At 38.9% G+C, this 72,089-nt stretch overlaps 1 protein-coding gene across 1 annotated transcript; it reads left to right on the forward strand.

Annotated features, from left to right (window-relative positions):
• Positions 1 to 20,730: 20,730 nt before the first annotated feature.
• On the forward strand, positions 20,731 to 45,631 carry LOC124777710 (phospholipase A2 group XV-like). The gene is made up of 7 exons (XM_047253207.1): positions 20,731 to 21,053; positions 22,665 to 22,807; positions 22,986 to 23,217; positions 23,296 to 23,523; positions 40,740 to 40,911; positions 40,998 to 41,120; positions 45,207 to 45,631. The coding sequence occupies exons 1-7, from the start codon at positions 20,954 to 20,956 to the stop codon at positions 45,427 to 45,429; spliced, it is 1,221 nt and encodes a 406-aa protein (XP_047109163.1). The 5' UTR covers positions 20,731 to 20,953; the 3' UTR covers positions 45,430 to 45,631.
• Positions 45,632 to 72,089: the final 26,458 nt, after the last annotated feature.

Consider the following 72,089-nt stretch of genomic DNA (forward strand, 5'->3'; position numbering starts at 1 on the left):
ACCCTAAGCCTAAGTTTTGTAGCCTGGAACTTAATCCACTGAGCCACAAAGGTACATTCCTGCACTAACCATTAATAATTTAGTTATCAAACAGGAACTGCCCTGAGCCAATGAAACAAATACTAATTCTAAACAAGAAGTAAACAAGGAAAATACAGTGACATGATATATTATTCATTATTTAATTTTTTTCCGTCATAGTGCAGCAACTCTATGTGGCATGGACTCAACAAGTTGTTGGAAGTCCCCTCCAGAAATATTGAGCCATGCTGCCTCTATACTCGTCTATAACTGGCCTAAGTGTTGCCGGTGTGATATTTTGTGCACGAAGTGACTTCTCGATTATGTTCCATAAATATTTGGTGGGATACATGTCGGGCACACTGGGTGGCTAAACCATTCGCTAGAATTATCCAGAATGTTCTTCAAATCAAACCATTCGCTCAAATCGAAACATCCCCTTAGAAAAATTTATGAATTACTGTGCTGGTAAACCTCTTACGTTATTTGATTTTCAAACAGCTGAACAAAACTGAACGTACTCAGACATTCACTAAACTGACACATAATATTTTTAGCGCAACGCATTCTGACTTTCAATAATCCCTACAAAAGAATGGCCCTGACTAACAATAACCTATACCTTTTATGAAGCACTTACCTTACAAAAATCTTCGTTACTCGAACTACTGCAATATAGCGAGCGCCAATACTGCTAGCTAAATAAAAGATCCTAACTACTGGAGGCACTAACTACTGATTGGCATAGTTAGCAAATGAAAGATTTTGATAGAGAAGAAACAATGTATTTACCTTAACAATATTCAAAAGTCGTCTCATATATATATATATATATATATATATATATATATATATATATATATATATATATCAGTTCATGATATCCAGTATTACAAATTTACTCTTTCTGATGGACACACGTCCAGATCGGCCGTTCTCAAAATTCTGCCATCTCTCTCGCCAAATTCACCACTGCTGGCAGCTCACCTCCAACTGCGCGACGGTACGTACTGTTCACATCCAACTGTCCAAGACTACAATAGCAAATATTCCAAGAATGCAAACCAGCCACAGATTGCACACAGCACAGTCAGTGATTTTTCATACAGAGCGCTACGTGGCGTTACCAACATAAAAACCTAAACAGCCTACTTACAAAATTGTCCAAAATGTTCTTCAAATCAAGAGCAAACAACTGTGGCCTGGTTACACGGTGCATTGTCATCCATAAAAATTCCATCATTGTTTGGGAACATGATGTCCATGAATGGCTGCAAATGATCTCCAAATAGCCTAACAATCCAGAGGACCCAATCCATTCCATATAAACGCAGCCCACACCATTATGGAGCCACCACCAGCTTGCACAGTGTCTTGTTTAGAATTTGGGTCCATGGGTTTGTAGGGTCTGTGTCAAACTCGATCCCTGCCATCAGCTCTTACCAACTGAAATCGGGACTCATCTGACCAAGCCACAGTTTTCCACTCTTCTGGGATCCAACCGATATGATCACAAGGCCAGGAGAGGCGCTGCAGGCGACGTTGTGGTGTTAGTAATGGCACTTGTGTCGGTTGTCCACTGCCATCGTCCATTAACGCCAAATTTCGCTACACTGTCCTAACAGACATCGTCGTCGTTCGTCCCACATTGATTTCTGTGGTTCTTTCATGCAGTGTTGTTTGTCTGCTAGCACTGACAACTCTATGCAAACGCCGCTGCTATCGGTCGTTAAGTGAAGGCTGTAAGCCACTGCGTTGTCAGGATGATAGGTAATGCGATATTTGGTATTCTCAGCACACTCTTGACATTGAGTATCCCTGAATATTGAATACCCTAACGATTTCAGAAATGGAATGTCCAGTGCGTCTAACTTCAACTACTATTCCGTGTTCAAAGTCTGTTAATTCCCGTCGTGCGGCCATAATCATGTCGGAAACCTACTCAAATGAATCACTTGAGTAGAGAGCGCGTGGAATAACATGGCCAGTAGATGCGCAATTGACAAGGCACTCGTGGGGAGAGCGGTACCGATAGTGTTGGGAGTTATGGGCAGGCGCTGAAGAGGACGTGCCGTTCTGAACTGAAGCCTGCACTCATATTTATTGTAAATATTAAGAACCAAAATCACTTACCCTGGTCTAAGAAGGGGTCCAATATTCAGGAACACACATTTTCAATAAATTGCCAGCAACCATTCAAAACTTGGTTTCAGATAAAGCACAGTTTAAACAGAGTTTGAAAGACTTTTTGATAGCAGCTCCTTCTATTCTATAATGATTGTCTTAACAGGGACTGCTAGACCAGCTTAAATAAAAATGTCTTTTAGATTTCAGTTTTAACAGCACTAGGTCATGACAGCCAAGATTAGGTATTTTGTGTATGATACATTTATTATAGGTGCATAACTATATTTCATTCTGACAGTGTATTAATTCTGTAAATATTGGCAAACCCACTTCACTGTTATATATTCACATTTTTTGACAATCTCCTGACAAATGATCAGGGCACTGTATATTATACTCAGATGTTTTATGTTTTTTTATTTTTTAAATTTTCTGACTTGTTCCATATCCACGAGAATCATTACTGGGGGGAAGGGAGGGGGGGGCAGTTAGCTTTAGCGTATTTCAAGGGGTCGTGGACAAGGCGACAGTTCGAATCCCGCTACCACTTACTTTTTAATCTAATTTTTTTTCATCGCCCGTCACATTATTTCTTTTATATGAGAGAGTTAATACAATGAAAAAAACAACGTGCATTTTCATGAAGTTGTAGTGAATTTTATATATTATTTGACTATTTACTATTTGTAATTAAATTTTCAAGGACGAGGGACAGGCTTGGAAAGGCCAAGTCAAGCCTCGATAAATAATGAAGCTGATGGCGTTAATCACAATCAGTAATATAATGAGTCACAATGTGGCAGACCACAAGAACAATATACAGTTACTCGTCGGATGTACTCTCGACATGACACGTTGCAGGATAGTATTTGTCATACAGACACGGAAAATATAAATTGAATACTCATACAAATACACGTGGTTTTTCCATTACATTATGTTTCGAATGTCATATAAATTAAATAACATGACCAGTGATGAAAAGATAAGATTAATAATTGAGTTTGAGGGGGAGTCGAACCGTCGCCTCATATACGTTCGCCCTACGAAGCTCGAAAGCTAATCACTTAATCACTCAAAAAAAAAAAAAAAAAAAAAAAAATTGGGTTGGGGGGGGGGGGGGGGGGGGTCAGGTCACGACCTGGCAGAGGCAACGTGGGCAGGTGTCGCAACCCGAGACCTGGCCACAATGTCTCCACCCTCCCTTTTCTGGGGATGTAGTCCAAGGTATGAAAGGGATTTTTTTTATTTTATTTTTTGTAAATTTTTATTTGAGGTGTTTTTTGTGTCTATTGATTTTTATTGTCTTTCTTAGGTGCTAAACACAACATACATAAATTAAACGTGCCATTCAACACACCCAAACGTACAAACGGCTCCTAACGCCGTCTAGATTTAAAGATTTCACTAGAAAAAGAAAGAAAAGAAAACGGGACCCTGTAACGGCCCTATTGTCGTACATGTAGTACCCCGAATGCATCAGGCATAAACGTTAGTTCCTGAACGTTGAGCTACCTCCTCATTTCACTTCTCATACCCAGATCCCACGTGTCTCCGCGAGATATCATGTTGCTCTTGCAATATGTACCAGAAATCTATGACATTCCTGTCATCGGTGCGACAGATATAATAACGTCTCTATCCTCTTTATCCAGTTTGCGGCGTTTGTCCTGGCGGTGGGAAAGTATACTTAGTCTGGGAACAGTAGGTCGTCAGCTTTGATTGCCGTGTGCGCCGTACGCAGTAAAAGGGCCAGCGTTTTCCTCGTTAGAAGCCAACAATCGACTGCCGTGCAACAAACCAAATGGTGCTCGTCGGAGTCGACGACCGCGCAGTGGGGGCACATCGGCGTGTCGACCAGATGAATGGAGTACAGTCGCTGATGGTTCGGGAAATTGCCGTTCACCACTACATACCACAATGCACGTACCACTGAAGGGAGAGAGGAAGGATGGACCGCTCTCCTAATTCTCTGCCACTGTATCGCCGGGTACTTCTGTTCGGCCACACTGTTGCTGAAGGAAGCTTCGATATATGTCTTTCGTTGTGGGCAGCCTGGTCTCCGGCAAACTGTCCTGAACGTAACTGTAATCGATGCAGAAGTCCCGAACGTGTGCGAGCAGTGCCGTGATGTGGCCTACATTGACTGGTAGACAAAGTGAATGGGGAGCCACTTCGTTGACCACAGCGCCCATTAAGGTGACGTGCTCGATTCTCCAATAGCATTGCATCGTACTGAGAAATAGCGCACGCGCCCTGTTCTTCACGTTTACGAGTCCGATGCCTCCTCCTCTCGGTGGCACCGTCAAGGTATCGTAGCCGATTTTGAGAGGAGGTCAGCACCTACGAAATGTTCGAAGTTCGAAATTAGTCTTGACGCAATCGTGTTGGCAACGGCAGTATGTGTGCCAAGTGACTTAGTTTCGATGCCAAATAGACATTGACATAATGTGCGCGCTAGAATACAGGGTTATTACAAATGATTGAAGCGATTTCACAGCTCTACAATAACTTTATTATTTGAGATATTTTCACAATGCTTTGCACACACATACAAAAACTCAAAAAGTTTTTTTAGGGATTCACAAATGTGCCCCTTTAGTGATTCGGCAGACATCAAGCCGATAATCAAGTTCCTCCCACACTCGGCGCAGTATGTCCCCAACAATGAGTTCGAAAGCATCGTTGATGCGAGCTCGCAGTTCTGGCACGTTTCTTGGTAGAGGAGGTTTAAACACTGAATCTTTCACATAACCCTACAGAAAGAAATCGCATGGGGTTAAGTCGGGAGAGCGTGGAGGCCATGACATGAATTGCTGATCATGATCTCCACCACAACCGATCCATCGGTTTACCAATCTCCTGTTTAAGAAATGCCGAACATCATGATGGAAGTGCGGTGGAACACCATCCTGTTGAAAGATGAAGTCGGCGCTGTCGGTCTCCAGTTGTGGCATGAGCCAATTTTCCAGAATGTCCAGACACATGTGTCCCGTAACGTTTTTTTCGCAGAAGAAAAAGGGGCCGTAAACTTTAAACCGTGAGATTGCATAAAACACGTTAACTGTTGGTGAATTGCGAATTTGCTGCACGAATGCGTGAGGATTCTCTACCGCCCAGATTCGTACATTGTGTCTGTTCACTTCACCATTAAGAAAAAATGTTGCTTCATCACTGAAAACAAGTTTCGCACTGAACGCATCCTCTTCCATCAGCAGTTGCAACCGCGCCGAAAATTCAAAGCGTTTGACTGTGTCATCGGGTGTCAGGGCTTGTAGCAATTGTAAACGGTAAGGCTTCTGCTTTAGCCTTTTCCGTAAGATTTTCCAAACCGTCGGCTGTGGTACGTTTAGCTCCCTGCTTGCTTTATTCGTCGACTTCCTCGGGCTACGCGTGAAACTTGCCCGCACGCGTTCAACCGTTTCTTCGCTCATTGCAGGCCGACCCGTTGATTTCCCCTTACAGAGGCATCCAGAAGTTTTAAACTGCGCATACCATCGCCGAATGGAGTTAGCAGTTGGTGGGTCTTTGTTGAACTTCGTCCTGAAGTGTCGTTGCACTGTTATGACTGACTGATGCAAGTGCATTTCAAGCACGACATACGCTTTCTCGGCTCCTGTCGCCATTTTGTCTCACTGCGCTCTCGAGCGCTCTGGCGGCAGAAACCTGACGTGCGGCTTCAGCCGAACAAAACTTTATGAGTTTTTCTACGTATCTGTAGTGTGTCGTGACCATATGTCAATGAATGAAGCTACAGTGAATTTATGAAATGGCTTCAATCATTTGTAATAGCCCTGTATATCTATGGCGCGCAGTGAATGTTGTCGTACTAATGCGCAATTTGTCGCAGCAGCCGTCGATAATTATCCGCCGCTGTACGTCGTATGTTTCCATGGAATACCACTCCCAAACACTTTAGAGTGGGGACCTTGGTGATCGGCACTGCTGTCCGTGATACCAGCCCACTGTCCACTTCCATGTATCGTGTCTTTTGTAGGTTGATGACACTACCTGCCACTGCTCCCTAATGCTGAAGCCATTCCAGCGCCGCCTGGATTTCTTCTTCTGACTTGACCAAAAGAACGACGTCGTCGGCGCATGCGCGGCATTGGAAAGATGCGGTCCGTAGTTGGATGCCTTCAAGTCGACGTCGGAGGCTGTGTAGTGCAGGTTCAAGAGTGAATGCAAATAAGATGGCCGAAAGGGGACAACCTTGCCACACTGAACGCTGTATTGTGAAAGGTTCTGAGGTAACACTGTTCACCAAGACTCCCAAGTTCACGACATTAATCAACCTCAAGGTCGTGTCCACAAACATGAGGGGGATTCCCATTAGTTCCATGACCCCTCGCAGGAACACATGGTTCACTCAGTCGAAAGCGTGGTCGAAATCCACTGCCATGAGGCCTCCTCGTAATCGACGCGCCGACATCAATGCTATGACATCCCTGTAGCCCCCAGCACTGTGTGTTTATTGCTCTCCATACCTAGACACGTTTGATCTAAGTGTATTTTGTCCTTTATCGCCACTTGAAGGCAAGCGCAGAAGATACGTGCAAAGATTTTGTAGTCTCCATTCATTAACATCAAAGGCCAGTAGTCTTGTGGTCTACGACCATGACTTGGTTTAGGAACAGGTATCATGATTTTTATTTATTTATTTATTGTTCCGTGGGACCAAATTAAGGAGAAGTCTCCACGGTCATGGAACGAGTCAATACATGAAATTTTAACACGATAGTAGAAACAGATAAAATGAAATGTAAAAAAACATATTCAGGTGACAAGTCGTAAGTTTAAATAAAGAAAATCAATAATGTAAAACTGGAATTTGCTTAATTTTTCAGCTCTTCCTGGAGTTCCTCGACAGAATAGAAGGAGTGAGCCATGAGGAAACTCTTCAGTTTAGACTTAAAAGAAGTGTTTGGGCTACTGCTAAGATTTTTGAGTTCTTGTGGTAGCTTATTGAAAATGGATGCAGCAGAATACTGCACTCCTTTCTGCACAAGAGTCAAGGAAGTGCATTCCACATGCAGATTTGATTTCTGCCTAGTATTAACTGAGTGAAAGCTGCTAACTCTTGGGAATAAGCTAATATTGCTAACAACAAACGACATTAAAGAAAATATATACTGTGAGGGCAATGTCAGAATTCCCAGACTATTGAATAGGGGTCTACAAGAGGTTCTTGAACTTACACCACACATAGCTCGAACAGCCCGTTTTTGAGCCAAAAATACCCTTTTTGAATCAGAAGAATTACCCCAAAAAAATAATACCATATGACATAAGCGTATGAAAGTATGCGAAGTAGACTACTTTTCATGTTGAACTATCACTTGTTTCAGATACTGTTCTAATGGTAAATAAAGCAGCATTTAGTTTCTGAACAAGATCCTGAACATGGGCTTTCCACAACAGCTTACTATCTATCCGAACGCCTAGGAACTTGAACTGTTCCGTCTCGCTTATAATATGCCCATTCTGTCTGATCAAAATCTCGGTTCTTGTTGAATTGTGAGTTAGAAACTGTAAAAACTGAGTCTTACTGTGATTTAGCATCAAATTATTTTCCATAAGCAACGAACTTATTTCATGAACTACATTATTTGATACTGTTTCAACATTACACACAAGATCCTTCACTACCAAACTGGTGTCATCAGCAAACAGAAATATTTTTGAATCCCCTGTAATACTAGAAGGCGTATCATTTATATAAATAAGAAACAGCAGTGGCCCCAGCACCGACCCTTGGGGAACGCCCCACTTAACAGTGCCCCATTGGGACTGAACATCACTACCACTCTCAATATATGCCATCTGTGAACTCGGTAAGGATACATGAGGTAGGTGTTAAGAGTTCATTGTACATCTGTACCCATGTCGGTTGGGATTTGTTTAACGCACTACTCTTTGGCAGCTTCCAGATCATCTATGGTGATTTCAGCCATAAGGCTGTCCACTTCAGTGGGATGCTCGTTCGCTGACATTTTGCGAAGTACTTCTGCCAGTCCTGCTCTGCCCAGCTTGTCATCCACATAGAAACTGTGATAGTGGTGAACAAAAGCAAGCGCAGTACCCTTCTGTAGCGTGGCCCGTGATCCATCAGCCATTTCAACATCCCATATAAGTGTTTGTCACAGCTGCCTCTTTCTCCCAGCATACAGTGTAACAATGGCCATTCGTTGTGTAATCTGTCGAGCATTCTCGCACGTACTTTACCTCCTTCCATCTTCACTGCCGTAAGATGCAGCAGTTGTGCTTTGATACGTTGGGCAGTCTGCTGACGGTCGGGAGACGGTGGTTGTTTCGCCAACTCAAGTAGGGCTGTGAAATAAAATTCGTATGTCGCCCATTGCCAATGTGACTTATCTTGGTCATATCGCGTGAACTTTTTATGTAAAGCTGGTTTGACGCACCAGGGCCACCATTTAAGCATTGAATCGTACGAACGTTGATGTCGTTGACATTTTCGCCATGTGACTTCAACCTCACGTAAACAGTTCTCATCCCACAGGTGGGTAACGTTGAGCTTCCATGGGCTCCTACTGCGCCGTGTCTTGCCGTGGCACAGCGATGGTGCAGATGTAAGCCTGTTGATCTGTAAAGGCCGTAGGCCACACCTCGGCACCAACCATCGCCCTGTATTGCCCACGTGACACATGCACTCTGTCTAGTCGACTAGCTGAGTAGCTTGCAAAGTATGTATATCCGTGGCTATCGTCGTGTGTCATTCCCCAGGTGTCATGCAGTGCAAGATCCTGGACTGGGCGTCTGTAACGCCGGGCAAGTAACGAAGTGTGGTCATTGCTCCTGGGACTGCAGAACACAGTTGGCAATATAATTCTCCTGACGTTCTCGAAATAGCGGCGACTCTTCCTCTGTGTAAAAGGCTGTGTGGTCGTGTCTCTTGGTCGACCCAGATGATGCGTAAACATTCACCAAGCGGACATCCTCGACAGTCAGGGCAACACCACGGGTCAACGGTAAGTATTCCACATCTTCTGCCACTATTCCTTCTCATAACAGTATGGCTGTGCTACCACTACCGTCGTAACCTATTAAACGATAGACGTCATAACCACGAAACTCAACTGGGGCGTCGTTTCGTACCTGCTGCAGAAAAACTATGTCGACGTTCATTGCCTGCAGCATATCTTGGAACATTTGTATCTTTACTGAGGTGCGAATACTACTGACGTTAATTGTACCAATACGGTAGACGTGTGACAGCTTATCGGTTGTGCACTGCTGGGAAGTAACGCATCTAGTGATCGGCTGTGGAAGGAGCATTCTTCCTGGACCAGGACCACATGACACGGCCTCATTGGCTGCCATGGACAAGGCTCCCTCCCGACTCGTTGTCGGTGGGAGCCAATGATTGAACGTTGACTTCCTGCATCTCATTAGTTTCTTCCATTTCTTGTGCCCAATCTCCTAATGCAGCGCTTCCCAACCTTTTCAGCTGGCGGACCCCTTCTTCAGTCGAAAATCCATGGCGGACCCCTAGTCAGTCAAGAGCACAGTAACTTTAAATTTCAGAACGAAACCCATGGGAACTGAAAGCTTCTGTATTCAGACACTTACTAGTGGATTTACTCCCTTTGTTCAGCACACTATAGCCTGATTAAAATTACTTGGTAATTGACATTTTACACGTTGGAGCTGCCTTCCTCCAAGAGCAATCAACATCACGTCCAAACTGTTTGCTGTTGACAAGCTGCCGCTTGTGGTCTGTTCACTTCCACTGTTTGGCTATTGTTGTGTAAGGAGGCAGACCAATGACTCGGGGAACAAACACATCGCGAAAAAAAAGAGGCCAAGGAATTGCCTTTAAAGGACTATTGTGACATCTTTTGTGCAATGTGTGGGAATACATTCACCCAGTTTACATGCGTTTCCAAAACAGGATTTCGTAAGCCGATGTCCCAGTTCCGCTTTTGGTTGGTCAGGTAAACACTTCAAAATCGGTTCTGGAAATGTGCTTTTATAAAGCCGTTTTCCAGTTCCACAATCGATTTTCGTGCCCATGTAAAGAGCTCGGAAAGTCTAGTTATTTTTACGTCTTTGCGTATCTGCTGAACGGCAGCTGTCAGTCCATAGCCTGCAGCTAGCAGGCGGCGTTGCAACAGTGTACTGTTAGTTGGTAGCTGGCAACTGGCAGGCGGCGTGGCAACAGTTAAGCCACAGCTGACAACTTCAACTACTATTTGGACACTATATCGTGGCAGTCAGCCTCGGCTGTAAGCAAATTAGGAAAACAAACAAACACTCTCTTATTTCTATATAAGAAGACAAAGCTTTCACAGAATGTAAGACTTTTTTTCTCAAAGGAAACAATTCTGGCAGAGGAGTTTACCTTTTACATGGTTGCACGTGAAAAGTCCTCATTTGTTTACGCTCGCAGCCAGTTGCCACAATATAGTGTCAGAGAGATAGCAAGTAATTGAAATTGAAGTATAGGCAGGTCATATTTTTAACTGAGAGAACGAAATTTATTATAAAGAAAAGAAATTAGCTTTAGAGATCATTTTAATTTTCGTAACAAAAATATCAATGACAACAGAATTCAATTAATAATTATTTTGTAAATGATAGAAGACAGAAACAAAATTCCTACAGAGTTATACTTCAGGTACGTTCACTGAGCATTTACGAAGCATTTTTATGCTTTCTTCTTTACTGTAGATGAGTCCGTAGGAATAATAATGGAATCCTAATGTGATGCTTGAGTGTGCTTCTGCTGACACAATTTTGAAAAGTTGGGTTCAGTCCTTGAAAACTGGAGACAGATGTCTGGTTTCGCATCTAGACAGCTTCGTTACTTAGTTTTGTGGGCAGCATAGATCGAAAATCCAGATTCACTCATGTATGTTGTGGCAAACAGAAGAAGTACACGCCGACCGGAGTGGCCGAGCGCTTCTAGGCGCTACAGTCTGGAACCTGCCTCGGGCATGGATGTGTGTGATGTCCTTAGGTTAGTTAGGTTTAAGTAGTTCTAAGTTCTAGGGGACTGATGACCTTAGAAGTTAAGTCCAATAGTGCTCAGAGCCATTTGAGCCATTTGAAGAAGTACACGTTTTGCGTTTTCAACAAGGGGGTAGTATTTCTTGTTATCCAAGCGGATCCAAAAGCGTGAGTAACCGTCAATGTCAAAACTTGATTTCAAGGGAGGGTCTCTGGCAATTTCTATTAACAACTCATATTCATTTGATGATAGAATGTTAGGCTTTTTGGATACAGTGAATGGGTTGACCACCCATTCGTATTTCTGCAGCTTCTCATCTTCAGCTGTTGGGAAATAATGCTCCAACAATGACATCAAGCTTCGGAGATGTTCCAGGATTTCATGAAATAAATTCTCCCCAAGCGCCAATGTTTTGTTTTTCAAAAACTCCTTGAGAAGAGGAGATCACTCGACCTCCCCCTCCTCGACACTCTGCCCAAAAATTGATTTTCCTCTTGAATTCTCGAACTTTGTCGATAACAGTGACCTTCGTTTCACATTACCCTTGGAGTGAAATATTCATTTCGTTCATTTTGGAGAAAATATCTGACAAATAGGCAAGATACACTACCAATTTTCGTCATTAATGAGGTCTACTAATTTGGTGTTATGCTCCAAAAGGAAAGCTAAGACTTCCAGTCTTTATTCTTACAACCGAGAGAGTGCATTCCCACTTGAGAGCCATCTCACTTCTGTGTGGAGAAGCAGGGAACAATGAAGGCTTCCCATATCTTCACACAGTACTGTGAAAAGTCTTGACCCGTCATAGCTTCTGCAACATCTGTGCACACATCTATGCAATTAGACCATGAAACTTCGTTAGTCCTTAAAAAATCATCCAGTAGACGGAATATTTCAGCACCTGTTGTGTTGGCAGGTAGTGGTCTGCACGATAAGAGGTCCTCCTCAAAACATCCAGAATATTAATAATGGACAAAAGCCAATAAAATCGCTAATCCTGCAACATCAGTGGATTCATCTATCTGCAGAGAAAATGAATTGTGTTGGATGCGAGAAACAAGAGTGTCTTCCAAATCATATGACATGTCAACAATGCATCTCTTGACAGTATTGTTTGATAATGGCACCGAAGATACAAGCTTTACTGCCTTTTCGTCTATCATGCAAGAAACAATAACGTTAACACACGGCTTTATTCGATTTTCTGCGATGGGATGAGCTTTGCCTGTTTTTGCCACTCGATAACTAACCAAGAAAGAAGCTTTTTGCATGAGTTTTCATGCAATGCTAAGAAGTAGCTAGTTCAGCACTCTTCCTTTTGAAAATATCGATGTCTTTAGCCTGGAAATCCGGGTGAGTACCTTCAGAGTGACGGCGCAATTTAACTGGAACCATTGAACTGTTCGGAAGGACTCGCGCACAAATTACACGCTGAGCTTTACCCTCCTTTGTCTCCATAAAGCCCATTTCTAAATAGCTTTTGTTGTACTTAAGCTTCTTGGTTATTCCGCTTCCACAGGACATAGCAACCAATGGAGTACTAGCACCGTTTTCACATAATAAATCCGGCTGTGGAGCTTCTTGTGGTTGTTCTTCCTTCCTCCTCATTCATTTCAACCAGAAACTTCCCTTGTTGTGAAGGTGATTGAGAAACTGCAACCTTCTTCAATCATACTGACTTCAGCCACCGATGTTACAAGTAATGTACTAGTCAGAAATCGACTTATGAGGTAGGTAGTGCACTGACAAAGCAAGTTTAACATTTAATTATGCCTGGGGCGCCGGCCATGGTGGCCGAGCTGTTCTAGGCGCTACAGTCTGGAACCGCGCGACTGCTACGGTCGCAGGTTCTAATCCTGCCTCGGGCATGGAGGTGTGTGATGTCCTTAGGTTGGTTAGGTTTAAGTAGTTCTAAGTTCTAGGGCACTGATGACCTTAGAAGTTAAGTCCCATAGTGCTCAGAGCCATTTGAACCATTTTGATGCGTGGGGCCGCATACGTGCCAGCGAGCACTGTGACTGGTCGACAAAGCTCGCTCCGCGCATGCGTAAAAGTTTTCAGCGCATCTAGCGCCGTGAGCCGGCGCACAAACGACCCCCGTATTGTTGCGAAACGGTCGATCAGAGAAGCCGCCTTCTCCGGCACTAAACTGTGTAAGCGTTCTACCTTAGGAACCGCAAAGGCTGCTTGGGATTACGACCTGAAGTAACAGTACACAAGATTTTCACACGAAAAAAGTGATGAATTTGATTTTCCCATTTTTATTCAATAATTTTACTCATTATTTTACACGATTTGGTGAAAGGTGGCTGTGGACCCCCTAGAAAGAGCCGGCGGACCGCTATGGGGTCCGCGGACCACACGTTGGGAAGCCCTGTCCTAATGCATTGGTGAGGAATCTCACAATTGACGGGCATTCATCTGCAGGTGCGACGTCATCTTGTTGCATATCTGTATCCATCGCGTCTCTCTGATGTGGCGGCTTCTGACGCATCTACATCTACATATATACTCCGCTAGCCACCAAGCGGTGTGTGGCAGAAGGCACAATTAGCGCCAAAGTCGTATTTCATTAGGTACGACGTCGTCCTGGCCTGGCGGTGGAAACGAATCATGATCGTTCCCACTGTATTGTTCGTCGCCTCAGTTGTGGTGTTCATCTTCTGTGGACAGCCACCTCTTCTTTCACTTCTTTGACCGTTGGGTTCATGGTGGGGCTTCCACATCTGCTGAGAGATGCTGTTCAGTGCGGCTCTGCTTCCATATCTGAAGATGGGTTCGACAAGACCGTGGCTCTGCAGCTGTTGTGGTGCGTCTGGCTGGTGGTATGGCAAGGTTATTTGCACCATCAGTGACTTAGGATTGGAGGCGATAGTCGCCGACTCTACTATCAACAGCTTGTCATGGGCATCGCCCACGTCGTTCTGTACCGCTTCCGTGTATGTAATAGGCAGCGATGTCATGTGCTGTGGCGACTGCTGGGTGTCCTGAGGTAGCTGAAGTAGACGTCACTGAAGACAGGCAGTTTGGACATGGCCTTCCTGCCCACAGCCAGAGCAAGTTTCCGGTTGACCATCGTATATAACGACAGCCACCCATTGTCAGATGAGGTGGTATTTGCTTCTAGAGTTCAATTCTTATTTGGCACACTCCGCTTAGTACGGGATACATCTCGAAGCTGATTCATTTCTCCGCAGCATGATTAAGGACCATGCCGTAGAGGCGAAGTGCTGCAATAACCATGTCCAAAGGAACTTCGAATGGAAATTCGAATATGCTACCGTTCTCACTCCGAGACCAGCATGATCAACAGAAACCACACCCATGTTCCCGTTAGCGTGGCAAAAGCGGTAACTGTCGGTAGATCGACGAGTAAGTCTGCCGCACGCTGCCTCATCCATGAGTTTGACGTGTATGACACCGGCCACTATTGATGAGTGAATTCCTATCAGCTCCCGGGGATCTGGTTTCACCACTTCATGCATGAAATGTTCGATTTCATGTGCTTTTGGTCTTGCGTATTGTGTGTCGAATGTGAACTCGATAGTCGCCTTCCGGTAAGGAAGAGCCATCGTGGTCTGTAGTAATCAATGCACCGCTATGTGAAGCCTTACGGATGTAAACAAAGCTCGCTGTAAACGGGGCGTGGCCGGTGTGCCAGGCACGTCCGAACCGCTACAACGCCGAAGGCGGACTTCGGAATTGCCAGACTAGTGCACGTTATTACTTGCACATTATGTTGTCTTAATGGCCCAACACCGTGGCCTCCCCTTGTAAGAAATTTTAAGTCTTTGCATGTGTCTGTGCATCTAAAAGAGATGTCGATGACCCACCATCTGATATAACGTACTGATTTATCCCTATCTTACTCCAATTGGAGGGTTTGGTGCGAGGAGGAGGCAGCTCCACATTTTCCAGTTCGTGGCAAATTAAAAACAACCATTTAAAAATTCAGTTTTCACCAAAACGAAAAAGTTGTCAGCCCTGTTTTGGGCTATCTAATATTACTGACACAAATACACACAAATGCACGCACTCAGGTACGTGCAATAGAGTTTTGAATTTTGGAGCTGCCTCCGTTTTTCTCCAAAGTGAATGAAAAACTCTTTGTAGGACCATTTTCTTCATGTTGTTGTTGTTGCGGTCTTCAGTCCAGAGACTGGTTTGATGCAGCTCTCCATGCTACTCTATACTGTGCAAGCTTCTTCATCTCCCAGTACCTACTGCAGCCTACATCCTTCTGAATCTGCTTAGTGTTCATCTCTTGGTCTCCCTCTACGATTTTTACCCTCCACGCTGCCCTCCAATACTAAATTGGTGATCCCTCGATGTCTCAGAACATGTCCTACCAACCGATCCCTTCTTCTAGTCAAGTTGTGCCACAAGCTCCTCTTCTCCCCAATTCTATTCAATACCTGTCCGCCGCTCGTGGTCTCGCGGTAGCGTTCTCGCTTCCCGAGCCCGGGGTCCCGGGTTCGATTCCCGGCAGGGTCAGGGAATTTCACCTGCCTCGAGATGACTGGGTGTTTGTGTTGTCCTCATCATTTCATCATCATCCAGGAAAGTGGCGAAATTGGACTGAGCAAAGATTGGATAATTGTACGGGCGCTGATAACCACGCAGTTGAGCGCCCCACAAACCAAACATCATCATCATCATCATCTATTCAATACCTCCTCATTTGTTACGTGATCTACCCACCTAATCTTCAACATTCTTCTGTAGCGCCACATTTCGAAAGCTTCTATTCTCTTCTTGTCCAAACTATTTATTGTCCATGTTTCACTTCCATACACGGCTACACTCCATACAAATACTTTCAGAAACAACTTCCTGACATTTAAATCTATACTCGATGTTAACAAATTTTTCTTCTTCTTCACCAGTCTACATTTTATATCCTCTCTACTTCCGAACATCGTCAGTTATTTTGCTCCCCAAATAGCAAAACCCCTTTTCTACTTTAAGTGTCTCATTTCCTAATCTAATTCCCTCAGCATCACCCGACTTCATTCGACTACATTCCATTAACCTCGTTTTGCTTTTGTTGATGTTCATCTTATACCCTCCTTTCAAGACACTGTCCATTCCGTACAGCTGCTCTTCCAAGTCCTTTTCTGTCTCCGACAGAATTACAATGTCATCGGCGAACCTCAAAGTTTTTATTTCTTCTCCGTGGATTTCAATACCTACTCCGAACTTTTCTTTTGTTTCCTTTATTGCTTGCTCAATATACAGATTGAACAACATCGGGGAGAGGCTACAACCCTGTCTCACTCCCTTCCCAACCACTGCTTCCCTTTCATACCCCTCGACTCTTATAACTGCCATCTGGTTTCTGTACAAATTGTAAATAGCCTTTCGCTCCCTGTATTTTACCCCTGCCACCATCAGAATTTGAAAGAGAGTATTCCAATCAACATTGTCAAAAGCTTTATCTAAGTCTACAAATGCTAGAAACGTAGGTTTGCCTTTCCTTAATCTTTCTTTTAAGATAAGTCGTAGGATCAGTATTGCCTCGCGTGTGCCAACATTTCTACGGAATCCAAACTGATCTTCCCCGAGGTCGGCTTCTATCAGTTTTTCCATTCGTCTGTAAAGAATTCGCGTTAGTATTTTGCAGCTGTGACTTACTAAACTGATAGTTCGGTAATTTTCACATCTGTCAACACCTGCTTTCTTTGGGATTGGAATTATTATATTCTTCTTGAAGTCTGAGGGCATTTCGCCTGTCTCATACATCTTGCTCACCAGAAGGTAGAGTTTCGTCAGGACTGGCTCTCCCAAGGCTGTCAGTAGTTCTAACGGAATGTTGTCTACTCCGGGGGCCTTGTTTCGACTCAGGTCTTTCAGTGCTCTGTCAAACTCTCTACACAGTATCATATCTCCCATTTCATCTTCATCTATATCCTCTTCCATTTCCATAATATTGTCCTCAAGTACGTCGCCCTTGTATAGACCCTCTATATACTCCTTCCACCTTTCTGCTTTCCCTTCTTTGCTTAGAACTGGGTTTCCATCTGAGCTCTTTATATTCATACAAGTGGTTCTCCTTTCTCCAAAGGTCTCTTTAATTTTCCTGTAAGCAGTATCTATTTTACCCCTAGTGAGGTAAGCCTCTACATCCTTTCATTTGTCCTTTAGCCATCCCTGCTTAGCCATTTTGCACTTCCTGTCGATCTAATTTTTGAGACGTTTGTATTCCTTGTTGCCTGCTTCATTTACTGCATTTGTATATTTTCTCCTTTCATCAATTACATTGAATATTTCTTCTGTTACCCAAGGAGATCTACTAGCCCTCGTCTTTTTACCTATTTGACCCTCTGCTGCCTTCACTATTTCATCCCTCAAACCTACCCATTCTTCTTCTACTGTATTTCTTTCCCCCATTCCTGTCAATTGTTCCCTTATGCTCTCCCTGAAACTCTGTACAACTTCTGGTTCTTTCAGTTTATCCAGGTCCCATCTCCTTAAATTCCCACCTTTTTGCAGTTTCTTCAGTTTTAATCTACAGTTCATAACCAATAGATTGTGGTCAGAGTCCACATCTGCCCCTGGAAAAGTCTTACAATTTAAAACCTGGTTCCTAAATCTCTGCCTTACCATTATATAGTGTATCTGATACCTTTTAGTATCTCCAGGGTTCTTCCCTATATACAACCTTCTTTCATGATTCTTGAACCAAGTGTTAGCTACGATTAAGTTATGCTCTGCGCAAAATTCTACCAGACGGCTTCCTCTTTCATTTCTTAGCCCCAGTCCATATTCACCTACTATGTTTCCTTCTGTCCCTTTTCCTACTGACGAATTCCAGTCACCCATGACTATTAAATTTTCGTCTCCCTTCACTACCTGATAATTTACCATTTTCAGTTTAAAAAACATTTATTAATAAAGAAAGTACAACATTATTGGCATAATACATTAATTCTACAGTTCTTCTTCAGTGTTCTAGCTCCCCGCCAGCACCTCAGGATCGTTTGAAGCATCTGACGTCAACTGGTCGTAAAACCATATTTCGCTTTGCCCAACATACCTTTTGGCCAGCTCTTTGACATCTTTAAACTTTTGGCCTTTAAGCGGGAGGAGATAATCATAAGTTTGATGAAGGTGGTCCATTGTTATGAGACTCGCAGGTCCTTGGTTGCAAATTTGTGCATTATCGAAGACAGTCATCCCTACGGTCGCACTGCATTGAATAATCCAGTGTATGGCTGTTCATAGAGGAATATTTTGTACTTAGTGATTAAATATTTTCCTCTTGTTCGATAATGATACGTAAGGGTTCTTCACAAAAAATTTCTTCAACGTGTCAACAAAGTGGAGAATAAATCTCGGGTCCACTTAAGTGACACGACCCGCGCGATGTTTACACCGGTCTGCTGAACGATACTTAACACAACCTCCTTCCTGCTATTGTTTGGGGGAAGAACGAGGCAGCTCTCAGAGCTGTTATCATGCAAACTCGGAGTACAGGCAGCTCCAACTGTTGGAATGCTCTGAAACTAGTGGGTGGAGCTGCCTCTTTCTTGCACCAAAGGAAGGGACTTTTCTTTTTGTATGTGATAGAATCTTCAACGCAATAGAGCCAAAAAGTGGAGCTGCCTCCTTCTTGCGCCAAATCCCTCAATTACAGTTCCTACCTAGTAAGTCGCGCGGGGTAGCTGCGTGGTCTATGCGTCTTGCCACGGTTCGCGCGGCTTCCCCCCACGGAGTTTCGAGTGCTCCCTCGGGCATGGGTGTATGTGTGTTGTCCTTAGCATAAGTAGTTTAAGTTAGATTACGTAGTGTGTAAGCCTAGGGACCGACGACCTCAGCAGTTTGGTCCTATGGGAACTTACCACATATTTCCAAAAACTACCTAGTCAATGTTTCAAGTATCAGTTTCAAATGATGAATCTACGAATATACTACAACCCCCTACATATCGCTTCCGCGGGGGTCAGCAGTAAACTAACCTTTTTGTACGTATCTCTTACGGAAAAATAATAGTGTTGCAACTTCACATCTAACACTTAAAACAAAGAAATGCTACATATCATATATTCAGTTACAGTGACAACTGGCGAAAGTGTATCTAGCGCTAATAACCGCAGAAAAGTTTTGTTTCTTGGAATAACTCCAGAATATGGGCAGCACCACCTTTGCGTAATATTTCAAATTGTAGTTCCTCTTCTGTGAGTTACCAACGTAATGTTTATTCCAGCGGAGTACCAGGGTTTGACTCTAGCTGCTATCTCCTGTCGCCAATTTTCGTGGTATTTAACAGTGCGTGGTTTATAACAGTGCTTGGTTTTCCTCTGTAAGGAAAAGAAACAGTACCGCAGGTTTTGGGATGCGGTTCGACCGAACATTATTTTTTTATCAATACAAATATTATATTTGCACTTTTACAACGTTTAGAAAAGCGTAACAGATGAAAGAGCTTGTGTTAAGTATAGGGCCTGCATAGGAGGTGCTCATAGAATCTGCAATAAGATACATCTACATCCATACTCTCCAAACTTCTGTGTAAAGGATGACAGAGGACACTTTACAATGCACAGTTTAGCAGGACTTCTTCCCGTTCCATTCACGTATAGAGCGCGGAAAGATTAGGCTGTTGAAAATGCCACTGCGTACGTGCGCTGCAATTAATCTACTATTGTCCTCACGATCCCTATGAGAACGATAGGTAGTTGTAGTATACTGGTGGATTCATAATTTAAAGTTGATTCATGAAACTTTGTAAGATGTCTTTCTATGCCTCTTCAAGTGTGCCTATTCGGTGTGTAACGAGGCGATTCTTACAGTGACCGAAATATAGTATTGTGAAATAGAATCATACCTCACATCGACATCCGTTATAAGTGTATCGTACTGTTTGTAACAGTGCTTGGTTTTCCTCTGAAGAAAAAGAATCAGTACCGCAGGTTTTGGGATGCGGTTCGACTGAACATTATTGTTTTATCAGTACAAATATTATATTCGCACTTTTAAAACGTTTATAAAAGTGTAACAAATGAAGAGCTTGTGTTAAGTTTAGGGCCTACACAAGAGGTGCTCATAGAATCTGCAATACGATACATCTACATCTCTACATTAAACTGTCTACTGCAGTTCGTTGTCGTACAAGGTAGTGTTCTTAGTTTTGTAACTTAACTGCAGCCTTGTACTGAAACGGCTCGGATCCGTAACTAAAATATATGCCCGAACATTTTTGTAACGATTGTTACACATGGTCCGTAAAATTTATGACAAAGGCAGTGAGAAATCCCTCGAGTTGCTTCGTTTCGAAAAAGTTCTTGCACCCCTGACTTCTCTACACCACATCTACTTCACTGCCAATCACGTGTTCTTATATGTTAATGACATTCCTTTAAACATCGTCACAGTCCTTGGCACAGTTATCACAATGTAAAGTGCACGAGATAGCTAAAAGATAACGGAACTGTGAGACATGTTTTCGTAACAGCCCTTCTCATTATCGGTGTTTGTAAAGAACAGAGGAAGGGCAAAGATCTTTCAAACGTAAATACAACAGAACAAAGACAGTTCTACAATCAGCTGATTTTGCTTACGCCAAGTTGTTTACCTTTTTCTTATTGGCTATTGCCCTTCAGTCAGTCGATTCGATTGGTCGCTGAGTATCAGTCTAGCAGACAGCATTTACAAACATAGTGTTTTTCGCACTTGTACTCCTTGTGGTGTATTGTAAATCGTGTTTAGTCGCATTTAATTTTCCGCTTTGTGCACGAGTGAAATATTAGTAGTTTACGTTTATGCACGCTATTCATAAATTCGTCGTTATTACATTACGAACTTGTTAACTGTCTATTGAAGTAACATTAGGGAATGACACACACAGTGATCATCACATTATTGTTTTACGTCGCTGTCACGTTGGCCACAGCGCACAGCATCAGTAATGAGTCTGTACTGCCTATAATTCTTGGTATGTAGTGTTACGAATTAATTTCCTGTGCCGTACAACGTTTTTGTGTTACCGTATACGTACCAAGGACAAAATTCATTAGCAGTAAGAATTTATTTTTGAACTTGTGTTTTCAAAAACAACTAAGAATTTTGTTTCTGTTACTGTTAAGTGTATGGTGTTATTGTTGAATGTTCTGCGTACAGTGAAGTTGTTGTAGCGTAGCTGCTCTACCTTAAAGTAGGCTGGAATTTTATTCATTTTCTTCATGGATGTAATGTACAATAACACAGACTTAATGCCACTTTATTTGAATAGAAATGTGTGTTATTTTTATCAAATTTAAAAACCAAAATTTTTGGGCGCTTGTAAAGACAATGCTGCTGCTGCTTACATTATTGGTACTTCTGCACAAATCATGTGTACTGCTGAAAGAATATGATTTATTCTTGATTTGTTTGATGAATTTCTCCTATTGGTCCCTGCTGATACATCTTACAGTCTAATATGCAGTTATATTTGCAGTAAAGTCTTTCAGCCATCCAACACTGAACTTTGCTACATGTATTACAACACCCTAACATATGGACTGACATATACTGCTATACTGACTCAAAACTGAGAGACATTTGGATTGGAGTTTGTAATAGAACTATGGCCCATGTTTTTCATATGAATAACCTAACATTGACTGGTTGTAAATGGCGATGATAATTGTCTAGAAATGCACTGAACTATTTTTCCCTAGTTAACATGTCCGAGACTCTGATGTTACTGTATGCTTGTGGTATCTCATGATGAATACAGAAGCTGGAAACAATCTCAGCAATGTTTAAAATGACCTTCATAATTAGTATTTAATACATCTTATTAAAGTGGGAGTAATTTCTTCTTAGACCCCAAAGGAAGCTTTGTTTGCTTCTTATACAGCAAGAGTACACTATACATTAGTCACCATTGATATTTGTGCAAGCAGTAAGGAACAAAAATGTTCCACCATTCAACATCTGATAAAGACTAATGGCCTGTTCATTAATGTTTCATACATTCGCATTGTGTTTTGTATAAAACACTAAAGTAGAGCTTTCAGGAATGTGGAATGATTTTTATATATAACTATGAAACCACAGCAGGCTACTTCTGCATAGAATATTAGCACCAGATCATAACTATTATTAATCTACTCCCTAGTAATTATGAAAATTACTTATAGATTAATTATGTACGTGTTTGTATAGTAGGAGAAAAACAGTTGTTTTGAAAAAAATCACCATTGTCCTGTATATCGTACTACACGGCACTCTTATTTAAGTATCCAAATGAAATATAACATTTATGTTGAGTTGTCAGTGTGCCAGAAAATACAGTGGGGTAGTTGCTGCACGTAATTGTGCAAAGCAGAATGCAAAGAAAGTATTGTGAAATGACAAAAATATAACACGCAGGATTCAGGTGTTAAAAAGTAATTGCATTGTCTTCTTTCCACTTATTACCGAATCATTAATGGTGTCATAAATGACTGTGTTGTTGTCCATTTCTGACCCATATCTGCATATATTTATGTGTGTGTAGTTTACCGTAAATTATTTAAAAATGTTGACTTTGTTAACTGTTTCATGAAAAACTTTGCAGTTCCTGGGGATGGAGGAAGTCAACTGGAAGCTAAGTTGCACAAACCTGCAGTTGTTCACTATTTGTGTGAAAAGACGACAAATGATTTCTTCAGCTTGTGGTTGAACTTGGAGCTGCTTGTCCCTGTAATTATAGACTGTTGGGTAAGCAGATAATTGTGTTGAGGAAGGAGGGAAATAGTAATTTTATTTATTTAACTATGTTGTAACAATTATTGCATAATGTAATGGTAAACATTGACCCAGTAAAAAGATGGAAATATAGTTTTAGGGTATTTTGTATGATTTGCTGTAAATGTATTTATTTGATAATACCTTCCAGATAGATAACATGAAACTTGTGTACAACAATCAGACAAGAACAACTTCAAACTCTGATGGTGTAGAAATCCGAATTCCAGGATTTGGAAATTCAACTACTGTGGAATGGATAGATCCAAGCATGGCATCTGAAGGAGCTTATTTTAAGGACATTGCAAACACATTAGTACCCCTTGGATATGAAAGAAATATATCAATAAGAGGTGCCCCTTATGATTTCAGAAAGGCTCCTAGTAAGTGATTTTATCAGCATTATTTATTTTTCTGCAATGTAATGCAAAGTAATGTTCTTTTTTCTCTCTTTATTGCAGACGAAAATCAACAGTACTTTGTAGATCTCAAAAAGCTGGTTGAAGAGACATATGGATTAAATGGAAACAAACAAGTTATATTTTTGGCTCATAGCATGGGAGCATTGATGACATTGCACTTTCTGCAAATGCAAACACAGAGTTGGAAAGACAAACATATTCGTGCTTTGGTTACTCTTTCTGGGGCTTGGGGAGGCTCACTCAAAGCCTTGAAAGTTTATATGGTCGGTACGTGAATTGTAGATGGTATTTATAACTTTAGTTTACTCTGATATGTCCTTTTGATTGTCATGAAGAAAAATGCTGAAAGACTGAAAATATATTTGAGAAAAATGATAATAATGTAATGCATACGTAAATGAATGCTGAAGTGTGTAATTAACATGTTCATTGTTGAGAAATATGCAATATCAAAATATTCCATGTTGTCAGTTGGAACAGTTTCTCTGTCCATTCATTCAGAATGAAAACATCACAGCTGTCATGCCAATCACTGTTTGCAATGAGCTACTCGCTCTCCCAAAGGGGTGTTGCCTTCATTTTGTGTGGGTTGCCCGTGGAAAGGGTGGGGTCTAGCAGTGAATTAGTGATATGTATAGAAATCACGGGGGAAGGGAAACAAGTTCAGCAAAGATGTGGAGTATGACTAAAGGAGCAGTTTGTAGAACAAAAGGATATTAGAGGATACAGTTACATTTTATGCATAGCAGATTGCACAAATATAAGAAAAATCGTAAATCTGACACAAAATTTACGCTATATATGCTGAAAATTGGATTTTTTAAGGTGCCTTTTCTATCATTTTGACAGCATGTCATCTGCAAAGTAGTCATGGAAAAATTTGTGTTTTTGAAATACTTTTTCTGTGGGTAGTGGTCGTGTGTGTTACTGTACATTTTTCCATCGTGTTGTGCATATCTGATGGATCTCTCTCTCTCTCTCTCTCTCTCTCTCTCTCTCTCTCTCTCTCTCTCTGTTGTTACTGAGTGCGCTGATTTTGCATATAAATTTCACTCTCAACTATTTTTTTCTGTTTGTGGATATTTTACACAGAATGAGAGTTAAGCAAGCGCTTGAGTCTTCTTAATGACTGAGAGGCACTATGTTATTGTTGCAGCTCACTTGTTCACAGTTTTGCTTCTTTTCAGTGGGGCACTAATTTTTAATGTTTCATGAGAAGTTTGTGGTGTCTCCACAGTGTTTGTTTGATAACTGTGTTTTGTGTGGGGAAAGTGTCGTCGTATTATTTAGTGTTACACAGTGTTGCATTTCCATTCAACACTTTCTTTCCTTGTATCACTGTTTTTTGTAAATGGTAGATCTCCTCTATTGAAAATTTTTGATATAGACTTTATCTTTCTTTGAGGATCTTAAGAGCAGTCTGAATGTTGTTTGGTTGGTGGGTTTCTTGCACGAGATGGTCTGTAAAAGTGGTTGAAGATTAAGGTGAAGGATAAGAAAAAGTGAGATCATTGACATAATACTATGGATTATGAGGAAATTGAATCTATTGCCAAAGAAAAGCTAGTTATGTATCTGCTTACAATAAACCTGTTTCAAAGCTAATGACACACTTGTGCTACAGAACAAGAGCGATCATCTTACTGAAGAAAATGCTGATGATGTGGTGACTGTGATCAGCAACAGACACTTTGCTTTTCCTGATTGCCTTCACATAGAGAAGTAGACAGCCATTGTTGCCGTTTTGGAACCTGTTAAGATCTCATTGCCTCACCAACTGGTCCCATCTGTAAGGAAGCTGCGAAAAGTCATCATAAGGAGCTCCTCAGCCTTTTCTCTTACAAGGGAACACCCCCATCGAACCCCCCTCAGATTTAGTTATAAGTTAACACAGTGGATAGGCCTTGAAAAACTGAACACAGGTCAATCGAGAAAACAGGAAGAAGTTGTGTGGAACTACGAAAAAAATAAGCAAATTATAAAAACTGAGTAGTCCATGCGCAAGATAAGCAACATCAAGGATAATGTGAGCCAAGGAGCACCGTGGTCCCGTGGTTAGCGTGATCAGCTGCGGAGCGAGAGGTCCTTGGTTCAAGTCTTCCCTCGAGTGAAAAGTTTAATTTTTTATTTTCAGACCATTATTATCCGTCCATCCGATCCGAAGTAACTGCGCCGTAGTATGGGGACGTTACACCTAAACGGAAAAATTTGAAAACATTAAAAACATATGTTTTGACAGAGCACAGGGAAAACTGTGCACCTGTGAAACTGTTTCATTCATTTGTTGCAGTTTATGTGACAAAATTGGGCAAGGTAGAAGAATCTTTTTACCCATTCGCGAAGTGTACAAGTTAGGTGGGTCGACAACATATTCCTGTCATATGACGCACATGCCGTTGCCAGTGTCGTATAGAATACATCAGACGTGTTTTTCTGTCGAGGAATCAGTTGACCTATGACCTTGCGATGAAATGTTTTCGGTTCCCATTAGAGAGGCACGTCCTTTCGTCTACTAATCGCACGGTTTTGCGGTGCGGTCGCAAAACACAGACACTAAACTTATTACAGTGAACAGAGACGTCAATGAACGAACGGACAGATCATAACTTTGCGAAAATAAAGAGAGTAAACTTTTCACTCGAGGGAAGACTTGAACCAAGGACCTCTCATTCCACAGCTGCTCACGCTAACTACGGGACCACGGTGCTCTTGAGCTCGTACTATCCTTGATGTTGCATATCTTACGCATGGACTACTCAGTTTGTATATTTTGCTTATTATTTCATAGTTCCACACAACTTCTTCCTGTTTTCTCGATCGATCTGTGTTCAGTTTTTCAAGGCCTATCCACTGTGCCAGCTTATAACTAAATCCCGGGGGGATGCAATGGGTAGGTTCCCTTGTTAGTAGCAAAGGCTTACCATATTTACTGGAATCTAAGCCGCACTTTTTTTCCGGTTTTTGTAATCCAAAAAACCGCCTGCGGCTTAGAATCAAGTGCAAAGTAACCGGAATTTCTGAAAAACGTTGGTAGGTGCCGCCACAACTAACTTCTGCCGTCGAATATATGTATCACTACACAGGCATGCTTTGCAGGCGCAAAGATAAATACTGGCGCCAAAATCTATGCGTCAGTAAATAAATTAAAAGAAAAGGTAGAAGAATGTAAACATTATGCCATGTATTCTTTCGTGTTTGCTGCTCTCTCATTTAAATCCTGTCTGCCTAATAAACTATGAAGCTAGAATGAGACAGCAGCAAACGCGGAAGAATGTACATATCATGTCATGTTTATATTCGTATTATTCTTATGCTAAATAGTGATACAGTCAGAAATGAAGCATGGCAACTGACTAGATTTTTAAATCTAAGATGACTCTGATTTCTGTGCAGAATGTAATGTACTAAAGAGGTGTCTGCAAAGATTTTCAAATGGAGAAAAACTTTTGCTAAACTCTCGTTCAGAACATCTTCTGTCATACACAGTCTATTATTTGGTTCTTTTTGATCATTATCAAAGAAAGCAGCAGTGTAAGTAACAACTAATAGCAGTCTCTTGCCATTGTGTCGCTAATGAGACAATTCCTCTCTCTCTCTCTCTCTCTCTCTCTCTCTCTCTCTCTCTCTCTCTCTCTCTCTCTCTTTTTTTTTTTTTTTATTCTAAGCCTCGGTAGCATGCACAAAAAGCAAGTCACACTGCGAGCGGCAACAGCTCGTAAACGCTCATTATCAGAATGCAACAAACAGTGCTTGAAACAGTACAATAATGTATTTTCAGCTTAGAGTGACATAAACACCTATAACAAAGAGAATGGCACTTATCAGATCAAAGCAAAATAAGCAATCGATTCAAACCAGACAAAGCACGTGAAAAAGGAAGGGTACCCATATAAATACCGACAGAGTGGCTGACACATAGCAATGGCTACTTGGCAAAGCTTAACTGTTAAGCTTATGACTCGAACCGAACTACTGTAGCTGTATCTTCATCCATTCGACCTCAATTGTGTTTCATGTTACAATGGACCAACTTTGTTTCGATTTGGAGGGGCGGTCTAATACTTTTCTCTCCCCTTGAATTTCGAGTCTCAAATTTCAGGTGCGGCTTAGATTCGGGAAAATTTGTTTTCCTTGATTTCGAGTCTCATTTTTAAGGTGCGGCTTAGATTAGAGTACGGCTTAGGTTCGAGTAAATACGGTAGTGCTATAGGACTGTGCTACAATCTGTCCCAGGAATGATGTGTTTGAAAAGCTCATTAATTTAGGGGACTTTTTGTACAGGAACAGCTTCTTGTCTGCTGTTAGGTTCCCTTTCTGTTCTCTGACTTGCGCAGGTGCTGGTCAGTAGGCAGGACCAACAGATTTGCATTCTAGTAATCACTCTGTAGAGTAGATGACTTCAGTGATCAAACAGAAGCTTCAATTATGGATGCTTAGAAGGCCTGATGTGTCAATTATATAGTTGTATCATATTGACAGTGTTGTTCACAGTGCCACTGATGCCTTCCGACCAAGTTTTGTAATGTCAAGAGACAGCCTATTTTTGGTGGATTGAAGAAAGCCATTCAGCAATTAGTGTGGGTGGAGAGGCTGATTCTACAGTATTTTAAATTTAGCCTATTAACCCATTAACATACTGACTTTTTACTAGTTATGTATGTTTCAAAAAATAGTGTTTGTTATTAATGAAAAATTTTCTTTAGTGGCAGACACTACAGACGGGTATAGAAAGAAAGCTTCTGAAGCTCAAAGGAATGAGTTAAAATTTTTTGAAGATCACCTGTACTAAAGTCCTAAGTATACTTGAGCACTGCCCTTTGACTAAAGTATTCTGAAACTTGATCATTTTTTAGTTTCTGTGAACCATGTATTTCACAATGGTTTTCTGTGAACAGAAATCTTGGAGGAGCTGGCTGGACCACATTAAATGAATTTATCACATACTGTGAGCAAGCACTTGTCTGGCATCTGACAAACTGTCGTTACTATCGGTCTCTGGTGAAGTAATACCACATTTTTCTTAACTTTCTGAGCCACTAATTCTGTGTCAGACTCAGGATCTCTATAGCCATCCATTTTTGGAAGCACTAGGCAACAATAGATGACAGAGGCTGAAAGTCTCTGTTTTGTTGTAGAGTATCCCAAGCTGCACACAGTAAAGACAGTCTGGTGGCAACCACCTCAACCAAAAAATGACTACCAGGCTAGAAATGTAGGACTGTATGCACTCCAATGGCTGAATATGTAACTGTCAGCACTGAAACAAATGTAGGAAGGGTCCCCCCCCCCCCCTCCCCCCCGGCTATGCTTGTGATATGAAGTTTGGCAAAATAATAAAAATGAGATAACTTGGGATTTTATGTTACTGGTTTAACTAAATGGCAGAATGGCCTTGCTCATTAATCCAGTGATAACTAAAATGTGACATCTCATTAGAAAAAGCAAGAAAATATCTTGAAAGAATTCATGAATTTCATTAAACATTTCACATAGCTACATTGTACAAGGAATCAGTAAGAGGGATTTTGGGCAAGGACAATATACTTATTTGGTGAATAATTTGAGTAAAACAGACCACTCACTGAATAGAAGAAGCGTTGGCTCTTTGACAGGCACACACAAAAGAGAATGACAATTTTGTTAACTTTCAGTATAAATCCTTTGATGAGCTGGATTACAAGGCATACAGAATCCAGCATTTTAAAGAGAATGGAAACATACCATCAGACTTTATAAGTGAACAGCACCAGATAAATCTGATTAAAAACAGTCTTGGGTGCAAAATAACAATTAATTAATGATGTGTTTCATCCTTTTGGGGTATCATTAGGTTATGTGGTATTCTGCAAATAAGCATTCATCAAAAATCATGTGAGACAGGGCATGGACATTACATATGCCAGCATCCACAGATGCAGAAACACGACCATGCTTACAAATCAGAACAATGTGGCATCCGCATAAACTGTAGTAATTTCCTCTGTTTTTAGAAACGTGTATGCCACATTTGTACAGATTTGTAAGCATCATCCTATTTTTGCACTTCTACACCTGTAGTTACTTGCATTTTTTTTGATGAAATCTTATTTTCAGAATACTGTGTAATCTGATGGTGCCCAAAAGGGTTAAATGGTTTATTAAATAATAATTTTACAACCAAGACTGTTTTTTTTTAAAATAATTTGTAACAATTGCTGTATCAGCCAGACGGTGGAGTGGAAATGATTCTTGGATAAATGCGAGAACTATTTTTCAATTATCTCACAGCTCATGCATCCAAATACAGTAGTAGACCAGACTAACATACAAAAGGAGGGAATTGAGAAACTGTTAAATGACAATCAGCTTGACTTCTGAAAAGGTAAAGGCACCAGAGAAGCAATTCTGATGTTCACTTGCAAATGGGAGCAAGACCCAAGAAAGACAAATCAAGAGAATTTCATTGGATTTGTTGATCTCCAAAAAGTGTTTGACAATCTAATGTGGTGTAGGATGTTTGAAATCTTTGGGAAATGCAATAGGGAAAGACAAGTAATACATGAAATTTGTAAGAAGATAGAGGAATGAAAGGCCAAGAGAGAAATGCATGGATTAAAAAGGGAGAAAGATAGGCATACAGTTTTCCTCTTCTGTATTTCATTCTGTCTACTGATAAAGTAATTAAACAAAGGTTCAGAGCTGGAATTGAAATTCAGCATTAAAGGATATCAAAGGTAATATTTGCTGGTGACTGACAGTCATCCTCAGTGGAAATGAGGAAGAATTATAGGTCCTATTAATTATATATATGAGCTGCTGAGCGCAGAAGATGTATCAAGGGTAAACCAAAGAGTGATGAAATTTTGAGCAATAGCAGAAATAAGATTAGTGACAAACTTGATATCAAAATTTGGGACCACATATCAGATGAATTGAAAGCATGGTAGAGCAAGGATGACATAAGAAATGATTTTTGGAAGTCAAGAAATTCTACATCCACATGATTGATTTGATTCATGACTTTCAGCATGTCCTGGGAGAATAGTGTGGGTCACATTTTCCGTGAACAATGTTTACAGAAAACATGTTGGTTGGAACAAAGGAGTTCATCATGTTTGAGATATCTCATTATGTTTGAGCTCAGAATATGTTGTATGATCTGGCAATAGATAGATGCAGTGATATTAGATAATAGTTTTGTGAATAACTTTTGATACTCTTCTTGTATGTTAATATGGCCTTTGCTTCCTTTTAAGTAATGACCACAGATTTTTGTTGGAGGGATGTATTATGATTAATAGGGGCCAACTTGGCTACAGATTACATATAGAATCTGACAAGGATTCCATCGAGCCCTTGGGCCTTATTTCAGTCTTAGCAATATCAACTATTTTCAGTGTCAGTGTTACTAATTACAAGCATATCACTCATCTTCACAGTGGTGTATTTAACTGTTGTAGTACCCCTGGCTCTTCCTGTAAATGAAAATTTAGCTCAACATCTTTGATTTTGCTTTGTTAGCATCAGTGTTTGCTTCTGTCATCCACAAGTGTCTGGACACTTAACTTTAGGGCCATTAACAGCCTTAACAGGTGACCAGAATTTCTTTGGGGTTTGTGAGAGGTCTTTCAGTAAGGTTCTGCCATTGTAGGCATTGGAGACTTCACATATTGCCCCATTGACACCCAAATATATTTCATTTAATATCTCTGTCTACAGCCATCTGCTTTCTTTTACATGTATTGTGCAATAGTCATTGCTACTGTAGTAGTTTCTGCACAAAAATTATACGTTGCTTTTTAAATTATTCTTCTAATCTTGAGGCACAGCCCCCCCCCCCCTCCTCTCTCTCTCTCTCTCTCTCTCTCTCACTCTCTCTCTCTCTCTCTAATCTAAATGTAATGAATACACTGTCCCCCCATTTACACTCTAACGAGAATGTAAGCATTATGTCAAAATAGTGGAATACTTTTTCATTACAAAAATTTTAAACAGCTATACACAGTGAAATTCAGGTAAGATTTTCACCTAAAATATTTCCAGAACATTTTCTTTTCACCCAGGTGAATGCTGAGAAAGTGTTCACTAAATGCTGAATAATCTCTTTTCATGGCTTTATTGATTACAGAGGTATCAGTATCAGCTTCACATGTTCAAATGGAACTATTGTAATTTTTGCTGCCAGTTCTGGAAGATAAGAATTCAATGGCATTTTAATCATCAAAATCTAGTAAGTAATTTCAAAGTAATTACAATATTTAGAGCTTAGGATTTATCTGCTTTGAACATGAAACATTTGCCTTATGTGAAAGACCATGATTCCTTAGTCATGTAAGGATAAATTGGATAAAGAGAAAACAGTGTGTTCCATCATTGCAATTCTGGTATAGAGCAGCACAGAAGAATTATAGCTTCCATTCTACCTGTGTTCACTTGCTGCTTAATTTGAAAAAGTAAATGTCTTTTACAAATCAGGAGAAACTAGATATGCTGCTTCATCATGGAGAATACAGAAGGAATACAAAGAGAACAACTGAGTTGTATGCAACAAGGTATTCAGACATTGTGTCCAACAAAAATGACAATTCAGTGAATGCCCCAACAATTGTCATTGGAAGGGCACTAGAATACAATGCAGGTCATAAGGAGCAAGCCTTAAACGAGCGAAGGGAATGAAAGATGTTCTGGCAGCTGTTGTTCGTAACCTGCGTGTTAGTCCCAGAGAAATTGTGAGTGCCTTTGGAATATGTCACCCGAGTGTTGTCTGCCAACTGGTTCCACCCATAGCATGTGTAATTTTGACAGCAGATTAACGAGTAGGACTGCCGAACACACATGAGATTCCATTGCTTGGTTATGATGTGATGTCAGGACAATAGGTTCTTTCTTCAAAGAATTCTCTTTAGTGATGAAGCTACCTTTGTAGATCATGGAAAGCTGAGTGTGAGAAGTATACATTATTGGGACACTGAGAATCTGTATGGCTGAGGCTGGTTGAACATTGGATGCAAGATTATTGGAGACTAAGTGATTGGTCATAACTTCATTGAAGAAATCATAACGGGTTAAATATTTCCACAATTTCTTACTGAGACACTTCTGCTCTCCTAGAGGAAGTACCGCTTGAAATATGTAGATGTTTGTGGTACTAATATGTTGGGTATCTTGCTCACTGTTATCTTATGGCTAGGAAAGCTTTCGCTCTGCTTTTCCTGGTTGGTGAATAGGATGTGAAGGCATTATCAGTTGGCATGCACATTCAAGTGACTTATATGCCACAAGCTTTTTTCACTGGGGTAAACTAAAAAATGAAAGCTGTGCAAAAGCTCCAATGACCCAAGAGGATTTAAATTATCTTGTTGTCGTAAAATATGCAATGATATTGACAGAACCTCTTCAGTGTGTCCAGAAGTCCTTGCACCAGGGACTGTGAATACATTTGAAAACACAAACTGAGTTGTGTTTATGACCTCATTCTTCTGTGACATCCATTTTATTGCTGTTGAAGGTACACTGCAGAATTGCGTGAGTGCGTCGTGGCATTACACACACAATGTGAAATTATTATTGTTGTTGTTGTTGTTGTTGTTATTTAACAGTCTTTATACTTTGTCTCTGTTCTACAAATCCGTTCAATTTTTGACATGAACCTTTCTTTCAAGGCATTGGTAGGAAAAAGTGTAGCACTGTTACTGTAGTCAACTGGCGAATACTCCTTAGATACCACATTACCCAAATGTGATTTACGTAAGTTTTGATTTAAATGTTTCTCCAGCATTCCATTTTTTTGAGTAGACACTGTTGGTTGTATCAAGTTGGGGTGCCCATCAGTCTGACACAATAGTTCTGCGTAACAGCATAAAGTTAAGCTTGAGAATGCTGTCAGTTTCATGTTCAAAACAGGTAAAACACAAGTTCTAAATACTGTAATTTCTCTGAAACTGCTAACTGGATTTTGAAGAGTGAGATATTGTTGAATTCGTATCATTCAGAACTGCAGTACTAGTAGAAGAAACTACTATAATTCCATTTGAAAAACAAAGTTAACATTGATATCTCTGCAATTAATGCAGTTATGAAAGGAGCTACATGTCATTTAGTGACGATTTTTTCACCAGAATTAAGATAACTTAAATGGGTAAGGAAATGTCTGAGGCGAGCAGCTTAGCTGAATTATCATGTATTAGCTGCTGACAACAAGAGAAGCCTCATCACGCCTCGGAACTGTTTTAGCTAACGATCAAAGAAGTATAACAGATATTTTGTAAAATATTGTGGTGGGGGAGATTTTAATGTGTTTTGGAATGTTTGATTCTTCATATGTTTTTTTGCTGGCTGTCAAGTGCACACAGGTACCTAGTAAGCTACTTCAGCTTTTATTTGGGATTTATTTAGCTTGTAATATATTTTAGGCCAGTAAATCTGTTTTTTGTCAGCGACGTCACTAATGCACACTTATGCAATGGCATAAAAGTCCTGTATTGTATTCCAACCCTTCCCCTAGTGTCTCATGAAGTGGAAGAAAGTTACACTGTTGACTGTGATCCATCTGTATGATGTGTAAGTTAAGCCCAATGGATGTATTTTTGGATAATTTTTCAGACGTAGTTCTGTTTTCTTACGTAATTTTTCACATTTTTTGCACCACCGTGGATCCTTGCTCCTTCCATCTGCGTCAATACAGAAAAGTTTCCTTATCCCTAGCCAGATCCCAGTCCCACATGCTGTTCTTGCGTTGTTGCTTGACTCATGAAATCCCAAATTACTCATCTCTGGTTGCCACCCCTCCTTTCACAATGATTTCCACTTGTTCAGTTTCCGCCAGTTCTTAGCCCTCACCAACATAGTCCTGCAAAACCATATCAACCAAGCCCAGTCCTCCTTACACTACCTTCTCTCCATCCACAAAATTCTCCTGCTATGTAATCCCAAATTCCTGGAACCCCCATAACACACATTGAAACTCTTGCTCTGCAGGAACTTGAGCACCATGCACAACACCACCTCAGAAAGCTCTCCATCCTGCTCACTTCCTACTCCCACCTCAGAGTACCACTGTCCACCACTTCTACAACAACCTCCAAACCTCCCCCACGCCCCGTCATAGCTGACAAACCCTGTCTTGCAGACCTACTACACTTACCCCACCCTCCAAAACTCCCTCTCACCCCCACACAGAACCCAGAACCTAAACAGACCTGCAACACAGTTTGAACCTTTCCTCCAGAAGCCTTAGTCCCACAGAAACATCAGTCCTTTCCAAAAGCCTGATATTTGCCCCATTCCCAAATTCAACCATGTAGGCCTTTTCTTCTTCTCTCGGTCCCTACAGTAGAAACACTTTTTCGCCACCAATCAGACTCAACCAAAGACCAATATTGAACCTTGCCTAATTCAGTTCACTCCTCCATCCAACTGTGATCCAACCCCACTGCCTCAAAACCTCCCCCTGTTAACTTTCCAGAATTTCTTAACCTCGAACCTTGCCTCACCATCATTGCCCAAATCCCTCACCATGCAAACTAACCTTTCATCCGCAGAAAGAACCGCAATCCACCATCTAAAAACTGATCCCGTCCTTGTAATCCTACCTGCATACAAAGGCTCCACTACCGTTGTTTTGCACCGCAAGGATTACGTGGCAGAAGGACTCCGTCAGTTTTCAGATACTTCCATGTACAAACCATGCCACAGTGATCCCATTCCAGTCATCCAGCATGATATCCAGACACTACTCAAATCCTCAGGCCCATCCCAGAGCCTCTGCCCAAGTCCATCTCTCTACTTACCCCTACCACTCCCGCACTCCCACCTTCTAAAGTCCATAGACCCAACCAGCCAGAACGCCCCATTGTGGCTGTTTACTGTGCCCCCACTGAGAGAATCTCTGCTCTTGTAGACCAACACCTTCAACCTATTACCCGGAACCTATCCTCCTATATAAAATATACCTACCATTACCTCGACTGACTCTTCACAGTTCCTGTCCTTTTACCACACGGTGCCCTGCTCATCACTATTGATGCCACCTCCCTATACACTAACATTCCTAATGTCCATGGCCTTACTGCTCTCAAACATTACCTTTCCAGCCTATGGATTCCAAACCAACAACCTCATTCCTGGTCTCCATGACCAACTGTATCCTCACCCACATTTACTTCTCTTTTGAAGGCATTACCTACAAACAAATCTGCAGTACGGCTATGGGCACCCGAATGGCACCATCCTATGCTAACCTATTCATGGGCCATCTAGAGGAATCCTTCCTAAAAACCTAGATTCCTAAACCCCTCACCTGGCTCAGATTCAGTGATGACATCTTTGCTATCTGGATTGAAGGTAAGGACACCTTATTCACATTCCTCCAGAACCTCAACTACTTCTCCCCCATTTGCTTCACCTGGTCCTGCTCAACCCAACAAGCCACCTTCCTAGATGTTGACCTCCACCTCAGAGATGACTATTTCAGTACCTCCGTCCATATCAAACCTACTAACCACCGGCAATACCTCCACTTCGACAGCTGCCACCCATTCCGTACCAAGAAGTCCCTTCCGTACAGCCTAGCCACCCGTGGTCGTCACATCTGCAGTGACGAGCGGTCCCTCTCAAAATATACTGAGGGTCTCACTGAAGCCTTCACTGACCGTAATTATCCTCCCATCCTTGTACAAAAACAAATCTCCTGTGCCTTACCTTTCCAGTCTCCCTCCACCTCCCAAAGTCCCACAGTCCGGCCACAGAGGAGGATTCCCCTCGTAACTCTGTACCACCCGGGACTGGAGCAACTGAATTACATTCTCCCCCAGTGTTTCAATTACCTCTCGTCATGCCCTGAAATGAGAAATGTCCTGTCCACTATCCTTCTCACCCCTCCTACTGTGGTATTCCGCCGTCCACCGAACCTACACAATACACTTGTCCACCCTTACACAACCCCTGCTCCCAATCCCTTACCTCATGGCTCATACCCCTGTAATAGACCTAGATGCAAGACCTGCCCCATACATCCTCCTACCAACACCTACTCCAGTCCGGTCACTAACATCACCTATCGCATCAAAGGCAGTGCTACCTGTGAAGCCAGTCATGTGATTTACAAGCTAAGATGCAACCACTGTGCTGCATTCTATGTAGGCATGACAACCAACAAGCTGTCTGGCCACATGAATGGCCACCGACAAACTGTGGCCAAAAAAAAAGTTGACCACCCTGTTGCTGAACACGCTGCCAAACATGATATCCCTCATATCAATGACTGCTTCACAGCCTGTGCCATATGGATCCTTCCCACCAACACCAGGTTTTCTGAATTGCGCTGGTGGGAACTTTCCCTGCAATACATCCTACGTTCCCATAACCCTCCTGGCTTCAACCTTTGTTAGTCACTGTCCTCACCCATCCAGCCCCCTCCCTGTTCCAATTCCAGCACTACACAGCCATCTTTTCATTGCCACACCCAGTCCTTTAATTTCTTTTTATTTCTCTCCTTTCCGCTACTTACTCCCTCCCCCCTCCGCACCTTCTCTCCTGCCCTCCGTCTAAACTGCAATGCTTCACTGTCCGCCACTCCCACCATACTATCCCTCCCCCTCCCCGCCCCAGCCTCATCCCCACCCCCACCCAGTCACCACTCCCATCATTAACTGGTGCTGCTGCTCGCAGTGTGGTTTCAGTTCTCTGAGACTGCAGACGTGTGTGCAAGTTGCGTTTGCATGACTCTGTGTGTTATACACATCGGTTGTCAGACTGTTAGTTACAGTAGACCTCAAAATGGACTTCTGAATGTAGAGCATCATCATACTTTTTACACTGCAACGTACTTTCACTTCCTTTTCCTCAACGATTACAGTTCATCAGTTGATGCAATTGTTTCAAAGATGGAGTTAATTTGTTTTCTTTCAATTTTTGGGAATTTGTAATTATAATATATATATATATATATATATATATATATATATATATATATATATATATATATATATATATATATATATATATATATATAATTACAAAATAACAAATTCCCAAAAATATATATACTGCTGACAAAGGCCTTACTGGCCAAAAGCTATAATTGTGTGTATCTTTTTGTTGTGCCCATCACGACTCAGCATCTCCGCTATATGGTGAGTAGCAACTTTCCTTCTCTGATATTGTTGCATTCCACCCTGGATTTTCCATTGTTTGATTAGATGATGACTATTAATATGTGATCTTTTAGGCCTTCTCAGCATGATTGATTAATGGTGTGCTTTTGGATGCTTTGCTCAGCTGTTGTTTCCATTTTATGCACAACATTTTGATGAGTGATCCAACTGTCTTCTTCAGATGTTGTGAGTTTTGCTGTTACATGTACTCACTGCCTGGACTCAAACCAAATTGTTGGTTATGACAGCACAGTATACCACACAGAAGAAAGACTTGATTCTCACTAAAAAGTCCAAAATTTCCGTAGACATCATGAATGACTGATCGTAAACTTTTACTGATTAATCAAATTCTTCGGAAAACCGTTGTCACTCAGAATTAAGGAAAATGCCTAGAGCTGTGGATTATATGATGCCTCATCACAAGAGCTGGCCATGGACTCATCTCCTTCATGCAGAAAATTTCTTTCCTGGTACTAGAGCTTGTGAAGGATCTCTCCTTTGATTGGCCAAATATCACAGTACTATTCATATTTACATTTACATAACCCAGTACTCTTCCTCTTTGGACCAGTCCCACTTCTGAAATCAATATATATGAAATTACAAAATAACAAATTCCCAAAAATTGAAAGAAAACAAATTAACTCCATCTTTGAAACAATTGCATCAACTGATGAACTGTAATCGTTGAGGAAAAGGAAGTGAAAGTACGTTGCAGTGTAAAAAGTATGATGATGCTCTACATTCAGAAGTCCATTTTGAGGTCTACTGTAACTAACAGTCTGACAACCGATGTGTATAACAATAACTCTAGTTGATATTGATTGGCTCTGATTTGACAACAACCAGTAGCTTATTTAAATATGGTTTCATTGGGTTAATCATGTAAAAGACTAAAGAAAGCAGAATATTTCTAAAGTACCAGAAACTGGCTGCTTTGCAGTTTTTACTTTTCCTCACACCTCACATCAAGGGGCACACTTCAGTCTTAGCAATTTCAATTATTCATACTCCACATACATGTCGCATTCACTCCTTTGTTCATGTAAATATCACAACAAAAATTAAAATAATGTCAGACAAACTAATAGTAGCAGTCTAAAACTGAAACTGTTACATAAATTTTAGGCTTTTCTTCAAACTGTTGTTTACTCAGTAATTGAATAATCAAATATTTTGTCAAAGTTCTTCATTGATTACACAAAACATATTAACATGTCAGGAAGCTGTACATCATAGAACATAATAAATTCCACATTTTAGGTAATTTTTCACATTTTGCTAGTTATTTTAAATAATAAGCTTAGATTCCATATTTTTGCTAACGATCACCATTACAAAAGGCTTTGCAAAGTTTCATAACAGTTGTGTTATTAGAAATGTCTTTCATAATCCATTGTAATGCATGTAATAAATGTATCTTTGTTCAGTACAGTCCCTCTGCTTTGTCTGAAGAGCTGGCTGATTTACTTGTAACATATGTTAATCTCAGTGTGTTTGGAAGCACTCTCTAGGGCAATGACTTATTGGATGTGCCAAGAAAGCTTCTCTCAGATTGTCTACTGGTGATGAAGATTGCTACACCTCAGGTCTACTCTCAGCCCCTTGAAGAAAAAATGAAAAATTTATCAGAAAGTGCCAGCCTGCTAGAGAATTGAAATACAGTTCTGAAAGACTGAGAAGAAGATATTGAAGAAGTAAAGAAGGAAAAGAACTGATTACACCAAATATGTTACATGAAGTGGATGAATGCAGGAAATGGAAGAACAACAATTTTGTAAAAGGAGGGAACATGTAAAAACTGAATACTTTCACTTGTATGCATGTAAATTGACTTGTCCACTGTCTTAGGCATAAGCAGCAAAGTACAAAAGAACTGGAAAGGTTAACAGATCAATCTAGAGACAAATGGATGAAACATCAGCATGAGGAGAAACATTACCATACATAACAGCTAAGTATCTAACAAACAGAGAACCAAGATAAGTCAGCAAATGCATGCTTGAAAGAGATGGAAAGATGACAGCATGCATAGAAGAGAATAAACAGTTATGGAAGGATTATGTTGAAAAATTGAAGCACAAGGAGATAAACACAACTAAGATTGAAATGTGATGAAATGGAACATGGACCAAATACATTGAGGTGTGAAGTGGAGAAGGCTATTAAGGATCTCAGAAAGAGGAAATCAATGAGGTGAGATAAAAAAAAAAAAAAAAACATCTAAAGGCCTTGGGAAATGGAGCAATATCCATAGTGACTAACCTTATTAAGATATGTGATGAGGGTATGTGGTCAGAGGATTTGGTTAAAACTATTCTAGTCCCTATATCAAGGTATAAACCATCACATAATGCAAGGATTTCAGTATTGTTAATTTCATATGCCACATTACCAAGACCATGTGTAGCATTACTCAAAAGATTAGAAAGAAAAATTCATGAAAACATGGGGCAGTATCATTTTGCGTCCAGAAAAGAAGGGGCATGAGATGTCATTACTGGATGTTTTAGGATGATAGAATAAAGAATGATAGAAATTAACAAGGATATTGCCTGCAATGAAAAGTTATTGAAAGAAAGATTGCAGGAAAGGGAGACAGGAGGAGGAGGAGGAGGAGGAGGAGGAGGAGGAGGAGGAGAATTGGAAAGGTGGATGATATCAAAAACTAATGAAATTACCAATCACCATCTGTTGTAAGACAGATGTATCAATGCAGTAGTTTAGTTGTGAGCAAGGTGTTTTTATTTTTTGCTGCTTTGACTGATCCAAAACTTATGCTTGGAGAGAATAAAATATGCGTGTGGAAGATGTCAACAATGTTTGGTAAAAGAAGCCTTACAAGATGGTAATATTTTGATAGTGCATCCAACCTCATACTTCCGTTACTCTCCTCATATGTAACTCTTCATTTTCAGGTTTCTTTATTGTTGTTGTTGTTGTTATTGTTACTACTACTACTACTACTACTACTACTCTTACTCTTACTCTTGTTAAATACTGTTCTGTGTACTGTCTGCAGCACTTAGAGGCTGTTTCTTTATTGACTTAGAAAAATATCACATCAAGGAAACACAAAATTCAAAGATAGCTATCTAGCAAATTACTATGTGTGTAAAAAAATATCAAGGAGAAGGATGTAGATTTGTGCAGTTCACCTAACTTGTTTCATTTAAATACTAGTATTCTTCCATGTCAAGAAAATAATTGGTTCCTTCCTCTTTTGTTGTTAGATGTGAACTCGTACTGTATAGTTCACTCATTATCAGATAACAGACATGTACCCTTGAAAAATAATTTATAGGTATCCATCTTTTGACACATGCTTCTTTCTGATATTTTTTCCAGGTGACGACTTAGGATCGTATGTGTTGCGTGAAAGTGTGCTGAAAGAAGAACAAATAACCTCTCCAAGCCTGGCATGGTTGTTGCCTTCTACACTCTTTTGGCATCCTAATGAAATCTTAGTACAGACAGACAAGAAAAATTACACAGTTGAAGACTATAAAGCCTTTTTCAAGTAAGTTATTTAAAAATAGCATGAAGAAAATGATTTAGTTCCATTTGTTTCACATGGTATAATGGTCTAAATATCTCATTTTACAGGGACATCAGTTATCCTGTTGCTTGGGAAATGCGTAAGGATGTAGAAAAATACAGCTTGGAATTTCAAGCTCCAGGTGTAGAAGTTCATTGCTTACATGGTTATGGTGTTAACACCATTGAGAGGTAACTTCACAAATTGTATGATGTGTGATGCTTACTTTCATTAACTTAGTTTCAGTAACTTGTTATGAGGTGCTAGTTTTCTTTTCTTCTTAAACTTATTCATTTTTTATTAGTTAATAAAGTGATACAACTGCGAGAGGACCTATAGAAACTGGATGTAGGAGGAAATGTTTGTTCCTTAAGAATGGAACATTCCTTCACTAGTAGTGGAAGGCAAGATTGAGGGAAATGAGAAATATATTAGAAGCAAGGGAGGGGAGGTTACTCAAAATTATGTGACCTGTTTTATTGGTTGTTTGTTGTTGTGAGTTTGTTCTGTACAGCAACAGAGAAGTGGAGAAGTGAGAAAACTATGAATTTCATAAATTTGATTTGCATAAGACTAGAGCCAGGGGCATTGAAAGTAATGTATATGAAAATTGCAGTCTGAAAAAGGACAGCTAGCAAGCTGTTGATGATGAGCTCTGAATCATGCTTGATGAAGCACATAAAAAATTCCAAAGTTTTCTAACGTATACCAAATGTGAGGCAAAAAGTTGCATAAGAACAGTCTAAGTACAGGTGGCTCCTCATCTACATGGTTTACATCTGATGCCGTAATTTTTGTACTATCTCAAAACCTGCTTGAAGCAGGAATTGATAGTGTAAACAGTGTTAGTGGCTGGTGAGACAAATAAAACATTAAGAAAAAGCTCTGTTCTTATTTCAAACTTACCGTAATGAAATTATCAAGACCTTGTACCAAAGCATTGCATAATTCTGGTACCAAGAGGCTTATTGATGAGTAATGCACTTGAAAGATGTACTTTAAGCTTCTCTATGTATCACCAATAGCTGCCACCAAAGGATGAGTGTCAGTGGGATTGTAACTGGAATACACTCACTCGTATCTGTTTTAGCAGTTCTCAGATCAATTTCTTGTGTAAGATATTCAAAACTGTGTTTTGATATTGTGGTAAAATTCTGGAAAAGGTTTGTATGCGGCATCAGTTCACGAGTTAAATATTGTGAACCATTCTGCTTGCTTAAAGATCAATGCATGCACAAATCCCGATTTATCATGTTCATTCTAACTTTATTCCTTATGGTATGGAAGAACAGCAGAAGCCCTGTATCAGTTCATGTCTATCCATTTTGTGGCAGTGATGTGGCCCAATGTGAACACTTATGGCTTGAGAATTTATTGCCATAAATGGCGTGAGTCATATGGCAAAAATTTTGCTGGGCGACATTGTCAGGATATATGTCGGCAACATGCAATTTTTATGGCTCATGTAAACATACTTAAAGGATTTTTTGTCAAAGACATTCATGCACCTAATTCTTATGTACTGTGTATTTACAAGAGGTACTTATCCACTTGCAGTACAGAAGAAAAGGAAAAGTTCATTGAAATGCCCTTGTACTCTTGATGGGCTTATTTAGGTGGCTGTAATTATATGTACACTTTAGTGGTAATTTAAGTGTAATCATTTTGATGAAATAATCTACAGGTTGTGATTGCCACAGCATACATGACATTTTTAACATGACTATGTGCACTGCCTTAACATTTCCTTCCTTTGTATTTTTATTTTGGTAGAATATCGTCTCCAGATGCTGTGAACATGAGCATAATATTTTGTCCTATTATTGTGCAATTTTGAATAATTTCCATTGCTATTTTACAGAATCATAAAAACTCTAGAGAATAAACTAACTTATTTGAATTACTAGGAAATGATAAATTGCTACTCACCATGCAAATGACACGAACTGCAAACAGGCAAACTAAAAGACACTTACACATTAGCTTTTGGCCAAAGCCTTATTCAGAAAAGGACACACACACACACACACACACACACACACACACACACACACACACATTCACATTTATATATATTCATTCACACAAGCAAGCACATCTCTCACACATTCATGCACAAATGACTGCCATCTCAGGCAGCTAGGACCAGACTGCAACTGTCATGTGGAACAGAAACAGCAATCTGGAGGGGGTGGGGAAGAGGAAGGGATAGCAGGGTGCAGGTGGGGGCAGAGAAGTGTGCTGTCTGGCAGGGCTTGTGGGTACTAGATATCCAACAGGTACAACATCGGGTGGTTGTGGAACATTGAGGTGGGGAGAGGGGAGCAAAAAAGGAGAGGAGAAAGCAAGGAAAACACCATGGGCGGGTACGTTGGCAGAGAGCAGCACACAATGAGGATGAGGAGACAAGAATAGAGAGAGGTGATAGGACGGAGAGGGTAAACACTGTTTTGTGGAGGATGTCCGAATGGTCACTGCCAAACTGTGGCCAAGAGCAAAGTAGAACACCTTGTGGCACAAGATGCTGAACATAACATGCTGGATTTCAATGGGAGCTTCTCTACCCGGGTCATCTGCAACATCCCCTCCACCACCAGCTTTTCTGAACTGTACAGATGGGGGTTATCCTTAGAACACATTCTCTGCTCCCAGAATTATTCCGGCCTCAATCTGTGGTAACCTAATGTCTCCACACCCTCCACCCAACAGTTTCCATCTTCTCTGTCCTGTCACCTCCTCCCTATTATTGTCCCCTCACCGTCTTTGTGTGCCACCCTCTGCCAATGCACCAGCCCCTCTTTCCCCTTTCCTGCACCTCTCATTTTTCTCTCCCACCTTACCACTCCCATCCACATCCCACCTCCCCGCTCCAAAGCCTTCGGCAGCCTATTCCCTGCACATTCCAGTAGACAGCACTTTTATCTGCCCCCACCCATACACTGCTATCCCTTCCTCTTTCCCATCCTCTCCAGATTGCTGCTTCCATTCCATGTGACAGTTGCATTCCAGTCGGAGATGATGGTCATTTGTGCATGTATGCTTGCTTGTGTGAATGAATGTGTCTGTTTTTCCTTTTTTGAAGAAGGCTTTGGCTGAAAGCTAGTGTGTGTCTTTTTGTTGCACCTGTCTGCAACTCAATGTGTCATCTTTATGGAGAGTAGCAATCTATCTTTTCCTTATACTTTCAATATTCTAATCTATAGTTTCCATTGTATTATTTGAATTATTAAAATAAGTTAGTTTATCAACTGCAATCTAATACACCCTAATGCTACATAACATTAAATTAGCTGAAACTGAGTAATTAAAGTTTTCTGAAATTATTTTTTTGTTCATATAGTGTTTTTAATCATCATGATTAGTATGGTAGTATTAGAAATAAAATTAAAAAGAAGAACTGCGAAGGTTAGTTGCCATTCCAATCAAAAGTACATTGTTTAATATACATTAATACAAAGATGAGGTGACTTACCGAACAAAAACGCTGGCAGGTCGATAGACCACAAACAAACACAAACATACACACAAAATTCAAGCTTTCGCAACAAATTGTTGCCTCATCAGGAAAGAGGGAAGGAGAGGGGAAGACGAAAGGAAGTGGGTTTTAAAGGAGAGGGTAAGGAGTCATTCCAATCCCGGGAGCGGAAAGACTTACCTTAGGGGGAAAAAAGGACTAAGGTAAGTCTTTCCGCTCCCGGGATTGGAATGACTCCTTACCCTCTCCTTTAAAACCCACTTCCTTTCGTCTTCCCCTCTCCTTCCCTCTTTCCTGATGAGGCAACAATTTGTTGCGAAAGCTTGAATTTTGTGTGTATGTTTGTGTTTGTTTGTGGTCTATCGACCTGCCAGCGTTTTTGTTCGGTAAGTCACCTCATCTTTGTATTTATATAAAATTTTTCCCACGTGGAATGTTTCCTTCCATTATATTGTTTAATATACAGTCAGTTACACTTGAATTCTGGCCTGAGTTTTCTGACACATACAGGTTGTATCACTCTGTCTAACATGTGCTACAAATTGGATAAAAAAGTAATGATCCAAGTTTCTTCTAAGATTAAAGTTTACAATAGTCAAATACAGTCATAAAGTGTTGTCAGTGCCTAAACTATTTTTAACTGATCAAAGCTAACATGCAATGTGTCTGTGTGTTTTACTTATTGCTAGGGCTTGACATTACTTCTTTCTAATTCTCCTTGTCTGAGTTCTGAAATTATTGTTGCAATCTGCGTGCTATTAATAAAAAGTTTGGTAATCAAGATGCTATACTTATTTTTCAGGTTGGTGTATAAACCAGGAGGATTTCCTAGTGCATACCCTGACTTCTTATATGGTGATGGTGATGGAACAGTAAATAAACGCAGTTTGGAGGGCTGTCTCCATTGGCAAGGCAAGCAGAAACAAAAAGTATATCATCAGACTTTTCCAGGTGTGGATCATATGAATGTGTTAAGAGACATTCGTGTGCTTGGCTATCTGAAAAGTTTACTCAATAAATTATAGTTTTTGTACCATAGTGTAGTGTTTTGAATTTTTTTATTCTGTTGTAAGTAGAGACATGAGTAAATAGTATTTTGCGGTATAAAAGTACACCTGAGATTTCGTGCTGTACAAAAACTTTGATTGTTGCAAAGAGAACAGGGTTTCCATTTCTATCCACATGTGAACTTACATAAAAATCTCATAAAAAATATTCAAACTATTGTACATTAGAAAGTGAGCCTGAAGAAAAATTAACTTGTTAATGATTGATGAAACAGTAATTTTTGATAACTTGGTATTAGATATATATATATATATATATATATACAAGAAAAGGAGACATGGAATAAATACAGCAATGAGGGCTTACCGTATCTCCAAAGGAATAAAAACTGATCTGGCTAGAAACTGGTTGGTGATTGGGAACAAGGTCATCAACATTTTTTTTACATTCTAGTAGAACTGTTGGCTAGAAAGTACTGATAGATGAAATGACAGAAATGTAAAAATATTATAGGAATATTAATATATTACAATATTAGGGACACAAGAGACTGTAAGACGTACAGCAAGAACAGATTGAACAAATGCTTAGAGGTCTTGTGACAAGAAAAGTTTCAAAGGATAGTTGCCATTCCAGTGAAAGATACATTGCTTAATATTTGGTCAGTTAAACGTGTATTCTGGCATGATTTCCTGGTGTATGTGGGTTGTAACACTCCATCCAACATCTGCTGCATATTGGATATAAATCATTTTTCATTTTATAGCAGTATGCTCTGTCATTTCTCTTCTTAACAGAGCTTCATATTCTTATCGCTCAATGTTGTTGGAATAAATTTGCCCACTGTCAAATGAGAAGTCCTTCATTCTAGCAACTCATTCTTTGTAAAGAGAATAAAGTAGGAAAATAATTTCATAGTGTAATTCTTGAATTAAAAGCTTGTTAAAAACTCAGATCTATCTGCCTTGTGCCACAATGGATACACCAGTGCAGTATTCTTTATCTGGATTCTTCCCCCCCCCCCCTGCCCCCCCCTCCATTCTTGTGTATATTTGTAAAAGTTTTTTGTCATGAATTTTCAGAAGTTTTATGCTGTGGTATATTGTTAAATTTTTGGGGTCAATTCTAGTGTCCGATACCACCTGTCGGCTTTGACCAATGACGTAATGTGTGATGTTATTTTGTTTGTTCCGCAGATTGCTGTAGATGAACGTTAAATGATTTCTCTGGATTTCCCCGTTACGCACTTATATTAAAAATTCAATGTAGATTGTTTTGTTTTCATCTCAAAATTTGTTTTCGGCATCTTTTGTTAATGAAAGTAGTCGTGATTTATAAGGTCTTAATTTCTCACTCTGTTCGTTATGGATGAGTCAGTTGTTTTTACTGTGAAAATTCTACTTTAGAAAGTGAGTGACCGTAAATCAACTATAAAATGTTTGCAATCATTGGGTGTCACTGCTGAATTTAGCAAGTGCAGTGTCTGTGGAAATTACATGTTTTTGACGAAGGTTGGGTCATCACAAACTTCCGACAAATACATGTGGAAGTCCAGAAAAAATAACATATGGAGATCCATATGCAGGGGGACATGGTTCGAGAGATTGAGGCTGAATTTAGAAGTAATTGTCATGTTAACCTAATATTTTTGCTATGAATATTCTTGCAAATCTGCCATGCACGAAGCAGGGGTTTCGTATGGCACTGTAGTCGACTGGTTCTCATTTTGTAGAGAAGTCTGTGGGGAATTTATAAAGTATAGGGGGTCATTTGGGGGGCCAGGGGTTATAGTTGAGGTACAAGCCACATTTTGGAAAGAGAAAGTATGAAAGGGGGCCCGAGGTTTTTGGGCTTTGGGTTTTTAGAGTAGTAGTTTCTAGAGGAGACTGTGCTGATGTTGTTGCATTTAGGGTTGTACCAAATCAGAAAAAGGAAGTCTTGACTATCTTTAATAGAAGAATATGTTGAAGAAGTTTCTGTAGTCATGTCAGACGGGTTTGCTTCATACAAGGGGTTGGGTGAAAGGACTTATCATCATTTGGTTGTGAATCACAATATTCAATTTAAAGATTATAAGATGGGGGCATGTACTAGTACTATCAAGGGGTATGGGGGGCTGTAAAATCTGTTGTCGGACGGTGAAAGAGCAGGATTTCAGTGTTGCAAGGCCATTTAGATGAATACTGTTGGAGGAAGAGTATTCCTAAAGGTTATTGTTTATTTCTTGCCTTTATGAAAGTAGTCAACAAAATGTACATGCCTTGATTTGTTAGTTAGGTGTCGGTGGGTCTGATACTTTCTTCTTGTTTTACGTTGCGGTTTTTTTTTTTAATTATTATTTTTTTTTTTTTTAACTGTATTGTGCGAGAGCTACTTTTTTGGTTTCTCTGCAGGGAGGTTTTTCTGTCGTTTTAATATTTTCTGTTTACAATGGTGGGCCGAGGGCTATTGTTGTGTCTCTGCCGGAGGGTTTATGTGATTGACTCGTGGTTTCATTTCTTTTTGTTATTTTAAAATTTTGCATCTGATTGAGGGCGGGTAGTTGGGAAGAACTGATTTGGGTGGTACCTCATTTGTGCCTGGCAGTTTGCGTTTCTTATTATTTTTTTTTCGTTAGTTATTCTGGATTTTTCTTCTTTCATTACAGTTTGACCTTCTAACAATATTATTTCTTGTTATGTCCTTATTTCGTTATTGTCAGCCTTGATCTTTGACTCCTTATGAAGTTCATATGCGGTAAGTTTCTTTTTATGAAGCCACTTTTATGTTTTCCTTTTCGATGTTTTTGCTATACTGCTCTTAATTTTACTTTCGTTCCTGATGTATCAGTTTTACTGAGTGTTATTTTGGCATTACTGTACCTGGTGTGACTTTCGTGTAGTGTAGGTATCGATTCCAGGGTTTGGTCATTTTTGCATTTTATTTCTTTGCGTGTGCAGTGATGTGTGTAAAGATTTTCATTTCTTGAAAGTCTAGTCATATTCTGTAGTTCACTAAGAAGATCATTTTTTAAGCATGTTTCTAATACGTTTTAAGATTTTTGTGTAACAAACAGTAATATTGGAATCGGTAACTAGAAATGACCTACATAGGTTGCTTGTAGTTACTGATTCCAACTATTCGACGGTTCATTATTTAGATCGTTTTTGCAGTATGTGTGGCAAATATAATGTAATATATGCACTCATAATTGCACTCATGTTCTTATTTATTTCAGTCATCTTCAACTCGTTTAAATGAAATTTGCTTGTAAATAGTCGTGTTAAATGTATTATTTTATGGGATGCTACATTCGTCGTTTTACGAGTATGATCCGTTCCATTCATAGATTGTCCATTGCAGCATCTTTGCCTTACGTATGACGTCATTGGTCGAAGCCGACGGGTGGTATCAGACACTAGAATTTATCCAATTTTTGTAAGTTTATAGACACAGTTTGTAGAAAGTATAAGGATTATAATAATATGTAAGCATTCTTTTAATAGTACAAGGAGAAGAAGATTGCATAGAATCCTAGAAACTTCGCAGTTTCATTGTATAAAACAGCTTATAAGGTGGTTAATTTCTCGTGGTTATAATGTGTTTATTGTTTATAATATGTAATGGTAATTTATTGATAATTTATTGAATATGTAAAAATCATATATGAGTATGGAATTTTGTATGTTAAATGACTGTAGGTCATGATGGAACCTGTTGACTTGGCTTGTGAGAATATTACATGACAGAAACAGTCTTTTCATAGAGATGTTTATACATTTGTTTTGTAAAAAAAATTTAAAAACTGAGAAGACCAATTTTTAAAAAAAGTGGACTGTGTAATACTTTGTTTCTGAAAAGATAAATTTATTTTCATAATGTGTAGTTATTTATTGTAATTGAACACTGTGTGTTTATGTATTGATTGTTGAATGTACTCTAATAGGTGTGTACTTAAATCAAAGAGCTGTTTTGGATTACAACTTTTTAATGACCCAAATTTCTGGCTAGGTCAGTGGGTTGGCTAATAACAGTTTTAACTGTGTGTGATGTCATTTTTCAATGAACATTCTATTATTATATTGTCATGACATTGTAGGTTATAGATTTTCCATGTCCCCTGTATAGGGTATAGTTTGTTAAAGTAAATTTTAGTAAGACATTGTAAGTTTTCAGTAATGTTTATTAATTCAAATAGTCATAATTTGTTTAGTGGATCAACAGATTTTGACTTGTCAGTTTCAGTAGCCAAGTAATGATTCTTGATCTAAGGTGGTGTAAAAATATACCAAGGTCACCGTTTGTGTGAGGCACCTACCAGTAAACTACATATTTTGATGCAGCCTTAGGCCAAGAATCATTCATGTGCTATTGAAACTGATTGATTAGTTGAAACTGGTCTTGCCGCAGCAGTACTTTATGTGAGTAAACTGTACTGTTAAAAAGAAATGCAATTGCTGTTAGTCTCTGCTGTTAACATGGCAAACATGAACAATCTCATTTATGTTGTAGATTTATCTTGCTGAGGGAGGTAAAGTAATGTCAATGAATTTTTAGTATATGAAAGTAATCTGAGGTTCCCTAAAACTTCACATTTATTTATATATATTATGTAAATTATTGGGTAATATCTGACAATACATGCCTGAAATTTAAAGTTAGTGAAATTAGCAGGTGAGAAATATGAATGGTATTGGTTTGTATTGGTTGAATGTTTCCAGAACCTATGCAGTTTTTGAGGATTTACTGTGTATTTAAAATACATTTATCTTAAAAATTGAAGATATTAATCTTTTTATCATTAATTTCTTGTTTGACTGGAAACTTTTATACTCTAAGTAATACTGTTTTCCTTCTATTGAAGTAATGGTACGCTTAGTAATTGTAAGAAGATTAAACTGTGTAACAGTGAACATAGGATCTTCTCAGGCAGCATTTGACCCATACCATACTATCTTCATTTACTGTCATTGAGGAGCTTGGTAGCCATTGAAACATCTTCTCCAACAGAGATATTTGGATCACCCCACTTCTCCAATTAGGATCCCTTCTTGTTGATTTGTACTGTACTTATAAGAGGGTACTTGCTTAACACAACTCCTCTCCCAAGTAGAAGCTTACCAGACTGCTCCTGGACTCTATAAGTTTAATATGATAAACTCTTACACAAAGGTTTTCATCATAGAAGTTTAATATGATAAACTCTTACATGACAGTTTTCATCAGATGTGTTACAAATGTCTGTTCTTTTAGAAGCAGTCTTGGGCTGCTACTGAAGATTTAAGACAGACCATGTTAGTAATTTACAGCAGTAAGTTTCTTACCAGTATAAACACATCATCTCTTAATTACACTGACCAAAAGCTGACTGCTGCTCTCCTATTATCCCACATCTTTCAGTGATTCTTGCACTTTGGTTTATTAGACAATTTGACAAGGACAGTGTGCAGTAGCCTATAAATTGTTGTTTTTTTTTTTTCAAGAGAAAAGAAAATACTTGTCCTGAGTTCACCATGGTTTCTTACTTGGAAATATGTAAAGAACTTGCTAGTGAATATTGTAACTATCTAATGTAAATGGTAGTCCCACATTTGCTGAAAAGTAATGTTTTTTTCTTTTTTTCCAACTCTTCGTCAAACCAGCCTCTGCAAAAATGGTGTTTGTCATCACTTTTTAATCACTAGGATATACACGTTTTAGGTTATATAAACATATTATTGTCCTAAAATGTCTACTATCATAAAAATTTCTCTATAGGCATATGTTTACTTTTCCTCTGCCCTCCACTCATACACACGTAGAAAGGTCTTCCATATATTCTTGTGTTCTGCTTGTCTTCCATTAGACAAAATGGAAAGGCCATATATTTTAAATTTCTTAGCTTCCCCTGCATGCCATTCTCATCTTTATACAATACCAGTGTTGTTATAGAACGTCTTTAAATTGATTGTTGTTCTTAGAGCTCTACCTCAATTTAGAATGTTACCATTAACTAGCTAGTCTTATCCACCTTATGTGATGTATTAAGTGAAGTACTTCTTGCATTTTGTGTGCTGCAAATGTGTTAATAATTTTGTATTTTAGTTTGTTCCTGCATTGTTATTGTATTGTCAGGTTAAATTATTGCTCCTAAATTGAGATTTATATTCTTGTACTTTATTTATTTGTTCTAATTGGTTGGTTTGTTGATAGTGTTTGTGATTTATTAACTGTTACGTTTGATGTAGTGTGTACTCCCTAATAAAATGTAGGTAAGATGGCAGATTTTCTTATTTTAATAAGTGTTTGTCATCTGCAGCTATTCCAAAAGCAAGTGGTCGGTACATATTCTGATTTAATAGATTAATGATCAGTGAGCTTAAATTAGCGAGTGGAATAACAGAATTGCAATATCTATGTTCAAAGTGACTACTCAAATGACTACCGATAAACTTGTAGTTTCAATATTAAGATGGCTGTGTTTTTTGAAAATTTATGTATTAGTTTACAGCATTGTATTCGTTTGTTACATATTTCATTGATTAAAAACAGATATTTTGTTCATTAGTCAGTCTTTGTTTGCCACAAACCACGTACATTTAGTTTCTCATGTGTGTGTTTCCTTTTAGACAAGGAAAATCAATGAACTGTGATATAATTCAATTGTATTATCTCCTGATTAAATAAACAGATTTTGAAATAAATGTTGTATATACATTTGGCTTCAGTTTTATGTGGTCAGATATGCACATTGCTTATTTTTTTAAATAATATTTTAATTCCACATCTGTATTTGTTATAGTTGACCAACTGGCTTCTTTTCCATGCACAAAAAGTTTAGCTGTGTCTCCACTTAATGGAGTTTTCTGCACTCTGCTTGGAAATTAGAATCTAACCTGATAAGGGTTCCAGGCTGATGAGCAAAACTCAAGAATCATACAAACAAGTGTTTTGTAAGTTGGTTTCCTTTATGAATGAATTACATGTCTATAAGATTATTACAGTGATTCTCAGCATGATCTGTGCTTTCTCGTACAACTTGTTGTATATGGTAATTCCACTTTAGGTTGCTGCAGATGTGTACTCCTACACATTACATTTAGTCATATGCAGAGTTGGCTGCCAGTCTGCATTGGAGCATACTGTTAGATAACAGCATTGTATGCACTGTAAGTGCCAGAACTTCTGACATCCATTGAATCTTTTATACATATAAAAGCTCAAATTTTCTTCACTAAGTAAGTGTATAATGGCATCGAATGCTTTCCGGAAGTCAAGGAAGAGTTCATCAACCTGGTGCCATTATTTACAGTGCTGCTGACCTAACAGACAATGAGGTGAGTTTTGCAAGATGTCCATCTGCAGAACCTGTTTTTATTTTTGTAGAGATGACTTTTGCCCCCCAAAAGGTTATAATGTGTGGGCAAAATCATATTCCATAATGCTACAGCAGATTAATATCAGCAATATAGGTCTTTAATTACATTCATCAGTCTGACAACCCTTTAGGAAAATGGGAATGACCTGCACTTTTCTCCAATCACTTGGTACCCTTCACTGCTGCAGCAAACCTATCAAAAAGCGTTGTTATAAATGGAGCAAGTTCTTTCAAGTAATCTTATAGGTATCTCATCTGGCCCAGCTGCCTTACACGGTTGAATTATTTTAGTTGATTTTCTGTTCCAAGATCACTCATTTCAATATCTGATATTTTGGCATTTGTGTGAGGATTCAAAGGTATGATATACTTCAATGAAACATTCCTGGATGACTAAATATTGTGTTTTGGACTTTGTCATCTTCCCTTTCAGTGTCAGTGTGATCACTGAGTGACTATGATTTTGATCTGCTTACAGATTTTATGCAAGACCAAAAGTTATTAGAATTTTTGATCAGATCACTTGCTAAAATTTTAGTTTGCTTCACATACTTCTCTTTGTGCTCTATTTAGGCTTAATCCAGATTTTGTTTATCAACAAGGCTTTTATTTTGCTTAAATCTGTATTAAGCTCTCTGCAGCTTGTTTCCTGTTGCACTTTCTAAGCAAAAATATTTTCCATCCTTTCTTAACATTCCTTGTAATACTTGCAGTTATTGATGCTATAACTGCCTTATGGTTACTGATTCCATCCATTATGCTTTAGCTGTTTCAAAAAATCCAGGTCTGTCAGAGAACCAATTTGTGAGGGTAATGTCTGAGGGCCTCCTAGTAACTAAATGTTAAAAAAAAATTCAGAACAATCTCAGGCTAGCCCCATCTCTGGCACCAATTTCAATCTACAGCTAGCAAACTGAAGTCCTCCCCCTAACACCACATCAAAACAGGGAAATTTTAATACTCTCCAAGTGTTCACAGCAGGGCTCTGCCACTACAGCTCATGATATGGGTGGTCAGGAAGCACAAGTTATTACCATTTTTGACACTCCTTTGAAGTTTACCTTCACCCAGATTATTTCTCATTTGGAATTTGTAATACCTACACTAGGTACTGTCAGTTCTTTATGGCAATAAATATGCTGCCACCATTGGTGTTCAGCCTATCCGTGTGAAATATATTCCTATGTGAATTTATGATTTCCATGTGACTCACTTTTTGTTTCAACCTAATTTTCTGCTTCTATGTGGGCATTAATACCTTTGGTAAGAGAGACTAATTCTGTGTCCTTACCGTGGATGACCTTGCAGTTCACTAATACCACATTTTTTCTTACTGATCAGCAATAATGAAAATTCTCTTTGGAGAGTGATGTGGCTGATCTTTCTCCTATTACAGCAGGTAATTATTCATTGACCCTGTAGAGGGATTCTTCCACTTTTAAAAAATCAAGGATATGCCACACACACACACACACTGTTACCAGAGTAACCACTTCCCTTGTATAGCACATACTTGACACACTGAGGAAAGTTCTACAACTCTCCACCCAATGACAATCGGGAAACAGTCATCCAAGATCATTGCAGAACTGTCTAAGTTTCTAGTTTAGATGTTGGCCTCACGCCAAAAGACCACAATTGGTGCTGGGTACAATAACCAATTTGTTGCCCTAATGCGTCGGACAGCTTCATCATCGCTGTTGTCTCCACGCTGCAGCACTGCAACTGGTTTTGACAATTCTGTACCATCTGCTGTGGGTTTGACTGGTGACATGCATTTCGCTTCATTGCATTGGTTTCCAGCATCCAGAAATGACAAGTTCCTGAGACTGTAGTACGTATGTGGAAAATCAATGGTGACTGACAAAAAATAGTGTTGCCAGATGAGTTCCTAAGTTTTACTTCAAACTGTCCTACTATGATGATCTCATATATCTCAGGCATTACAATAGTGTTTTACTTCAAACTGTCCTACTGTGATGATCTCATATATCTCAGGCATGACAATAGTGACATACAGCCGTGCTGCTTATATTGTCAAGTAGCGTAGCAGACAACGTGTGATGATTAAAAGTGCCAGTTGATATAATATGTGGTACTGCTTCTTCAGATGATCTTGTATGTAATACTTCAGCAGAACAATACCTGGTTGCATGCATTAAATAATATACAGACTTTCTTTGAAGAATAAATAGTGCCGTTGTCTTCATGTTTTTCTGGTAGGTCAGCCATTGAATGTGTGCAGCGACTTTTTCGTCATGGTACTCCAGCAAGAAATGCAATTGCATTGTGGACTCACACAGAAACCACATAAAGGAAGATTATCTTGTCCTTTGAAGGTATCCGACTGCTGTGAATGGGCAGCCTTTCCTTCTCATCCCATTCGACAAGTCTCCCCTGATCGGGATTCTGAGCAAGTTTTCCAACTCTTCCCATTTCTTACACCTCACCAGTCCTTTTCCTTCACTCATATTCATTTGCCTTCAACCCTTCTGCCAGGAGGAGCCACTGGCTCCGAAAACTTGCAAATCAATATCTTTATAGGTGCGCCACTGCTTGTGTGCGCGTGCAATTTCTTTATACATTCTACTTTTTGTTGCAATCAATCACAAGAGTCAATGTAAAGGGTGGCCCCTGGTAATAGACCACAGATTGAATCAACATAATGCCTAGTGGAAGCTCATTTTCTGACCGATTTTATTTGTAGTACAAGTGCCATATGGCAATGTTCTAAACTAAATTTTACAAAAATTTATGGATTGCACTTCTGAAATGGTGACTATTAGAATTCCTCCAGAGCTATAACTTCAGCATGCATATCTGTACTCTGTGACTAACAACATGCAGTAATTTCACGACTGTATTCACTCTGTGTATGGACAAGATGCACTAAAGCCAAAGGTTACTGCGAATTTCAACAATTTTAGGTATTAATGTCATCATCATACATATGCACAACTCTAATGATTAACAATTTATAGAACACCAGTACTGCGAATGCTCTAATGTATGAATTTAAAACCACATTGATTGAGCCTGATCAGCTGGCTGAATATAAATGAGTCATATTTCTGCCTACAGTTTCTTGATGAATAGCTCACCAACTTTGAAGAAGAGGACCGACAATCACATGGAATAATGAAGCCAAATGTCATCTGCCTAGTCGTGTAACCAAACACAATTATGTTCACTGTTTTGGTTATGATGGTAGAAGTCCCAATGACATTAGTCTGGGTAGGTATTGCAGGCCAAGGTGTCAATGGCTTGTTCTTCTTCAAAGATGGCATTATCAATAGTGAGATATATATGAAGGTCATTAGGGACACTGCTTAGCCTTTACTGCAACAGAGAGACCATTTTGATCAAGAGTTGTGGTAGCAGAATGGAGCTCCAGTTACTTGTAACATATGCTGCAGCAACACTCTGTTAACAATTTTTGTATGTCTGAACAGTTCCTCAGTACAGTGCAAGTAGCACTGAAGTGTTCATGTAAACATGCTGTGGTCTTTGGCTTCAATGAATCTGGTCCATAGTCAAGATACATCTGTTGAACTTCTTATACTATGCCAATTGCTGAGTATAAATGTACATGCCAAATTCACTGCTCCAGAGGAATCCTAACTGGATTCAACTTATAACGCTTAGAAAATAACACTTCAGAACTACCAGTATGGCACTTCCGCTATTTGTTACAAGCAAAACCTTTTAAAAATGCAGTTCCATGTGATCTATGACAATTCAACGTGTGGTGTGCTACTTATGGGCCAACATCCATATTGAAGAAAAGAGCATAATATGTGAAACTACTTCCTAAAGAGCATAGAAAAAACCAAGCATCAATTTCAAACCAGCAGATACTGTTGTAAGGTATGGTATGGTATGGTAAGGTATGGTAGTAAGCTAGTAGTTCCCTGGAGTGTGCCTTCTTTCCACCCCTCCATCCCCTCCTCTTGCAGACACTTATAGGAACCAGTGTAGCAAACCATGCAATAGGAACAAAGTGTTAAAGCAACTGTGAAATGAAAAATAGAAGATATTTGTGTGCTGAACAACTTAACAAATCACAATAACTCCATACAGAAGATTTCAGCATTGCAGAGCATGCCATGATATGCAACCTCAGAAGTTTAAGTCAACAAGATGTAAATCTTGGAAGAAGCAAAGTTATAGTTTTGCCAAGCATTGCCACAGTAGAATTATTATGAGTAAAAGTTATATATTTGAATGTGGAATAGCATGTGAAGATTTAGAGCAAGCTGTGTTGGATCTGTACATTTCATATTTATTCAAGTTGAGTAGTTATTACTAAGACTAAACTGTTGCAAATTACTTATTATGACAGAAACAGGAGAGCTATTTAATTGGATAAATAAAGAAGAATGCAGCAAAATGGAACAAGGGATGAATCGAAGAACAATCTTACATACAGTAGTAAACAAAATCAAATCAACGCAATAATGAATTTCTTAATCCGGGAGAAGGAAGAATGGGAGGCACAATGGATAAAAGAGAAAGAACAATGATTAATGGAGAAGAAATAGGAGGAGGAATGATGTCCAAAGGAGAAGGCACAGGAGCCACAATGGTTGAACGAAATGAAAGAACATAAAGAATTAATGAAAGAATGTGTAACCAAAGGCAAAGATTTAGTAACAAATAAGCAGAGAACAACTTCTGAATTTGTACCAGGACTACAAAACCAAAGTAAGTCACAGCTGTGAATCAAGCACTCTGAGTGAGTACAGATGTGTGTAATGGAGAAAATGTGGATGCGGAACAGGACATACAAGCACGTATAGTGATGTCACCAAAATTGCAAAGTCTGTGATGGAAACACATTTATCATGTGAACAGGAAGGAATAAAATCACCAAGGACAATAACAAAACTGAGGAGACCATAGCGGAAAGTCCAATGAACTCTATAACCAAGTGGAAACTCACAAGATATATGACAAACTATGTAACGAAGTGGAAACAGAGAGGAGTGAAATCCCAAAGAACACCAAAAAGATCGAAGAAGCCATACAGGACTGTTAAAGATGGAGACAAGTAGTATACACAGTGGGACTATAGTTGGAGAGTGTCATTCTCAGTTAACTGGGATCTGTAAATTTGATCTGAAAAGTTCAATCTTTCCAGATGCTTTTCACCAAATTTCAAAGGACAATGGCCTGCCAGTTGGATGGAAGAGAAAAATATTAGTTTTGTAACAAGGAAGTGAACGGAGGTCACAGTCACATGGTGAGTGTGTCAAGGAATGATAGTAAATGCTTAGGCAGATTTTGAGGATGCATTCCTGGCAGAAGACTGCTTGACAGGAAAACAAATTGAAATAAAGCTGATGTCAGTGAGTGGACCAAAACGATTGGAGAGAGACTGTAGGCTGAGGGACTACATAGTGATGAAAGAAGAGTAAAGCAAGAACAAAATGGAAAAGCAGAATGAAACAACAGATCTGTGACCACCTCAAGAATATCAAATACTTAGCAAAGAAGAAAAGACAACATATTTTATGATTTGTAAAGAAGTGGAAGAAAGAAAACAAAGACAAAGTACAAGCCTTGTTACCAAGCAGTAACAGCCAGAATGCGAAGATGTTTGATAAAAACTGTACAACTGTGAATGATTTTACTCACTCTCAAAATGATAGTTGCAATAATATGGAGTTAGGCATGCAGCAATGGTTGGTGAAAAAGGACTGTGTGTTAGGGAAGTGATGAGATGGCACCAAGAATGAATAACAAACAGCTTCCATATGTCCAAACTTGTGACTGATGGTCTGTGGGGCTTCGGCTGTTCACTTACAAAATAAAATGTTGTATTTAGTACAAAGTAGCCACTTTAACACTAATCTCTCTATTCCCTAGTTTATTTATTTTATTTAGTCCTTCAAATCCTACATGTATAGAATATATACAAGGATATTGGACATTGTTAGGTATTTACAAGATATAATACAGTTTGTATTGCATTCCTAAGTACTAGATATTGAAGTAATTTAGCAAAGAATCAAACATACAACAAACATTAGAGGCAACATACAAAGTAGAATATTCATAATGCATCTTTATTTTTGTTGTTTGGCTTATAGGTACTCTGTCAGACTGTAAAAGCAATGATCAATTAAATATGCCTTTAGTTCAGCCTTAAAACCACTGAGTTTACCTACTGATTTAATATGGTTAGGCAGATTAGTGTAAATCTTTATCCCAGTATGTAGTGTGCCTTTTTGGCACGATGTGTTCTCACCTGTTTCATATAGTCCGCCCCCGCTAGCTGAGTGGTCAGCGTGACAGACTGTCAATCCTAAGGGCCCGGGTTCGATTCCCGGCTGTGTCGGAGATTTTCTCCGCTCAGGGACTGGGTGTTGTGTTGTTCTAATCATCATCATTTCATCCCCATCGACGCGCAGGTCGCCGAAGTGGCGTCAAATCGAAAGACCTGCACCAGGCGAACGGTCTACCCGACGGGAGGCCCTAGGCACACGACATTTCATGTACCTGTTTCATATGAAGGTCAGATTTTTGCCTCATATTGTAAGCATGTATATCTTCGTTTTTTAATAACATATCTGGGCGTCTATCAATATATTGTTTGATGAAAATTGATGTTTCGTAAATAATAATGTAAGGAAGACGAATAACTGACAGTTTTTTGAATATGGGTCTGCATGATTTCGTATTGTTTACCCCTTCAATGTTGTGCTCTGTGCAAAATTCTACCAGGCGGCTTCCTCTTTCATTTCTTACCCCCAATCCATATTCACCTACTACGTTTCCTTCTCTCCCTTTTCCTACTGCCGAATTCCAGTCACCCATGACTATTAAATTTTTGTCTCCCTTCACAATCTGAATAATTTCTTTTATTTCATCATTGTTGTTGTTGTTGTGGTCTTCAGTCCTGAGACTGGTTTGATGCAGCTCTCCATGCTACTCTATCCTGTGCAAGCTTCTTCATCTCCCAGTACCTACTGCAACCTACATCCTTCTGAATCTGTTTAGTGTATTCATCTCTTGGTCTCCCTCTACGATTTTTACCCTCCACGCTGCCCTCCAATGCTAAATTGGTGATCCCTTGATACTTCAGAACAACTCCTACCAACCGATCCCTTCTTCTACTTAAGTTGTGCCACAAACTTCTCTTCTCCCCAATCATATTCAATACCTCCTCATTAGTTATATGATCTACCCATCTAATCTTCAGCATTTTTCTGTAGCACCACATTTCAAAAGCTTCTACTCTCTTCTTGTCCAAACTAGTTATCGTCCATGTTTCACTTCCATACATTCATCATACATTTCTTCAATTTCTTCGTCATCTGCACAGCTAGTTGGCATGAAAGAAGGTTGTATACATGGAAGAAGCCTGGAGATACTGACAGGTTTCAGATAGATTATATAATGGTAAGACAGAGATTTAGGAACCAGGTTTTAAATTGTAAGACATTTCCTGGGGCAGATGTGGATTCTGACCACAATCTATTGGTTATGACCTGTAGATTGAAACTGAAGAAACTGCAAAAAGGTGGGAATTTAAGGAGATGGGACCTGGATAAACTGACTAAACCAGAGGTTGTACAGAGTTTCAGGGAGAGCATTAAAGGGAACAATTGACTAGAATGAGGGAAAGAAATACAGTAGAAGAAGAATGGGTAGCTTTGAGGGATGAAGTAGTGAAGGCAGCAGAGGATCAAGTAGGTAAAAAGACAAGGGCTAGTAGAAATATTGAATTTAATTGATGAAAGGAGAAAATATAAAAATGCAGTAAATGAAGCAGGCAAAAAGGAATACAAATGTCTAAAAAATGAGATCAACAGGAAGTGCAAAATGGCTAAGCAGGGATGGCTAGAGGACAAATGTAAGGATGTAGAGGCTTATCTCACTAGGTGTAAGATAGATACAGCCTACAGGAAAATTAAAGAGACCTTCAGAGAAAAGACAACCACTTGTATTAATATCAAAAGCTCAGATGGAAACCCAGTTCCAAGCAAAGAAGGGAAAGCAGAAAGGTGGAAGGAGTATATAGAGGGTCTATACAAGGGCGACATACTTGAGGACAATATTATGGAAATGGAAGAGGATGTAGATGAAGATGAAATGGGAGATATAATACTGCGTGAAGAGTTTGACAGAGCACTGAAAGACCTGAGTCGTAACAAGGCCCCGGGAGTAGACAACATTCCATTAGAACTACTGACAGCCTTGAGAGAGCCAGTCCTGACGAAACTCTTACCATCTGGTGAGGAAGATGTATGAAGCAGGCGAAATACCCTCAGACTTCAAGAAGAATATAATAATTCCAATCCAAAAGAAAGCAGATGTTGACAAATGTGAAAATTACCGAACTATCAGTTTAATAAGTCACGGCTGCAAAATACTAACATGGATTCTTTACAGACGAATGGAAAAACTAGTAGAAGCCGACCTTGGGGAAGATCAGTTTGGATTCTGTAGAAATGTTGTAACACGTGAGGCAATACTGACCCTACAACTTAGAAGCTAGATTAAGGAAAGGCAAACCTATATTTCTAGCATTTGTAGACTTAGAGAAAGCTTTTGACAATGTTGACTGGAATACGCTCTTTCAAATTCTGAAGGTGGCAGGGGTAAAATACAGGGAGCAAAGGGCTATTTACAATTTGTACAGAAACCAGATGGCAGTTATAAGAGTCGACGGACATGAAAGGGAAGCAGTGGTTGGGAAGGGAGTGAGACAGGGTTGTAGTCTCTCCCCGATGTTATTCAATCTGTATATTGAGCAAGCACTGAAGGAAACAAAAGAAAAATTCGGAGTAGGTATTAAAATCCATGGAGAAGAAATAAAAACTTTGAGGTTTGCCGATGACATTGTAATTCTGTCAAAGACAGCAAAGGACTTGGAAGAGCAGTTGAATGGAATGGATAGTGTCTTGAAAGGAGGGTATAAGGTGAACATCAACAAAATCAAAATGAGGATAATGGAATGTAGTCGAATTAAGTCAGGTGATGCTGAGGGAATTAGATTGGGAAATGAGACATTTAAAGTAGTAAAGGAGTTTTGCTATTTGGGGAGCAAAATAAGTGATGAAGGTCGAAGTAGAGAGGATATAAAATGTAGACTGGCAATGGCAAGGAAAGCGTTTCTGAAGAAGAGAAATTTTTTAACGTCGAGTATAGACTTAAGTGTCAGGAAGTCATTTCTGAAATTATTTGTATGGAGTGTACCCATGTATGGACGTGAAACATGGACGATAAATAGTTATGACAAGAAGAGAATAGAAGCTTTTGAAATGTGGTGCTACAGAAGAATGCTGATGATTAGATGAGTAGATCACATAACTAATGAGGAAGTATTGAATAGGATTGGGGAGAAGAGAAGTTTGTGGCAAAACTTGACCAGAAGAAGGGATCGGTTGGTAGGACATGTTTTGAGGCATCAAGGGATCACCAATTTAGTACTGGAGGGCAGCGTGGAGGGTAAAAATCGTCGAGGGAGACCAAGAGATGAATACATTGAACAGATTCAGAAGGATGTAGGTTGCAGTAGGTAGTGGGAGATGAAGAAGCTTGCACAGGATAGAGTAGCATGGAGAGCTGCATCAAACCAGTCTCAGGACTGAAGACAACAACATCAACAACAACAACAACATACCCCTTCAATAATTCTTAATATTCTCTTTTGCATCCTGAAAAGTTTAATATTTGTTGTTGCATTGCCCCAGAAGATTATGCCATATTTAATTACAGAATGCACATAGGAGTAGTATACATTTAACAGGCTGGCTTTGCTGCAACAGGTTTTTAAGATCCTTATCATGTAGCAGGTTTTGCTTAGTTTTCTTTGCAAATATTCAATGTGTACCTCCCATTTTGTGTTGTTCTGGAGCCAGAGTCCCAGAAATTTTTGTGCTGTCAACACTTTCAAGAACTCTGTCCCTAAGTTCTTTTTGTATGTTTGGGTGGTGTCTTCCTTTTAGATTATAGAAGTTCAGTGCTACTGTCTTTTCTTTGTTTATAATTAGCTTGTTATAGCTGAACCACTGTTCTACACTGTTCATTGTTTGGATAGCCGAGTCTTAGTCTTTTTTACCACTAATAAGGAAGCTTGTATCATCTGCAAATTGGAGGGTAGTTTGCCAATACTTGTTGTACATAAGATCATTGACATACAGGAGAAACAGAATGGGTCCTAACACTGTTCCTTGAGGGACGCTATATTTCACATTTTTTTCATATCCTGAATAGTAGTAGCTGATTTTGTTATGGTCAGTATATTGCACTTCAACCACCTATTTACGACCACATAGGTATATTCTGAGCCTCTCATTGGATATACCTCTAATTCCTAATTGGTCAAGCTTCTGCAGTTGGGCATTATGGTCAATGACGTCAAAAGCTTTAGATAAATCAAGACATATGCCCATCACAAACTCACTTGCATCCAGTTTAATATAGATTTCATTAAGAAATTCAAATATTGCACTTTCAGTTGAATAGCCTTTTCTGAAGCCATGCTGTGAGGGAGAGAGAATTTTATTTTTATTTAGGAAAACAGACAATCTCTTATAAAAAAAATTCTAAAATTTTTGAAAATACAGGCAGTAGGGCTTTGGTCTATAACTTGAAACACATTCTGGGTTTTCTTTTTTCAGCAGTGGTTTCAGTTTTGCTGTTTTTAAGCATGAAGGGAAAGTTCCTGATTCCAGTGAGCTGTTGCACAAGTGTGTCAAGGGTTCAGCTAAGGCAAGACAGCATTTTTTAATGATTGCATCTGGTATTCCATCAATTCCACATGAGTACCCTGTTTTCAAGGTTTTTATAACTGATAAAATTTCTTCAGTGTTTGTGGATGAAAGGAACAATGATGTAGACACATTTCTTATGCTATTGGATGATGGAGGTGATATTTTGTTGTTTTCTTCCAGTCCACTCAACAACTGTTCACTTACGTTTGCAAAATATTTGTTGAAGGTCCCTGCAATTTTTGTTGGGCAAGAAATCATTTGTCCTTCATAACGAAAGTTTATATTTTTATATTGTTTAGTTTCACTTGTTGTTTTATTTTTATAACTTCCCATATAGCTTTAGATTTGTTTTTTGAATTTTCAATATATTTGCCATTTGCCATTGTTTTAGCTATCCTTACAACATTTTTGAGGATCCTCTTCAGGTACAAATGAAATTCATGAGGCATGTTCTGTGTCTTTGCTATATTGTGTAACCTTCTTTTCTCTGCACAAGAGATTCTAATACCTGCTGTAATCCATTTGTTCTTTTTGAAATTAGGTTGACATTTTTTTTTAATGGAAATGCAGCTTCAAAGTACGACATGAAGATTTCCATGAATTTTTCAAACTTTTTATTAGTATTTTCACAAGTATACACTTCATACCAGGTTTCTTCACTTTTTCTCTATATAAAAAAGTTTATTTGTTTGTTAGTGAATTTTATTGTTTCTTTTACAAGTTCTTCTTTCTCAGTTGTTTCACTTGGGGTGTGTAAAGCAATAAACTGTGCATAGTGATCACTGAAGCCAGTATTAAGATTTCTGGCACAGAAATTGTGATTTACATTTGTGTTTATTAACATATGATCAATTGTTGAGATAGTTGTTGGTGTAACTCTTGTAGGAGAATCTATGGTGGCTTTTATGTTATATGTTTCCAGTACCCAGATAGCACAGTAAGCCGGTTTCAAACTTGTTTCCAGATGTAAAGTTCAAGTATATAAGCTTGATCAAAGCTGGAATATTCAGGCCTGTTAGTTGGATTCAAGCTTGAAACAAACATCAAAGTTGGTAGAGTTCAAGACATATTTCAAGCTTGACTTATCAAGTTTGGCTCCAGCTGTATCTACACACGTGGAATACAGCCTGGTATTTACAGCTTGTTTTAAGCTACATAATTATTAATCTGAATTTATTAAACCTAATTAATTAAATAAATATCAGAATGGAAATGGTGTGAAAAAAATTATCAAGACATGTATGTTTAAAAAATTTTATTTTCAAAGTGTTTAAAATTGTTTTATTTTAAAATTTAATTATTCTGAAGCCCCTCCAGCCTCAGTACACAGACCAGAGCAGGATCAAATATCGCTGACTTCTGCTGGTATAATGATCCTGTAACAGGCAAAAGAAAATGTTAGCCATACCTAAACATAAAAAATGTAAAAAGTTGAAACTGATCAACCTAAATATAATTTATGCCCCAGATTAGCTAAATAACTTCAAATTTGATGTAGTAAGAATCATTAACTAGTATAAACGTCGCTGAGTAAGCAGCTGCTTCTGGTGACTTCATTCCAAAGAGTTTTTAAAGTAATTTGAAATAAATTTTTGTTTGAAATTTTGAAAGTAAAGATGACATTTGGGTAATTTTGCGATGACTTCATGAAGAAGCCACACATCACTATTTCCAACAGTTTCAGGGCCATTTAATCTGAATTATAAAGAAACAATTACTTGAAATCATATACACCTCATACTGGAAGCTTATAAGGAAACTACCGTTTAGAAAAATGTAGACGTTTTATTCTATCCACAATTATATTTTAGTGAGTAAAACTGAATCAAAATGAAATAAAAGATGAAATTGAAATGAATTTAAGAAATTACCAGTTCAGTGGAACTGTAATGTAAAAGAACAAAAAATGTTCTCCTTGTCATATTTTAATATTGCCTTTTATTAGATTTCAGCCACATTACAAATAACAAGAAAAGTAAGAAGTACCAGTAGGCCTTGCAGTATTATTTCACCTAGGGAACAACAAAATTAAGAGCAATTGAAGGCCAGTCAAAGCTACGTAAATAAAAAAGACTGACACATATGTAGTGACTGGTTCTTGATGCACTTTTCTCGTTCACCATGTCATTACTATTTGTATTAGCAAAGAAACTTTTCACACTTCATGATTATTCATTCATGGTGTGACACATGCGAGTATTTACAAGTAAACAAATGTAATAGGGCGATATACATAAAAAGGCGAGATTTTAAAAAGGTAAAATAACATTAAGTTTTAATTCACTGGTGCCACGTACTAGAGAGCTAGTTTAAAATGACCTCTTTTTGCTGAACAACTTGTAATATGTTTTCTTAGCTGGTAATCCATTTCACTTTCATCCAGGTTCAATTTTTCTACGTAAAAGAATATGATATTTCTTTACGTTACGAAATAATATGTAACGTTTGTAATATTAACGTACCACTAGAGAAAAAGTGCATCAGCGTACCTGTAATACACTATATATCTTCTTCAGACCCGGTGTAGCAGTAAGGCAGGGGATGCCACACACTTTCCGCACTATTTTCCAGTATAAAACAAACTTCACAACAGTCAACAATCATTAACGCACATCGCAAAAATAAAATGGCCGTAAAGTGTAAACCTAGCAGAGTCAATGCAACTGCAAGGCTTATAAACGCTTGTGGCGCTTCCCGTGGACGTCTATGAAAGCTATGCTGCGCGCGCATCTGCTGTACAGCCTTCCAGGGAAATTACAGTTTATTTCAAGCTTGGGAAAATTATTTTAATTCAAGCTTGATGTAAACTGTGTAACAGGTTGATTTTTCAGTCTTGAGTTTTCAACTGAACCTAAACTCAATATCCACCTTGAAATAAGCTGTGTAACAGGTTGATTTTTCAATCTTGAACTTTCAACTGAACCTAAACTCAATATCCACCTTGAAATAAGCTTGAGTGCTAGCTGGGTAGGGCCATTAAGCTTTGCTGGTCTTTTGAGATTTCTTGAAAATCAATATTAAAATCTTCACATATGATCACTGTTTTGTTGAAGTTTTTTGTAGTATTTAAAGCTGCTTCTAGTTGATGACAGAAATCATTTAAGTTCCCATCCGGGCTCCTGTATACACAGATGATTATTAATCTTAACACAGAGAGTTCAAGTGCGGATACTTCAGAAACTTTCTCTTCAGCTAACAGTTCAATGGGTTTTATGTTACAATAATCAATGCCACTTTCAACAAATATACATGACCCTCCATGACTGGATGTAATTCTAGAGAATGATGATGAAATATTGAAGTCTGCAAGTTTTGTGACTGACATTGCATCTTTAGGCAGCCAGTGTTCAGTTAACCCTGCAATCTTAATGTCTGTGACATTTACTGACAGGCCGTTGTAATACTGACAAGCAAAGGGACATCCTCCTCTAACATTACTGTTCCTCAACAGAAGTAATTGATACCAGAAATATCCTCAAATTTTGAATAGGTTTGTATTATCTCAGCTGTTTTTCTAAAAAGAATTTCATATGATTTTGTACAAAATGTATTATATTTCAGGCTAACATCTGTAAAAAGAAATTAGTTTATTTTCTTTGTTGCAATTGATATGTACTAGTTCTGAAAGTACAGTTGAAATTATTTTCTTTCAGAAACATTTGAAATTAAGAAATATTTGGTACACTTAAAATTTCCATTATTAATTACAAATTTGGTGCTATTTATTATCTTAATATCTGGATTTATTTATAAAATAATAACATAAGGCCGGCCAGTGTGGCCGAGCGGTTCTAGGCGCTTCAGTCTGGAACCGCGTGACCGCTACGGTCGCAGGTTCGAATCCTGCCTCGGGCATGGATGTGTGTGATGTCCTTAGGTTAGTTGGGTTTAAGTAGTTCTAAGTTCTAGGGGACTGATGACCTCAGCTGTTAAGTCCCATAGTGCTCAGAGCCATTTGAACCATTTGAATAACATAAATTAATAGAAAGTTATTTGTCAAGAAAATCTGTAAATCCTCTGGAATATTGTTAGTACCGCAAAGTGAAGTAGTAGTGGGCATGCCTTTGATGTGATTGGACTTGTTTTTGTAATTTGGAAAAACAATGTATTTTCAGCTTTGTTAATTGAAAATTCAAAAGATAGTGTGATACAGTAAAATGTTAGAGAATAAATGTTTGGGTAAAACAAAAAATCTGCACAGACTAACTTCAGCATTTTTTTATATCAGTTGAAACCATGAGAATCTATAATGTCAAAAATTTCAGCTTCAAGAATCAGCCCCTAGACACGAAGAACTGGAGCCAACTATGAGAAAAGAAGATAAGTAAAATGTTTATTGTAAATCTTACTCCTCTCAAAGCTTATTAAAAGAGTTAACCATAAAGACAGTGACAATTAAAAAATGATGTGAGTGAGGGTTGGATTACAAGTGGTGGCCTCATCTGGGATCAATTGACTAATAATGAAGTTTTACCTGTTGCACAAGAAGGGACTGTGATTTGTGTCATTTGTAGTTCATGTATGAATGGATATCTGATCATGCAAACAAAGAAGACCGAGGACTGCCAAACACAGTAAATAGTATCAACAGTGATGGTGTACTACCAACAATGATGGACAGGGTTGAATGAAAGAGGACTTTACAACTACAACCAGGGACATCAAAAAGGGAAGATAAATTACAATCTATTTGTGAAATTAATTTGTTTGTGGACTCGTGTGCTTGTTAACAAAATGAATAGGGACGAGGGTAGGAGAGAGGTAGAAGTAAAAGCTTTAGTATCCAGTCAGGATGTGTATGAGACAAGTGAAACTTTAGTCAGCAAATAAATAGTAAAAACTGATATTTTGCAGTTAATTTTGGCAAAGATAGAGGAAATGAAGACAGATAACAATAGTAAATTGGACAGGGTACAAAACAAAATGGACCAACTTGGTTGTAAAGTCCAAGTTAAAAAATGGGTTGTCAGAGGAGTTAAAAAGTGTGAATGAAAAAGTTGATGTTTTAGAAAATAAATTTATTGTTTTGGAAAATGAGTTGATGGCTGAATCAGCAAGACAGTCAAAAAATGTTAATGATGTCAGAGTTGAACAGAAGGTCGTAGTGGAAAAAATGGAACAAATATTGCCAGTTTGGACCAAAAAAATTAAAAACAATATTCAGACTAATGTAACTGTTTTAGTTCAAAAAATTTCAGCATTGCAGTAAAATTGCATTCACAAAAATCTGTGTGCAGACAATGGTATTGTGTGGTCCAACACTCTTATCAAATTTTTTCCATCGGACAATTCACATCCAGTGGATTTTCTGCGCCACTGTAGAGATAGTTTTGTGTCAGGCATGAATGACAATAAAAAAAATTAAATTTTTTAAAAGATGTCTTGAAGGCGAAGCTCTATCATGGGTAAATTTAAATTTAAGTTGGTGGGAAACACATCAAAGTATTGAGAAAAGTTTATTAAATAAATTTGGGTTGGAAGCTGAACAAAAGCGAATCAAAAATGAAATTTTGAATGGACTTGATTATAGGATTAGGGAGAGTATTTTGAAGGAGTTTTGTAAGAATCAACTTAAAATATTAACGCACCTTGACAAACCATTCGACAAAATGACATTGATTGATGCACTTAAAAGGAGATTACCAGAAAGGTTGCAGTGGGATTTAGAACACAGACCTGATGAGTGCCTTGAACAATTTTTACAATGTTGACAGGCTGGATAGGGCAGTAGAAATAGCAGAATAGTAATAATGGGGATAACAATGGGCATTTTAATAGAAGAAACAATCATAGAAGTAACTACTCGGGAAACAGCAGTTCGCCTCAATGAAGGTCCGCAGTTTTGGGGCGAGGAAACACAACATACATGGGACTCCCAAGTTACACTTGCAATTAGACAACAATAACAGTGTTAATGATATGGCACAGGTATCTGAAATTGAACAGAAGGAATATAAGATTTCTCATTTATGTTTTGATGAAAACTTTTGGGATACTATGTTTAATTATAGTGATGTAGGTGCTAATAACAAACCAGAATGTTAGGATAATCAGAATTTTGATGTAGTACATACTAATAATTTTTTCTCTTGGTCGGAAAACAGTGTTATTGATGTATGTAAATCAGGTGATGACTGTATTGGACCTGAACTAGGCGATATTTTTGATGTGGATGTGAATGAGAGCTGTGGAGTAACTGAGGTTGGTAAGTCTGAGACTGGTAACTTATTGCAGATGAATGTTGGTGCTTAAGTGATTTTGATGGAGGCGAGACTTGTGTTGTTAATGATGTTGCTGATGAAGTAATTTTGGAAGAATATGCTGATGATGAGTATCAGATATTTGCGGAGTTTAAGAATAATGATGTTTCAGAGTGATTTGTGAATGACGTTGGCAATGCAGGTAAGGTAAGTGATGTATTTGATGATGTAAATGAGAGTCATGGAATATCAGTCCAGTCAAAACAGTTGTTCATTAATGTCATGGAGAGTAATGATCCAAATAGTATCGGTGAGTTATCTGTGACCCTAGAGAATAAAGGTGAAAACTTTCTGAGGTTTGTTTGGGACCAGATTGATGATAACACAGATAAATGTGCATTCTGGAATGAGTGAGTTATGATTAGTCAGAATTTGTATTCAAATTGGTGGAGGATCTAAGCGGGAACGGTAAATTTGACAGTAATATATTTTGTGTTCCTTCTCTAACAAGTGATGTTAGTTGTGCCATGGAATCCTTTCATTGTGTTCAATCTTTATCTGACAGCATGAGTAACCAAAGTAATGCTATGATACCAATAAAGTTGATAAAACCCTGTAAAAACATTGTGGATGTGGCATTTGATGGAATTGAAAGTGATCTTTTATGTGAAGTACCTAACAAAAGAGAAAATGATTCAGATTTTGGGTGTCCTTACATTAAAATTAAGATTGATCAGTGGGAAGGTATCTGACTGATACTGGTAACCCAATTTGTGGTATATCTGACCAATTTGGAGACAAGATCCAGTATAGTAAGAATTTTGTGGAAATTTCCATTGCACGTATAAAGATAAGAGGAGCTACTGGTAAGCAAAGCAAGTACGTAAAATATCAAGTACTGAGTTTTTAATCCTATCTGGCGTAAATCCTATACACTTGCTTTTGAAATATAAATAGGGAGAACATATGCCATGTGATGTGAGGAAAGTATTGAACAGCATATATAGTACATAAAACGATGTTTCAGGATTTGATGTGAATGCTAGACAGGAAGTTACCTATCCATTGGACCATGTGATGAGAAATCTACGGAGGAAACTGGAAGATGTGGGTGGATCTGCTCCCACACTACTATACAGCTGCACCCTGCTGAACCAGTTGACTTACAAGAGATCATAGGTGCGCAACCCCCACTGTCACCCAGCTTCGCACATTGTGTATGTTTCCCCAACTCCACTTAGGTGAAGTGTCGATTCATCACTGAAGATGACACTATCCAGAAGATCTTCATCACCATGCAGCAACATTTTGTTTGCAAAGTTGGCACGTAAACTATAGTCTGTAGGCTTTAGAACTTGTAAGAACTGAAAACAATAAGGACATAATTTAAGTGTCTCATTAAAGTTTCCGCACAGACTCACAGGAATTGCTAATCCATGACTTGCCTTCTGAAGGGGTTTCCGCGTGAAGGACTCTCACTTGTTCAATGTGTTCTTCAGTTACTCTTGGTTATTCCATACTCTTCCCTTTGTGCAAAGATATACAAACAAAACTGTTTGAGTTGCTCTTTTTTTATGTACAATTTATAGTTGTAAGTTGAAATGCTACAAAGTGATAAAATCCATATATTCATTTTGAAACACCCTGTAATATTTGATAAGAGACCCATTTCATCCCTACCAGTCTCTCTCTGATAAAGTTGATAACATAATTGACAATATAATATTCATCCAATTTTCTGAAAAAAAGTTGTTAACTTAGTTTGGCTTCTGTGAAAGACCCTGTACAAAGAAAATCATATAATATTCCAAGTTAAGATATTAGAGGCAGAAAACTGGGAAACAATATATGCAGCTAAAGATGCAAACACCAAATGGAACCAGTTTTATTCTTTATTCAATTATTATTATGATGTTACATGTCCTGTTAGTAAAAGGCTTGTCAAACAGCAACAAAAAAAGAAAAGCTGGGTGACTGGAGAAGTAATCCATGCCAGAAATAATCTGAGAGTGTATTATGACCTCTCCAAACAAAAAAATAATGAGGCCTACAACACACTGTATAAAATAAAAAAGAAAGAGTACTGTAGTTTTATCAGAGAAACTAAAGCATCATTCATCAGGATGTCTATAGATAAGGGAAAGAACTACTCAAAAGGTTTATGGTCGTTCATTAATGGAGAGAGAGGAAAAGTAACAAATCGGGCAGAGGACATCTGCCCACTGATGAGTGGGAAAAGCAACGCAAACCCTCTAGAAGTAGCCAATACTTTTAACAGATATTATATTACTGTAGCAGACGAATTAATAAGTCAAAATAAAACAAATGCAGTAAGTAAATTGTTAAACCCCCCCACATACAAATCATACTATGGTTTTCATACCTACAACAGATGCAGAAGTGTCAAACCTAATAAA

The sequence above is a fragment of the Schistocerca piceifrons genome, chromosome 2 (genome assembly GCF_021461385.2).
Source record: "Schistocerca piceifrons isolate TAMUIC-IGC-003096 chromosome 2, iqSchPice1.1, whole genome shotgun sequence".
Classification (NCBI taxonomy): domain Eukaryota; kingdom Metazoa; phylum Arthropoda; class Insecta; order Orthoptera; family Acrididae; genus Schistocerca; species Schistocerca piceifrons.

Coding starts and splice junctions, on each gene's coding strand:
- LOC124777710 (XM_047253207.1), top strand. CDS start 20,954: ATGACACACACAGTGATCATCACATTATTGTTTTACGTCGCTGTCACG. Junction 23,218..23,295: donor TGATTTCAGAAAGGCTCCTA/GTAAGTGATTTT, acceptor TCTTTATTGCAG/ACGAAAATCAACAGTACTTT. Junction 23,524..40,739: donor CTTGAAAGTTTATATGGTCG/GTACGTGAATTG, acceptor TATTTTTTCCAG/GTGACGACTTAGGATCGTAT.